Here is a 72089-nt window from a genome sequence, read left to right on the forward strand (position 1 = left end):
ACCCGACCATTGACCGTTGACCGTTGACCGGGTGGTATTTTGGTAATTATTTTGAAATTGTTGGTATTCTGGTAATTATTTTGAAAATGGTGTTATTTTTGTATTTTTTAAAAAAATGCTATTTTCCTAATTTTTTGAAAAAATGGTGATATTTTAGTAAATATTTTTAAAATGGTGCTATTTTGCTAATTATTTTTAAAATGGTGCTATTTTTGTAATTTTTTAAAAAAAAGTGATAAATGTGTAAAATGTGTAAAATGGTTGATCATATTTTGACCACCTTTGACCAGAACTTTGATCGGCCATTAAACGACCTTAATCTTTTTCGAGTATACTTATCCTGATATTTTTTGATGTTCCAAATCCGTTTTTGGGGTCCGTTTCACCAAATTCGAACCCGAAAGTCTCCAAATCGTCAGTCAAACACATTGACTTTGATTTTGACCAAGAATTCAAAATTTCGGAAGGTTATACTTTATGTTTTTCGATGTCCTGAATCTGATTCCAAAGTCTGTTTTGCCAAATTCTTACATGAAATCCCCGAATCGAGCATGTAAAACCAAAAGGATTAGTATTTTAATATTTTGATTATTTATTTGAGTTTTGGTTAAGGAATTGACTCAATAAAATATTTTATGAAGGTACTCGTGTTTCACCTGAGCGAGGATCAGTTAGGTCTGGAGTTGTTCGTTCGTCAGATTAGCCCGAACCGCGTACTACAAGAATTACCCGAAGGTTTCCGTATATTATTTAAATAAAGATTAAGATTATTTATATTAGGATTCTAATATGGATTTTCCCAATTCGTAGGATCTAGCGCTGCAACAGAGTGTGATCGACAAACCCAATAATAAGTTTCCCTATCTGATTTCTCAAACTGTTACAGGTGTGTTTCCCGACAGTGTTACATTTATTACTGTTTTAAAATATATATCTGAATATTGTCTATCTGATATTTGATTTAGTGCATTTTTCTGATATGATTTCTGGTTACAGTATTTTATACTGATTCTCTGAATACTGATTATCTGATATCTGAATTTTTGTATACTACTGATTTGTCTTCTGATTTCCGTATTTATGTATATGATCTCTGTAACCCCCTAGACCCGGCCTATGCGTTTCGACTAAGTCTAGTGGATCACATTATGATTATTAAAGATATTTTTCGAAACCGTTATTCCATCAATATAAAATCACATTATAAATAACATGAAATTATAAACAAATTATGCTATCAAAATCCAACTCGTAAATATAGTACCAATAAATAATAATTTAATTTAAAACATGTCTTCAAATTCAATATCACAATAGGTACAAATCATAGTCCAGTAATCTCACAAATTCGTAAAAGAGTTTAACTTTTTGAAAATCATAGTTTAAACCCTTTTCTGGTACACCATCAGTAGTTCCCAAAATTATTTTCCATATAGCTTACTTTATGCACATAGCAAAAAGAAAGCCGACTTAAGGATAGGCTATGAAGCTTGTATCCTTAAGCCCAAGTCAATAAGTCCATATAGCTTACCCTAAGCACACAGCAAAGGAAAGCCGACCTAATGAAACATCTTGGGGCCCTCAAGAGTCACATTAGGCCCAGTTAGCTTGATCAGAGCTATTCCATCGTATTTCAATTCCAAAATTCAATTGCACCGTGACATAAATTCCATAAATCCAAAAACATGGTAATCATATACCATTTCAAAACAAAAATTAGATAGCAGCCATATTCCATAAATTGTCACATTAAATTGGTGCATCCATAAAACAATAGCCAATGAATTCGATGTACCACATATTAAAACCAATAAAACAGTTCAATAATAAGTAGGGAACACACCTCGACAATAGGTTCAAATAGCAAATTTACTGATTGTTGGTTTCACCACGCTCTGCTATAATTTTCGAACGGGTGAATACTGGCACACGTGGTTTAACTGATCTAGAAGAGCTGGGTCGAGCTGTCGAAAGATCCGGAGAGTCTCTTGTACCTTCAAACAATAATAATCTATCAGTCCCAAATCCTATTTAATTGTTCAAAGCTAGTCTTCTTAAGTATATAAGCATTTTTCGAGTTTGACTATCAATTTGGGGTATTTCGAGTCTGAATTTGGCCAAACGGATTGCGGAAACGGAATCAGGACATCGAAAAATATAAAGTATGACTTTTCGAAAATTCAAATTCATGGTCAAAGTCAAAGTCAACCACTTTGACCGTCGATTTGGAGGCCTTCGGGTTCGAATTTGACGAAACGGACAGTGGAAATGGATTTGGCACGTCGAAAACTATCAGGATAGGTATACTCGGAAAAGATTAACGGTCGTTTAATGCTCGGTCAAAGCCATTTTAAGTTTTGGTCAAAGAAAGTCAACGGTCAACGGTCAACGGTCGGGTCGGGTCGGGTCGGGTCGGTCGGGTCAAACCGGTTAAACCGGTTTCCAGCAGCTACTCGCCCTGCGGCGGCGCGTGTGACGCGTGAGACGTCCTTCGGGGCCCTAAAAATCCCAGAAAAATTTCTAAAAATTATTTTGAGCGATTTCGAGATACTTACAACGATCGGTTCAAATTTTTGAACGGCGGAGAGCTCGATTTCAAATCGGCCGAATCTTTGACTGCACCACCTCCTCACGCGCCGCCATCTACGGCGGACAAGGTTGACACCGGTGAACTCGGAACGGCACAAGGAACACGATGGTGCGGGAGGTGTCGTAAACGGAGCAACGATCAGCGGTGAATTTAAGATTTCTTCGGCGATAGAGCTAACAAAAATGACGATGCTTTGACTTGAAATTCCCGACGTTTGGCAGCATTTCGTTATAATTGATTTACTGGGTTTTGTTCACAGGTCGAAGATGAACACGACGGTGGTTTCAATTTTACGATTGGACGTCGAACGGCGTCGGAATCGGGCTTGGAAGTAAGGGTACGAGAGAAGGAAAATTGAGCAAATTCTCAATTGTGTTTTCTGATTTACAATCAGAAACCACGCTTAAATTATAAGCCTGCCGACATTCCTTGGAGGAATTCAGGGCTTGGTCCCTGAATTTCCTTCAACTTATAAAATGGCCTATAACTTTTCATAAATTTTAGTTCAGTCATTAAATTTCACCAATTTTCACAATTAACGTCTAATTTCAATTAAATATTATTTTGTAAATATTCGGGTTGTTACAATCTCCAAACATGAACACTTTTATGTTTTAAAGAATTAATCATGGTTTTCATTCAAATACAATCATGAACATCTCATTCATTGGGGGTAATGTTGAAGAAAGTATATCTGCAGGTTCTTCAGCTTTGTGTTCAGGGCCTTATATGTTGTGTGGGATGGGTGTATGGTTCTGGGGAACCTACACATTCTGTTGTGATGGGATAGGGGCAGTGTTCATATTTTTAACGACATGATTGCATAAATCGATTTTATTGGAATATTTTTATCAGTATGTTTTTATATACACTGTATGGAGCACACTGGGCTTTTTAGCTCATTCTGTAGTTTTTATTTTTTTCAGATAACAGCAGACCGTAAACTATCAGATTTGGCATCAGAGAAGATCAACTACTTATTTTGTACGAACTTATATCTCTATATGTTTTTTAGTTATGTTTGGTGACATGTATTTGCTATCTTTTTGGATATATATGTATTATTAATATTTTGTTATGTATTATATCTAATGTATTATAAGATGTTTAAAAAAAATCTCTGAATGGGATATGTGACCACTTAGGTTTGGGTCTAAATTACAGATCGGGTATGGGGGGTTACAAAACTAATTTTTCCCAAATCCAGTTTCAGATTATTTTGCGCAAAATCGGATATTCGGATTTTTTGTGCACCTCTAGCCACCGACAACGACGGTGGATGGTGGCCGGAATGAACATGACATGGTGGTCGACGGAGAGAAAATAAAGAAGAAAAGGAAAAAGGGTAAATTACACAACTCCTCGTTGAACTTTACTCCTCGTTGAACTTTATTCTCTCTCCTACTTTACTCACCAAACTTTCAACATACGATTCGAAACGATGACGTTTTGGTGTATATTTGAGTTTTTCAAAACGACATCGTTTTGATACTTGTGTTCTGTCATAACGTCGTTAAATCATTAAAAGGCAGAGTGAGCAAAACGATTCAATTTGTAAAGTTCAATGAGCAAGATAGAAAAATTAAAAGTTTGGTGAATAAAATAGGGAAGAGAGTATAGTACAGTGAAGAATGGTGTAATTTACCCAAATAAAATTCATTTGAATGTTATGGTAAATTGTATATTTAATCATCCACCTATTTTTTGTTTCTATTTTGATCAATTAATTATATTTTTTTCAAAATCGTGCTTAATGTTACATTGCGTTTCTTTTTTAATCACATGTCGTTAGGTTTGCTCATTGATTTAATAGAATAGTGACATGATATAATATAATAATAATTTTAAAATTAAAAAAATCACACAATAAATCCTTGTGCTTTGTCAGTTTTAAAAGTAAGCACATATCCTTAAAATATTAATAAATTATTTTAAAATAAAAGGAGGACTAAATTGATATATTTTTAAATATTAGGGATTATTAGATTATTTTGAATTATGGCCAATTTGATAGAATATATCATCTTTGAGAACTAAAATTATAGAATTATTCTATCGATTTTGACTGTGTTTCCTTTTTTAAAAAATCTTATAAGAAGAAAAAATAATGAAATATGAACATTTTAATATCGATCTTCTCGCGAAATATGACCCGTGATAAATGACTATTAACTATCAATTACGACTCAAAATATGAACATTTAAATATCTCAAACTCAAATAAGTTTTCATTTATTTATTACATAGCTAAAACCGTTGTTGGAAAACGTAGAACACATGCATGTTTTTCTTGTGTTTCTTTAGTTGTGTGATATTTGACTAATTCATATACATGTGACGATAACTTAAAAATCCGTTACTATCTAAATACAATTTCTTTTTATTAATCTGGAGTGAGTATAAGATCTCATAATATATGTTTGAAAAAAATTCAATAATTTAACAATGAATGTTCAAACACATATATGAACGTTATGCTCGAACCCGAAATTTGTAAGAATAACGATCATTATTTTAACTACTTAAATTACTTAATTCATGCCGAAATCCCGAAACACACTTAAAATTCACTCTATTTTACGACAAAAAACTATGAATTAATATTATTAAAACTTAGAGAAGTATTGAGGAATAATTCTAAATTTTGACCATGATATTAATTAATATTTGACAATTTGAGTCAATCTAGATGTGAACATATAATGGTAAATTACAACTTGCATGTCCATTTCATCATCATTCTTCTAATATTTTATGCATTATTTTTGCTTGTTTGATATTTGATGCCAAAAACTATGGAAAAAGTCAAATTTTAAAAATAAATTTATGACCAATTCATAAAAAAAAGTAGGTTTCATTAATTTATGACCAATGGTGGGCATAATGTAACCTAATTTAAAATTTTGTTAACAATTATTTTATGTATATTTTGTTAAGATTACTATAGATTATGATATAATCTAATATTAAAAAAATGATGAATAAGCAATGACCACTCACTATTATTTAATAGTGGGTGTCTTAATTTATTTATTTAATTTTATAAGGAAAAAAACTTAATTCAATTGTTTTAGATGACCTTTTATAAATGGTTGAGAGATCCTTTTGTTTGTCGGTCGAAATTTTTTAATACTTTATAATAATTAATCACTGATAAGTATATATACTCGTAAATACAGTTGTTTAAAATTTCCAAAGAGAATAACACTCATTTTTGTAATCATAATTCTAAACAAGACTTATTTCTCCTTTTCATAAGACTTGTAAATATGTTCATAAATATATTTTCTTTCTGGGTAAATCATGTATTTAGTCACTCAACTTTACGGTTACATTATAGTCATTAAACTATATTTTTTTCAAAATCATATCTACTTTTATGCTTTGATTTTTTTAATTATCTATCGTTAAAAAATTAGCGACAATGATGCCGTGTAACTATAAAGTAATGGCATCATCAGTGAAAAATTTAAAAAATTATCACATCAATAATTTTATTTATTTTTTAACGATGTGTGGTCTAATCGGAATTAAACATAACATTAGAATTGATATTAGAAAAATAATTGAATGATCAAAATGGAACTGTAATAATATATGGGTGACTAAATACATCGTCTACTAAAAAAGAAAATGTATTTACAAGCAAGTCTTATGAAAAGAAGAGAAATAAGCCCGGTTTGACTTTTCAAAACCAGTAATTTCAATAAGGAATATAAAATGGTGTCATAAATAATAAAAGGGAAAATTATGAATTTAATATTTAAATTATCAATTTTGATCTCTTTTAGTACCTAAACTTTCAACTCTTTTAAAATCATATCTAACGTTTAGTTTTCATTTTATTTTACGTTAAAAACTAACCCGTTTAGTACCTAAACTATCAGTTTTGGTATGTTTTAGTACCTACACTTTCAGTTTTTTCAAAACTTAACTTTAGAATTTTGAAGGCTTAATAGTCAAAAAGGTTCCCAACGTATACCTCTTTTTCTAGTTTGGTATCTAACATTTTTTTCGGTCCAATTTGGGACGAACGTTTCATTCCGTAACTCAATTTGGTGTTTGGCCATGACGGGTAGTTAATTTGGGTCATTAAATGCCACTTGGCATGGGTATAATAGTCAAAAACAAATTTTGTAATTAAAATAATAACAAATTAATTAATTGAAATTAAAAAAAGGGAAAAAAAACCTATTTACCTTTCCTTTAACCCTAAGTAATTTTTTCTCTCTTCCCCTTCCTTCTCTTCCCCGTCACTCTCTTCCTATTCTTCTCCATCCTTTTACTGAAATTTAATTGAAGAACCCTAAGTTAGTTCTGGGAGTCTGCAGGTAGGGAGTGAAGGATGTCAAGTGGAAGTTCATGGCCTTGTTACGTTTCAATGGTCGTGGAATGTCATTGTGGAATGAAAGCTCCCAATTGGATTTCTAATAAGCCATGGACTAAAGGGAAAAAATTATGGGTGTTGTCAACAGAAAGAGGTAAGTTCTAATTTTACAATAAATTGTTTCTTGAATTTATTTTTGCAGTGGATAGATTTGGTGCATTGATGCTTAAATAACCTAATAATTTAATTTTTTGTATGGTGCAAAATAGGTGTAATTTTTTCCAGTGGGTAGACAATAAACCAAACAATGGATGTATTGATGAAGACTTAAAATTTCAAGTGGAAATTTTGATGACCGAAAATAGGAATTTGAAAGTTGAAAACCAACAGTTAAAGGAAATTGTAAAATGTACAAAGAAGAGGATAAATGCTTTATTCTATAAGATAGTATTCTTTACTTCTTGGATAGTGTACTTCATGGTAAAATTTTGTCTTTATGGTAAGACAATTTTAGTTGAAGGAAATTATAGTTGTTGAAGGAAAATTGTTTCTTGTAATATTGGTGTAGTTGTTGTTGAAGGAAATTTGTTTCTTGTAATGTTTATTGTAGTTAGGGAATTGAAAACCAACAATTGAAGGAATTTTTTTTCATATATTGATGAATGGTGGATAGTATTCTCTACTTTTGGGACAGTGTACTTCAAGGTAATACTGAAGGAAATTTGGTCTTGAAGTGTTTCATATATTGAAGTCAACTAACCAAAATAGTTGGATACAAAATAGTTGCATATATCTAAACAAAATGAGTGTTCAACTGTCTTAATAGTTCACATGAGTAAACAAAATCAAATCTTGGGATTCCATGTGAGTAAAGATAATGCAATACAAAACACAAAAGAAGCATAAACTTTATTATAAAGTCTCTAAATTATTGGCCTTTTGATGGGAAGCTTTGGCCTCTTGATGGGAAACTTTGGATCAATGTTGGAAGTTGTCATTAAAGGTGACTTAGAAGATGATGAAGGTGTTGTTGTTGTTGTACCATTTGAATTATATATCATGGCTGCAACAGATGGTCTTGTGATAGGTGGAGAAAGCAACACTTGACTTGGTATTTCTGGTTGTTAAAATGAAAGCAAATATGAGAACCAGATATGGGAAGCTTTTAAATAATGTTGTTTAGAATTAGAATTACTTACATTTAAAATTTGTAGTCCCGTTGCTTCATTTGTGTACATGTCAATCCCTTGCATGAATGTTCTGCCCTTTGGCCCATATGATGTAACATGATCTCTAGGGGGAGGGATATTCTATTTGCTGTCACTTTCTTCTTTCTAGTTGTAGAGGTTGTAGGTGGCTAAAAACTTGGAGTAGACATAAACCTCACTTGTATAGCAGTTGGTCAACACAGTGGTGTTGAAGCAGGGGGTGTACAAAGAGGTGGTGTTGAAGCAGTCCCAATTGAAATTGTTGCTGGTGAGACTTGGTTTACCTTAAAAAATAATTAGAAACATATATTCAAATTATTAAATTAAAGAAAAAGAATGAAAAATCAAATTAAACTTACATTGTTTTTAATTTTTTATGGACAAGTTCTTAAATTGAATCCAATCTTCCCACAAACTCTACAAGTCATTTTCATTACAGTCCTTCTCATCTTATTTCCACTGTTGTTGATGTTTTTGCTTTTCAGTTCACCTTCTTCTCTTATTCTTTTCTGCTTTGGTCTTTTAAGCATTTTTCTTTTAATTGGTGGATCAATCTTGGGCAATTTTGTGTCTTTCCAATACTTTTCACTTGGAATACTAGGAAGAACAACATTGTATAATGCTTGATAAATCTTGGTTATGATTCCAACTATTCTTCCCTATATAATATTACACACAACATGAGGGCATGGTATTCCAGTGAAAACCCATACTCTACAAGTACATTTTCATCCCCTAACATCAACTACAGATATGTCCTCATTTTGTAAAACTTCATATCCTTCAGCCCCATTCCAGATCACATGGCAGCCATAACTCAATTTCTTATGTTCTTCTAACTTTCTTTTAATCCTAGGACATAGGTCACCATTCCACCTAAGTGACTTCTTCTTATGATCAACAACTCTGTGCGTAACATAATGCCTAATATCCTCTAACATAGAAATTATTGACTTAAATCTATGCCCTACGATGGCAGAATTGAAAACTTCTGAAAAATTATTGTCTACGACATCACACTTTGATTTGGTACTAAAAAAATGCTTTAGACCAATACCTAGTGTAACACCCGAAATCCGTATATTTATACCTATACAGATTATGGATGTCAACCGTATTTCGAAAACCATTATCCAATTAATAACAATGATTTGAAATTTATTTTCTTAAAATGGTAATTGATATTATAAATATATCATATCATGTAATTTATATTTTGTTATAGCAAATTTAATTCAAAAGATTTTTTTCTTTTAATGAACAGTACCCATGAACAGTGATGAACTGTATCCGTGAATAGTGACTAGTGCATCGATGCGCTACAGTAACGTGAACAGTGTATCGATGCATCAAAACATCGAATTAATATTATGCATCGATACGCTACAGTACTACTATAGTGCATCGATACGTTACAGTAACTACTACAGTACTTTCAGCATTATACAAAACTCATAAAATTACCATTTTGCTTGCAAATTTGTTCAACAAAATAAATTAAAACATTTATAATTACATGCCACTAATAAAACTAACATTACAACTTAGGATGTCTTACTGATATTGAAATATACTTCTCGATCTTTGATGACGCTTTAAACTCTTTATTCCATTACTAATTTTTTTACATACGCGTGAAAATCACCACACGCTAAGTATATACTTAGTGAGGCAATTAAAACAATAAACAGTGCAATACAAATCATGCAATGGAATGTCAAAAGCAAAATGCCATAAAAGCATATTATCAATATGTCCAATATTTTACCATGATCAAAATACTATAAGATTTCTTATCAATATACATATCATTTAATTCATAAACTCGTAAGCTTATTTTACCAATATACTTACCATTATTCCATAAGCTCGTAAGCTTATTTTACCAATATTCTTACCCTTATTCTATAAGCTCGTAAGCATATTTTACCAATATACTTACCATTATTCCATAAGCTCATAAGCTTATTTTACCAATATACTCACCATTATTTACATCACTGATGTTATTAACCTCATTTATTAATCGTTATTGGAATCTATACATTCCATAAGAAATTTGTACAATTCGTATAATTTCCTTATAATATTAACACTCTCAGTGCTCTATCTGGAATATCATATACTTAATATGATTTCCTCCTCATTTTAACACACGAAGTGCCCTATGCGAGAATCCATACCATTAGTATGATTCCTTTACCATTTTTAGCACATAAAGTGCCCTATATGAAAATCCATACTATTAGTATGATTTCTTTATCCTTGTAGCACCCTTAGTGCTTTTTCTGGAAATCCATACACTCAGTATGATTCCCTTACCATTTTAGCACATATAATGCCCTATATGGAAATCCATATATTCAATATGATTTCCTTATCATTTTAGCACACTCAGTGCTCCATATGGAAATTCATACACTCAGTATGATTTCCTTATCTTTTTAGCACACTCAGTGCTCCATATGGAATACACTCAGTATGATTTCCTTATCTTTTTAGCACACTCGGTGCTCCATATGGAAATCCATACACTCAATATGATTTCCTTATCATTTTAGCACACATATAGTTCCATTTGGTAATCACTATACATACATTAATAAATCATGCTATTTTAACTATTACCACATGTACGTGCATAATTAGATGCACTCACCTGGTTCGTCTTGCTTATAAATCCTGATTAGCAAGATAATTACTCTGAGACTTGGCCCTTGCCTTTCGCCTTACTCGACTCGGAAGCTTTATTTCGATCTATCTCCCATTCATTGAGTACATGTATATATTACCAATTGTTAGTGTATTTTACTAACCATTATAACTTAAACATTAATCAAAATATTTATTATTAATCTTTCTACAATATTTCTGTCCCAACTTAACAATTCTGACCCTTATGCATCGATGTACTCTATAGTGTATCGATATACTGCCTATGAATCCATGCACTTATTGCATTCGATGTTTTTCAATTGAAGGGTGTATCGATGCACCACCTGTGCATCGATGCACTCTGCCCAGAAATCTCATTTTAAGCACGAAATATCACTCCTTTCAACTTCAATACTCCATGTTTCTTCCCCTTTCATATTCTTAAGTCACATACACATGCTTAAACTCATTAATACTCATTTATCCCATCCTTAACCACAAAATCCTATATTCTACATGAGATTTAAGAATCATACTCAAATTTCAACATGTTCTAAATCCAGTTCTAACACCTCATATCTCTTAATTAAATTGATGACAAGTCAAATCTACAATAACTCATCCATAAACCTTCATATTCCATCATGTCACTCAAAAACCCATTATCTTTAATCTCTAATATCTCATCAATAACTTAGTTTTAATCTCATTTAAACCTTCCTTTAGCTTCTATAATATATACAAAGCTTCAATCCCCATCAAAAATCGAAGGAAATAACCATTAAATTGAAAACTTACCTTTGAGCTGAAGGGGAGAGTTTTCCACGGCGAGAAGAGATGAAGATGAAAGGGTTGACTTCCAATTCCCTTCTTCATCTTATCTCTTATCTCTTATCTCTTATCCTAACCCCCATTAATTGGATATTAAATTCAATTTAATATAAATGACCAACATATCCTTTTAATCATCCTTTCCTACCATCTAATTTAAACATGAATCATATTTATCCTCTTCTTTCATTATTTAATTTAATTAAATCCTCATATTTTTAAATCATTTCGATTTAGTCATTAAATTCCACTATTTCGATCAAATCTGACAAATTGCACATGTCCAAACCAAATTTCTCTGATCTAAAATATTAAAATAATATTTCCAACCATTTTATAACATCCTTCAATTTTTTGTAAAATTCCAATTCGATCCGAATTACCAATTCCTTATCGGTTTTAACCCTTTTCAAATTTTTCTTTACTAAAATTCCAAATCCAAATATATGATCTCCATAAAACTCCACTCTCAAGAGTAAACCATCTATTTATGGAATAAAATTCTTTTTAGGAAATTATTACTTAATTCCCTAAAATTTTTCCCAATTTTCTAATTTGACCATCAAACTTTCAAAATTTTCATTTTTGGTCATTATCCAAAATTTTGGGGTATTACACCTAGAATGTCTAACCATCAGATCATCATATGCATTTTTTTAGCTTACCAATTCTGTTAACATTTTGTTCAAAAATAGCTTTTGTTGTAACCTTGCAAGAAGCCCAAAACAACATCATCAGATCACCTCATTTGTGGTTTTTTTCCAGTTGACATAAACATGTCTAGCACATAATATGTGTTCAACATTTGGTAAACAATAATGGACCTCTTCCAGCAAGCCCTACTAAACACATAATCAATACAAACATTATCAAACTTGGGCACTAAATTGGACCCGAGACAAATATTAGGCACTAAACTGGACCCGAGACAAAGGTTAGACACTAAATTGAAAAACAATTGGAAAACATTTAAAAATCGTAAATGAAGGTTTTTACCTTATGCATGTCATTGAGTAATGTCACCTTCTGACCATCTCCTAAATTCAAATCAGTCTGAAGGTTTTGCAAAAACCATGCCCAAGTCTCCCTATTTTCCACCTCAACAACAACCCAAGCAATAGAAAATATCTTATTGTTGATGTCTCTTTCCACAACAATCAGAATTTCACCTTGGAATGCACCTTTCAAAAAAACATCCATCTAATCCTATAACAGCCCTAAAATACTTCTTAAAGCCCTCCTTCAATGCACTAAAACAAACATATAGCCTCCTAAATTTTGGATTCTCAACAGGAGTGGGTCTAACAACAACTAAATCAAAACTACCCTTTGGATCAACAGTCCTCAGTGCATTCACATAATTATACAATCTACTAAATTCATTTTGAACAGTACCCCTAATCTATTGCATTGACTTCCTTCTAGCTCTCATACAACATTGTTTGCTCAAATCCACATTTAACTCCTCTCTGCCAAGCCTCATCATATCTCTTACTTTCAAATTAGGAAGAATCGTAAGCTTCCCAAGAAAATGTTTTCATATCCACTTAAAATTATCTCTTTGATTCTTAAATATCTCAGAACACTAGTGTTCAGTTACTAGAGTTTTAACTGTGAAAAAACCATCATCCCAAGTGGCATATATCACAAATGGACACCCTTTACTCTTACACATAGCCCAAATTTTTTTTCTTTTATATTTGTTAAATACTTGAAATCAAACCTATGAGATATTGCATAAGAACACAAAACATCCTTTAAGTGTTTGTGATTTTCGAAGACCATGCCTAATTCAAATATGGGTTCAGCATTTGAAGAATCAAATAACACATTTCCAGTCTTCTTATATACAAAATCCCCATCTAAATCAATCTCATAACTCCCAACATCTGAAGATGGGAGGTAATCAGTATCCTCCTCAATGTTTTCACCTCCCAAATCTTCTTCATTTACTTCTGCTGAGCCCACACAAGTACCTTCTTCCTCATTATCTGCTACACACAGATATGCATTTCCAGAATCTTCTATACTCTCCCCAACACTTTCTTCCTCAGTTACTTTTAAGTCTGATGCAGTGACAATTATTTTTTTTATCTTCCTTTTCACTAACACTAACTTATTTCTTATAGAAGTTATCTCATCTTCATCATCATCATCAGATAAAGGACAATATTCACATACCTCTCCACTCTCCTCTTGGGTATCATAACTCCACTCATTACTCTATCTCCCAACCCATCAATGCCAACAGACCCAATAGGCCCACTGCCATCATTTTCACTACCCTTATTACTCATCTTCTTAATTTGAATAACCTAAAAATATCAATATAGTTAATAGCTAATAAACAAAATAATTTAATCAACATGCACCTAAAAATATCAATATAGTTAACAGTTAATTAACAAAATAATTTAATCAACATGTACCTAAAAATATCAATATAATTAGCAGTTAATAAACAAAATAATTTAATCAACATGCAACAAAATAACAAAATATCAATATTTTAACAGTTAAGAAACACCACCAAAACACCAAAAGTTAATAAACAACACCAAATGCACCAAATAACCAACATACATTATATATGTCATTAACCAACATTTTAATCAAATATTTTACTATTTTCAGAAGAAGAAAAAAAGGAATATGAACTAGGAGACAAAAAATTTACATCTCTTGATCAAATTCAGAATCAACAGCACCAAAAGCACTGAATGTGCTTCGACTTTATGTATCCTTCAAAAGTCCCACTGTCAAAGTAAAAATATTTTACTTACTATTAAGCTCCAAGTAATCAACATCATTTACTTACTATTAAAATCAAATAACATTTACTTACCATTAAGATCAAACTTTTGCTAATCAAAGAGAACATAATCAACAACAGTGAACTATATGTATCCTTTAATAATCACACTGTCAATAAGTTTGATAGAAAACCAAAAAGATTTCAATTAGGGTTGTAACATCATTTACTTAACATCCTTTAATAGAAATAAGACATAAACTTCATTTTCAGACTTACCTTTCAACTTTACCTTCACAAACTCTTTCATTTCTTCGACGATTCTTCTTCCTTCAATATGAGCCAAAGGGTTTGATAGAAAACCAAAAAGGAATCAATTAGGGTAGTAACAAATTTTGCATTCCTCAATTGCAATGATAAAAGACAATTATTAGGGATCAGGGAAAATTTTTAGATGGAAGAGATTCACGGGGAAGAGAAGGAATGGGAAGAGATGAAAAATTATTTAGGGTTAAAGGTAAAAATGGTTTTCTCTATTTTTTTAAAAAAATCAATTTCAAATATTTAATTTGTTATTATGTTAATTAAAAAATTCATTTTTTGACTATTATACCCATGTCAAGTGGCATTTAACGGCCCATATTAACGGCTCGTCATAGCTAGGCACCAAAGTGAGTTACGAAATAAAACATTCATCCCAACCTGGATCGAAAAAAATATTAGTCACCAAATTGAAAAAAGAGGCATACATTGAGAACCCTTTTTACTATTAAGTCAATTTTAAATTGATACTAAAATAAAATAAAAATAAAAATTTTTAATCACGAGTACTAAAATAAAATATAAATTAAATTTTACGTATAATTTTTAAAAAATAAAAAATTTATATACTAAAATAGATTAAAACTGATAATTTAACGTATAATTTACCTTAATAAAAATAGGTGGTGTCAAGTAAGTTTCGGATATGATATTGACGACTTTCCATGGTACCTGGGGCCTGGGGATGTATTTTATAATTTGCACCTTTTTCTTTTGCTTTTCATGTTAGAATTATCTTCCAATTCTATCCATGAGAAAAATCCACGCATTGACTGCAGACTATGTTGTTAGTTCATTACATGATTCTAAGATCGTCTGAATCACTGGGGGATCTGTTTCGAAAGCATCTGAGGTTGGTTTATAGTCTGGGTTATGTTTGGTTGCCTAGAAAATCTGGGTTATGCTTGTGCTTCCTATCATCATTTATATCCATATATAAGAAAAGTGTGCTTTAGTTTACTTTGATATACTGAAAAAAGAAGTTTACTTGACGACTTGGGTTCTTTGTTACACGAAAGCAAAAACTCAAGATTCAATTTTTATGGATGTTCTTAGCAAAACAGAGGATAACAAATGTTGGGTTTCCTTCTTTTCTTCTTCTTCTTTTGTTATTTTGGTCTAATTTCTTAGTGTTTTAGCTTTGAATTCTGGTGCAAAGTTGTGACTTTTAGATTTTTTTTCCAAGTTTGTGTGATGGAAGATTTTACAATTGTTTTCCCATGTTTTTTCCCCTTTCAAAATTTGTTTTGCTTTGTAGTTATAGAGGTTTTAGATTAGGTTATAATTTCTTGATTTGCTCAAAATTTTACCTGCTTTTGGAATTTTGATCTCACAGGGACTTTCCATGGAGATTTTTAAGCCTTTTTACCTTTCAACTTTGAAGCAAATTGGATATGTTTCTGAAACAAGCAGTCTAACCACATTTTAAAAGTTCAATTAGTGATTTTGTTTATGTAATTGTGCTCAAAATCTTCTGTAGATTTGCCCGAGACGATTTTCGACTACGAAACTTGATCATATTTTGTTCATATGCTAATTGTGGATTATATCTGACTTATCACATAATTCGAACAAAATCTCCTTTGCTGTTGTTCCTTGTCATTTGATTTTTTTTCGATGGAGGTGTTTATTCGATATGGTTTTCGACACATTCTGTTTCGTTTCCCTCTTTCCTGCTCTTGTTTGATCACAATTGCCTCGTTTTCTCTTTAGTCGACACGATTTTAATACTGTCTCGAAATAGTTCAATCATCATGTTACAGTGAAGTATTCTCACAACTCTTGTATCGAACTATCTTATTGCTTAAGATACTTGCAACTCCTATTACAAACATGATTCGAGACGGTTTAGCATTGTTTCTTTTCTTTGCTAGAGACGGTTTAAGATGCTATAGCGGAGAATGAATGTGATTTGAGATTCATTGCCACTGATATTAGCATTCTTAGTCATGTTAAGCGTAAAGCTGAAACGACTTTGGTCGTTGTAGATTATCATCATACATTACTCGCAGACAAAGATTGACCTTGTTCTTTAGATATTTTTTCCTATGGGAATGATGTAACAGTTATATACTCTTTCTGATGGACATAGAGGATGATGACTCTTGTTTCGTGCTTTTCAGTGGCTCGACGGAGTTCCGATTTGTGTTTATGCATTTGAAGTTGGTGATGACTTGTTGCTCTTTTTTATTTTCACAAAAGAAGACAGCTTCCCCACCTGAACATAGAGTCGATATTGATGAAGGTATGCTGCTAATCTTATTTAATGTTTTGTCTCGGGGTATAGAATTCGACTTGGATAAGGATACTGAATTGACCGAAGTTTATCCGGATTGAAAAAAGGGTAAAAATTTAGGATGAACGGCGAAATTTATCCGAATTTCTTTAATAGATTTCGACTCCCAAGCTTGATAAAACCCGCCTGCAATCCTGGAGAATACTTTCAAGTTCTATATGCATTATTTGCTTGCAAAAGTTCCTTATTCCTACTCATTTTACAGAGGTTTCAGGTATTCAGAACACTAGACTGTTTCCTTACAAGGAGCTGAAAGTGGCGACCGGAAATTTTAATTATTCCAATAAAATCGGAGAGGGAGGTTTCGGTATTGTCTACAAGGTAATTTCAAATTTTGTTTTTGTTCTAATCTTTTCGAAAGAAGGCTTTAATAAAAGCCTGTTTTGTTTTAGCATCACCAATGTTAACTTCTTACAAGTCGATTTTGTTCGAATAGGGAACTTTCCGAGATGGTACCGTGGCTGCTTTAAAGGTTCTGTCTGCTGATTCAAGGCAAGGGTTGCGAGAGTTCTTGACTGAGATAAATGTGATTGCTGATATAGAGCACGAGAACCTGGTTAAGCTGCACGGCTGTTGCGTGGAAGGAGATCACAGAATCTTGGTCTATGGCTATCTCGAGAATAACAACCTTGCACAAACTCTTCTTGGTAAGTTATGCAATTCTGGATTCGTGCTTGTTAACTGCTCGAACAATAATAAGTGAAGGCCTGTTTACCTTATAGGCGGAGGCCATAGCAGCATGCAGTTCAGCTGGCCTGCGAGATGTAAAATTTGCATCGGCGTTGCGAAGGGGCTTGCTTTTCTTCACGAGGAAGTTCAACCCTGTATTGTTCATAGAGACATCAAAGCAAGCAATATCCTCCTTGATAGAAACCTCATGCCCAAAATTTCGGATTTCGGTCTGGCGAAGCTTTTCCCTGACAACATGACTCATATTAGTACGCGAGTCGCTGGAACGACGTGAGTTCTTAAAAAATATGGTCTTCATATACTCATTTATCATGTTTAACCGGTTTCTGTTGTCACTTTCTTGAAGTTCCTTTGTTCGAGGATTATCCGATGTGTCTAGACATGGATACGAGGATGTAATCCTTCAGGGACCATCCAAATACATGTAATTTTGGAAAAAAGAAAGTTAAACATTCCTATACCGGGCACATGCACATATCCGACACTCTCACTTGAGTTCGAGTAACATAGATTAGAGCTGTTAAAAATATCCCCGACTTCCATTCATCATTGTTAATTTGATCATGTATCCTTTTGTGGTTTATATAGAGGTTATCTAGCACCTGAGTATGCTATGCGAGGCCAGCTGACGGTGAAAGCCGATATTTACAGTTTCGGTGTTTTGCTATTGGAGATCGTGAGCGGTAGATGCAACACGAACAGGAGATTACCTCTGTCGGATCAATATCTACTCGAAAGGGTATGAATTTCCCATACGTTCTTATCATTCCAGCCTTCAATGTTAGGGTCATCCGAGTCTTAATATATCATTGGCGTAAGGTATAGCTTCGGTAGTCTTTAAATGCAGAAACACATGGAGATATAATTACCAACTTTCAACTCGTATTCAATTTCCATTGATCCTACAGTTTGTTTGCCGGTTTTCGATATCCTAATCCTAGAAAAGCTTTTGAGAGTGGATAAATTGCATGATACGAAAGTGTCACCTTACGTTACACCGATTCGTTATTTTACTCGAGGTATTTGATACCTATATCCGAAACATATGAGAACATAGTTATGGGGTATGTATGATCCTTAAAATATATGGAAAAGACTTGAGAAACTTTGAGCATGCTTGTGTAGGTCAATATCCAACATTCAGCTCTAAATCCAAGTAAATATAGTGTATTCTTGTGTATTCTCGAGCTTCATCTGTTTCAATTCCGTTCTTTGTTGTTGGACGTAGGATTTTGCGACTCATTGCTAAGTCGATATATAACTGCAGGCATGGGGATTGTATGAACGACGACAACTTGCAGAACTAGTTGATACGTCGATGAATGGAGACTATGACGATGAAGAAGCTCAGAAGTTCCTAAAGGTCGGCTTACTTTGCACCCAAGAAGTGCCGAAGCAAAGGTGATGCATGAGCTTATATTATGATCTTCGTTCCTACTCGTTTGTTCGACCTTATTTCTTTTGATTACTGATGTTTTTCTTCTTATCCACATCAAAAGGCCATCCATGTCCAAAGTGGTGAAGATGCTAACCGGCGAGGATCCAGTGGATGACCGGAATATATCGAGACCTGGCCTGCTCTCGGAGTTCATGAAAATAAAAGCTCACAAAGAGAAGTCCAATGTGATGACCGGAAGCACAAGCAAAGAAGGGAATGCATCATCATCATCAGAATATCTTACCATGTCGAGTGCTACAATGACATTCAACTCGATACACGATCGAAGCGAATAGGTTGGTATGATTGATTATTTGGTATTGTTACATACGGTTCTGAACTCTTTTTCATCCCGAAAAAGCCCAGAACTTCGGAACTTGCCAGTCAAACTATACCGTGCTCGTGTTCTGTTTATTCGATTAGATGTGCTTGTGAATTTACGTAAATTGTAATCCATTGAACCGTTAAATTTTGATTAGTTGTGATTATATTAAAAGGAGAGAGTAAGAAAGTAGTACTGCTTTTCTTTTACTGTAATCTGTCATATGCTGTCTTTAGAAGAAGAATGTATGGATCGATTCGGGTTTAAGTTTTCTTTTATTTCGCTTATTTAACTTCGAAAAAAAATGAAGAGTTCGAATAACACGAGAACTTACATAATGAAGCTATTTAACCTGTGGATATTAGATAAACTGAGGAACACACTGCCATAAAATACAGATATATCCGGAACGTTTAAAGGGAAGAGTTTCAGAAGTTTGTTCTAGGGTGTAAACGAGCTTATGACCAGCCGAAGAAATAATCGAGGATGTAAACGAACACCAACGAAAACGGATAAAGAATGTATGCGACCGAACATGTCCAGAGCGGGAAAGTAGTTCGGAAACTAGCAAAGGCACCCATGACTATGCAAACAATGAGAATAACCAGCACTTGGGATGAGAAGTCCCAAGTCAATCCCCGGACGTAAACAAGTGCCAAGAAAACCGACAGGCAGAGGACATTATTCATGGTTACTGCTCCGTAAAGCTGTATAACGAAACTTGGAGATTAGGATACATATGCTAGCTTGATGATCAAGTAAGTGGGGTAACAGGAAACAAACCTCGGAAAATGTTAATGACGCGGTCCTCTTCTTTTTGGGAGTGGCGAAAATGTTAAATCATCGATGCACACCCGGCCTTGATAAAAGGCCGGCAGATTCTCAACGATATCTTGCTCACACATGAAGAGATCCATTCCCTCGAGTTGTGGTCCTCCATTCTGCGGCAGCGGCGGAGTGGGGTTTACGTTCATTTTCTTGAGGCTTTGTTGACGCTGATATACTTGTGTTAGTCTCTCAATTTCCCTCTTCAATGCTTCTTGATGAGCTGATTTAAGGTAATTTGAAACACATTTTATTATGGAATTTGCATGCCATATATATATAATTACAAGACATAAGATTCTCTTAATTTTTGAAAAAAAATCAATGTGATCATCGTATTTTTTTTATCTCAATGTGACTCTTCAACTCAGAAAATAAATCTAATTTGACCCTTTGACCAACATTTTTTGTAGTTGACCGTTACACGTTCACGGGGCTGACATGGCAGTCCATATGCCATTTTTGAGTTATCAATTTAGTCAATCTGTCATGTCATCCGCCACATTAATATACCACCTCGATTGCCATGTCAGCACCATGGATTGCTATGTCAGCACCGTGAATTGTCACATTAGCAATGTAACGGTCAACGACGAAAAACGTTGGTCAAAGGGCCACGTTGGATTTATTTTCTGAATTGGAGGATCGCATTGAAAGAAAAAATAATATGATTGTCACATTGTTTTTTTTTTCAAAAGTACACGGATCTCTGATGCCTTTTTACCAAAAAGTAATAATTCATTTAACTAAAATTAGGGTAAACTACATCTGATGCAACTGAACATTAGGCAACATATCTTTTATACCACCAAACTCTCAATTGCTTCAATTATAACATTGAACTTTGGTTTTAACTTCAATTATGCTAGAGGATTGTTAAATTTTAACGGTACGATGATGTAGACGGATCTTTTATCACCGTCATGATATGGACAAAAAAAGATGTCATTTTGGCACGAATATTCATGAACAAAACAATGCTTTTTTACGCATTTAATTTTAAGAGTATATTGATTTTATCACTAAACATTTACAATATTCAATTTTAGGCTCTAAAGAGTTCAACAATAATCGAAAAAGTGGTGTCAAAAAGAAAAATTTTAAAATTATTAGCAGCAAAATCAATAAACCCATAAATTTTAGTGTCTAAAACGACGTCATTTTAGTCATCAATACATAAGCACACCAAATGATGTTATGTTCATGTCATCACATCATTTAGATTTTAACGATCTAATGGTATAATTAAAGTCAAAACTAAAGTTTAATACTACGATCAAAGTAATTAAAAGTTAAATAATTTAAACTATATGTCCCCTAAAGTTGAGTGACATGATCAATTACTTTACCCTTAAAATTATAATGGTAATTAATAATTAATGAACATGAGGTCTTACCATCTTTGAAAATCTTGTCTTGAGCCAAAGCAGCAATCCTTTGCTTTAAAGCACTATTTTCAACCGTAAGCATCAATCTTTGCCGATCCAGAAATGCAACCCTTGGTGATAATGCCGATACTTCACTCTTCATTTTCCCAACAAACAAAAGAACAATACGTTACGTAGAAAAATACGTAGAAAATTTGTCATATGTACGTATATATTCATATGCATGCATGCATGCATGTATACCTGTAATGCTGTTACGCTCCTTTCAAGCTCTGAAATATATTGCAGCTTTTTCACTCTTGATCTTTGCGCTGATAGCCGATTTGCCAGAATTCTTTTAATCCATCAAAACAAATTAAACAATTCATTGAAGAATCAAGCTTTAATGGGTTTTGATTTTTGTTTTTGTTTGATACTATATGTTCTTTTTATACCTCTTCACCCTCTTTGGATCGATGATGTGATCACCGCCATTGGAGGTCGATGGAGGTTCCGAAGCTTGTGTTTCGTGTACTTTGCATGAGCTTTCCACCTCTCCCGGTGTCAGCTTCTCGTCGTTGTTGCTATTTTGATCGGACGTCGGCGGCGTGGAAGGGCTCGATGACGAAACCGTCGTCATCGGCGGCACGGTGAACGTGATGTCGTCGGTGAACATTGCCTTGAGCTGCTCGTCGTCGAGGTGGTCGAACATGTTTGGTTCCGTCGTCATGGCGTTTACGATGACACCCCTAGTTTCTTCCTCCAATGGTCGGTCGAGGAAGGCTACGGAGTCGACGCTGATGGAACGGCGGTGGGCTACGCGACGTGTCGATGAGAAGTTGAGGAACTCGTCGGCCCACGACGGCTGGTCGTGGTGGTGGTGATGGTTGGTGTCATTCGTGGTGGTGGTGGAAATGAAGTTTGCCATTGTGGGCATTTCTTTTTGGTGAGGAAACGAAGTTTAATGGACATTTGTTGGGATTTTATTTAGGGTGAAGGTTGGGTATTTTTGGAGGTGAAACTTTGCCATTCTAAATCAATGGTAAATTCGATAGAAAAATATTATCAAATAATAAATATTTTGACAAAAAATATATTAAATTTGGAAGTAATAAATTTAAAAAAATCCAAAAAGAATATCTAATTATTAATTAAAAATATATAAAATTTAATTAATTAAAATTTAATGAGCCAAATAAGATATAACCTATTATTAATTTAATGTGCTACATCATTCTATTTAGAGTAAACTATGCATTTAGTACCTAAACTATCAATTCGATCCGTTTTTGTATCTAAACTTACCAATTATTTCAAAACCATACCTAACATTTAGTTTTTATTTTATTTTAGCACCCGTCGTTAAAAAATTAACGCGTTTAGTACCTAAACCACCAGTTTTAGTATGTTTTAGTACGTAAATTTTGAACGAAGATACTAAATGAAACAAAAACTAAAATTTTTAACGGCGTGTACTAAAATGAAATAAAAACTAAACTTTAGGTACGATTTTGAAAAAGTTAAAAGATTAGGTACTAAAACAAACCAAAATTGATAGTTTAAGTACTAAACGTATAATTTACTCTTCCATTTAATAGCTACTGATGATAGAACCGATCCTATACTTATTTTATAATAAACATAAAAATTTAGGATAAGGTGCACAAATAGTCCCTACTATAGAACATTGTTTTATTGAGTCCATTGACAATTCAAAGTTATAAAAAAGATCTTCGACTATAGTGCTCTGCATTGCTGAGTCCCTCAATTATTAAAAGTTACAAAATAGTCATCCAATTATTCATATGTTCCGAACTTATCCTTTTATGTTAGAGATTCTAGGATATGATAGTCATTTGAGACTCTAGGATCAGATTTAATCATATCTCAGTCAGCGGGTTTATATCCAGCTCAGACTAGCATCATTTTATAACGAAAATGATGAGTTTGAAACATATAAATAGTCGAGTGACCATTTTGTAACTTTTAATAGTTGTGAGACTTAAAAAGAACATCCTATAATCTAAGGATCTTTTTATAATTTTTATTAGTTAAGTGACTCAAAAAATCAAAATCTTATAGTCGAGAGATCATTAGTGTACTTTACCCAAGAAAATTATACTCGTTATAAAATTTTATTTTAAAATAGTTCAATGACCGTTTTTGAAAGTTTTTTTCCCAATTCAAACTCTTTCTCTAATACCTCCCTCATCTTTGCATTTGATGCCATTTCCTATATATGTGCGTGTATATATATATATACAAGTTCCATAAAAGAACCCGAACAGGTGAGCCAATATGGCGGCTTATAGAGCGGACGATGACTACGATCTCTTATTCAAGGTGGTGTTGATCGGAGATTCGGGTGTTGGTAAGTCGAATTTGTTGTCCAGATTTACGAAGAACGAGTTTAGCCTTCAATCTAAATCTACAATCGGAGTTGAATTCGCCACCCGAAGCATTCGGGTCGATGATAAGGTCATTAAGGCCCAGATTTGGGACACTGCCGGACAAGAAAGGTACATTCTTCTACTTATTTTCTGTTGGTTTTTGTTAGTTGAAAAAGTTTTTGAATTCTGATAGATTCGAGGGAAATGAGATGTTTTTCGTGTTGGTGCATTGAATTAGTAGAATGGATGTTTAGAATTTTGGATTTTGGGGGCCTGTTTGGTTGCTGAGAAAATGTAGGAAAACTACACATGCATAATTCTCATATTCTCATTTTGTTTTCGTTTTGTTCTGCTCTTGCATTTGGATTTTCGGGTATTTTTCGTATTTCTTACTGATTTGAGGAAAAGAAGGTGATTATTAGATTAGTCTATTGGTTTGGTGAAAATGGTATTGAGCAATTTGTGTTGTTCTTTGGATTGCTTGGTTGCTAAGAAAATTAGGTGTGCTTTTAGGTTGGTGCATAGCCTATGTGAAATGCAATTTTGTTGATTGACAGGTTGTGAACTCAATTTGACTTGGGAATTAATTAGATACGAAATATCGGTCCGTTTACTAACTGACAATGCTCGAGGAAAATTCATATATGTTACGACTCGATTCATTACTGATAATGTTGAAGAAAAAGAAAACCAACTTTTCTTAGAAGTTCTAGTTGAATCCATCAAACTGTATTTGTAAGTGTCTTTAGGATATAAATTCGTCGAAGAAGAAATCATTTGTGTATCTGATAAATGGATCATGTCTTTTCTGGTTGTTTTAGCAAGATTTTTGTTTATTTTTAACTTTTGTTGCTGTGTTAAATCTATAGATTGACCTTGTTTTGGTGTTAAATTTCATGTTATCCATAGAATTGAGGATGTTATTGAAAATTCATATATGTTACGACTTGATTCATTACTGAAAATGTTGAAGAAGAAGGAAACCAACTTCTCTTAAAAGTTCTAGTTGAACCTTCAAACTGTATTTGCAAGTGTCTTTAGGATATATATTCGTCGAATAGGAAATCCTTTGTGTATTCGATCTATGGATCATATCTTTTCATGGTTTGTTTTAGCAAGATTTTCGTTTAGTTTTACATTTTGTTGCTGTATTTATTCTATAGATTGACCTTGTTTAGGTGTTAAATTTCACGTTAGCCATGAATTGAGGATGTTGTCAAGTGTCTATTTCAGTCCCGATCATCCTTTTATCCGTAAACTCTGATGCTCGGACTTGTATGAAATGTGTTTTTACATTTCTCTGAATTAAATAAAAACTGCATAGAGAAGCTTTAGGGGACGAATTGAAAATTCTCGGTTGGCTCTCCTTGCTCTCGAAAGTTTTGGGTGCCGGTAGGTTGTGCCACATCTATGCTATGTAAAAATTTCTTGACTGAATTTGGTGTCACTAATTCAAGTGCCATTTGGTTGAGGTGTTATTGGTGTAAAATGGAGATAGAAATGATTTTATACTTGAATCACGTTTCCTCCTAGAAATCGATTGTTTCAAAAGTTTTCTGAGAGTTGATTTATTGTTATGTTTTTTTTTCTCCAGATACCGGGCAATTACGAGTGCGTACTATCGAGGAGCTGTCGGTGCATTGCTTATCTACGATGTCACTCGACATGTCACATTTGAGAATGTTGAGAGATGGTTGAAGGAACTACGGGGTCACACAGATTCCAGTACCGTGATTATGCTTGTTGGTAACAAGGCAGACCTGCGACACTTGCGTGCCGTTTCCTCCGAGGATGCCATGGCATTTGCTGAAAGAGAAAATACCTTCTTTATGGAGACGTCTGCTCTCGAGTCCACGAATGTTGACAATGCATTCACCGAGGTGCTAACTCAAATATTCCGGGTCGTCAGCCGAAAAACACTTGAAGCAGGCGATGATCATGGAGCATTGCCTAGGGGACAAAGCATCAATGTAGGAGGCAAGGATGATGTTTCAGCCCTCAAGAACACTGGCTGCTGTTCCGCTTAGCCGTCGGGTGATCTTGGTGTCCTAATTTCCTCCATTTTTCATCTATTCAAGCACAAGACTTTCCTCATTGTTTTAGGATCCTTTAGCTTCCCTGAGATTTGAGGTTCGAGACGACGGAAACCAGCATCTCCCTGGAATTCCGGTAACTTCATTCGATCCGAGTTCCTTTTCTCATGTTTCTTTTAGGGCATACTTCTTCCTGATGTACTGTTCCATTTCATAGTTCTTATAGTTTTAGTTGACTGATTAGAATACATAATCCTTTTTTTTTTTATTACAGACATCCTTATTGTTCTATCACATTTAAATTGATCTGATTATGTAACATTTACATTTTCTCTTTTTAAATAAAAATATATCAAAATATACATAACATGAGATTCGTACACGATCTATAACACGAGAAAATAACACGAACACAAACACGATATCTATATCTATTTTTATTGTTTATCATCTGGATTCCGGTCCTCCCTTTCCCTGGTATTGGTCAACTCTGTCCCTTCCACAGCATTTTGTTTCACTGAACTCAGTGAGCCAACATTCTGCTCACCTTTGTTCTCATTTTCATTAATCATGGAGCCTTCCGTGATTGGACTCAGGGGAGTTGGCCAGAATAAAGGAACAAACCAAGAGAATTGAAGCCAAAAACGAATGTCGCAAGGTAGCACGATCCATTCACAATAGTCCTACAAATCAGCATATTAAGGGATAAGATCAACAATAACTACTAATGACGTTATCGTAAGTATCGGATATTTAGGATTTAGGCTACATATGGACTATGGAGATGCTTCAGAGGATACTAAATCGGGGAAGAAAATGAAAAAAGAGAAGAAAGATAGAGCAAGAGCCGTATCTCGTAGCAGAGAAGAGAAATGTCGAGCAAGATGAAGCAACCAAGAAGAAGAAAAATGAAAAGCCAAGATGAATGAGCTGCTGCAGCCTGCAAGTGAGATTAAAAAGGAAAAGAAAAGACGACGGAGCTGTGACAACAACAGCCCCAGCAACCGCAGCTACAGTCTATATGAAACGAAGAAAACAAGTTTGACGTTGGAGAAAGCAAAAATAAAAGATTTTGGAGAAAGAAAAAACAATAGAGTTATTTAGCATGTCAAATCAGCATTCCGTTATTCCAGTAATGGCGGTTAACGGTGAGTGGTAGATTTATTATAAATCGATAATGTCAGTGACCAATTTATTACTTTTGAAATTTCAGTGGAGAAAACGAAAATTTACCCAGACATTGATGACCACTTGTGTAGTTTACCCTTAAATTTATTTAATTTCTTTCAAAAAAAAATTATTTAATTAATAAAGTGAGTTCATTGAATAAAAGGTTTTAGATTCGAGTATTTATGTATGTGGAATATGTATTATTAATGATTTAGAAAGATTCTGAACAAATACTATTTTTAATCACCCTGTACTATTAAAACAATGGTAAACTACATAAATAGTCACTGAAATTTTAATTCATTTTTAATAAGATCCCTAACATTACCTCCAATTAGATGGACGTGACATCTTACCTCCCATTAACCCTTCTTCAACAACACGTCGCCAAAATACTTTCTGGAGACAAACAAATAATGATCATGTAAGTCAATTTCTCCTTTTAATTAACATTGAAAACAATATACAGAAAGTATTACAATGCAATTACGTAAACCATACATGCCTTAGCTGTCAGAACCATATATATATATATATATATATATATATATATATATATATATCGATCACTTATCGCTAAAAAATAACAATGATGTTAACATGATATTTCTTTAATTGTTTTTCAGTCATGACATGGCACTGTCTTAAGATGAAACATCAATATCACCTCTAATTTTTTAAAGATGAGAGACCGAAATGTAACATTAAGTGTGATTTAAAATAAATAATAGTTGAGTGACCAAAACAGAAACTAAACAATAAATGGGTGATTGGATGAGAAATTTACCTTTTCTGGCATGCCTAGATATGCCCCTGCTTCTATCAAAAGCACAAAATATAAAAAATATACGTTAATCAGCAATCACAAACATTATATATAACTGGAAACCAATTTCCACAAGCATTTAATAGTTTCAAAGATTTAAAATGTATGCTCTGCAACTAATAATTCCAAAGCGGACGCCAGGCTTCAAAGAAGAGGAAGAAAGGTTAATAGGAAGTAGCGTCACGGACATTACTGAAAACGAACTAAAAGTTCAATCACTGTATTGTAAGTTTTAAAAGTTAGATGACCAAAATGCAAGCGCCCTAAACGTTCGGTGACTATTTATATGGTTTACCCTTTCTTTAATAGTCTGAGATGATTATAAGATAGTATCTGTTTAGAATTTTTTGCCTACCCTTTTACCCAAAAAATAAGAAGAAGAAGAAGAATGCTTGAAATAAAAATAATAAATTTACATAATTATAAATAAGTTAATAATATTTTTCTTAAATATTTGACACGCTAAACACAAAAGTTTGAAGGAAAAATAATTAATTTACACTGATGTAAATAAGTTAATGTTTTTTTATCATGAATAATAATAATTAAATTATTTTAATATTTTCTGAAACTCCGGCATGGCGACCGAGACTGCAACGACGACAGTCAACAGAACGGAGAGACGACGGTTATGGGTTGTTAGAGGATTAGGGTTTATTTCCCTTTTGAGTTAAAGAAGAAAATGTAAAATGCTAAAATACCAAATCAAATTTATTAAATGGAAGGGTAAACTACGCATTTTGTACATAAACTATTAATTTTGATATATTTTAGTACATAAATTATCAGTTTTTCAAAATCATACCTAAGTTTAATCTTTGTGTCATGTTAGTACCTCGTCGTTAAAAAATTAATGCGTTTAGTACCTAAACTTTCATTTTTTAAAAAACTTAACATTAAGTTTTCAACATGTACTAAAATGAAACAAAAACTAATCGTTGGGTATGGTTTTGAAAAAATTGAAAGTTTAAGTACTAAACGGACAAAAACTAATAGTCTAAATACTAAATGCATAATTTACCCTAAATGAAATTGGATCAAGTATAATGCGTGGCCTGTTACATACGTGGCTTTTATAGTCCATTACCAATAAGTTGTAATTGGCCCAATAAACTCTTTACAGAATATTCAACTAACTAATTAGTTCACTAATAGATAGGGATGGATCGAGAGGTGGACGATCGTCTCGTAATTTTAAATTTTATATATTTTACATATTCTTTATATTTTTTCTTCTTAAAATTTTATTAGTTGATATCTGCTTACAATTTTATAAATTTGCTCTTTAATATAAAATTGGTTAAATTATACAAATGGTCTCCCGGCTATAAGATACTACTTTTTAGAATCCCTTGACTGTTAAAAGTTACAAAATTATCTTTTGACTATAGGAAATTACTTTTTTGAGACCCGTGACTATTAAAAGTTACAAAATGGTCACTCGACTATTCATTATGTTTCAAACTCGTCATTTTCCATTAAAAAATTAGCAATCGTCCGAACTGAATGTTAACATGTTGACTGAGATACGATAGTCATTTGAGATTATGAGATCATATTTTATCATACCTCGAAAAATTAGCGTACAGGCCAAACTACCGTCAAAATTTTAAAGAAAAATGACGAGTTTGGAACATAATGAATAGCCATATGACTATTTAGAAACTTTTAATAGTCAATGGACTCGAAAAAGCAAATCTCTATAGTTGGGGGATCGTTTTATAAATTTTAATAATCAATGAACTCAATAAATAATTGTACTTTTGTGTACTTTACTCTATGAAATTTAACCTCCATGATTAATGTTTCATTTGTCTAAGTTTAAGAAAAAAAACAAGGACTCAATTAATAACATGAGCTGTAATATTACTTAAAGCAATAATCAGCTATTTACATTAACCTTCACATTACAATCCTTCCGTGCAACGTCGAGCGAAGCGACGATAATCGACGTCTGCGGCAAGACACCGGACGCTAGTCTTTGCCAGACATGTCTGTCACAGCGACCCGAAGAGCGCGACGGCTGATATTAAGGGCTTGGCGATGACATCGATCGCATGCGGTACGCGCGATGCCGATAAGCTGTACACCGATACAGATAATGTGTACACGAGCACTAAGGACCCCGCGCGTCATGACCTACTCGATGAATGCTGGTGGAGATTTGTTGGGGCACGGGATAATATCTAGTCGGCGGGCCGGTTCCTGACCGATAAAGGGGCCGACGCCGCGAGGCTAGCGATCACTAGGGACGCTATGCCGATGGTTACGTATTGCTCGGACCTCTTTAAGAAGAACCCGACGGTGGCCGTACCCAAAAATATCATCGACGAGACGAATGTTGTTAGCACTGATTGCCAGATTATATTGGGGATTTTGAGTAATATTAGGCCGTGATCATGTGAAAGAGCAGCAGCAAGACAAATTGCAATAATAATTTGCTTTGTATTTTTGTTTTGCTTAAACTTGATTTGAATTGTGAATCATTTGCGAAATATTAAAGTAAAGATAACTACTTAAACTATATTTTCTTTTTCTTTTAAGTCCCTAAATTATTTTTTGATCAAACCAAGTAATTAAAGTATTATTATATTTAATCATTTAAGTCCTATTATTTTTTTTCACTTAGAAAGATGTTTTTCAGCCAATAAGATGTTAACACATCACACAGAATTATGTACTTATTTTGGGCTTAAAGCAAATTAGAGACATAATTTAGGGCCTCATTTTAATAAAAAATTTAAGGGCTTAGAGCAAATAAAATAGTATAGTTATTTAAGCCTTTAGGAGAATAATAGCAATAATGAACAGCGTTATTGGTTTTTATTAAATAAAATAAAAAAATATAAACATTATCTTTATGTTTATTAATTAAATAAAAAAATTAAAATGTGTTTGATTTATTTATATTTATATATCATATTTTTTATATAAAACAACTTATTTTATTCAAAATAGAAAATATATCAAATTTTAATAAAAATGTATAATCATAATCGTAAATTAAGCACATAATTAGAATAATTTCCTATAATAAAAACTAGTAATTTAAGATCACATAAGGATCATACAAGGAAATATTAAAACCTAACCAAGAAACTCGAACAAAGATATATACAAATAGATCTAATCGCATTGGCAAACGAACCACAAAAGATATCAATTTAATGAAATACCAATAAAAAACCGTAAATCAGACTCGAGCGAGTGAGCGACATAAAAACACATTATCTTGATCAGTTGTGATGATGTCAAATTAACCCTTAAAAAACGATAAGTGAATACAACTACCAAACGATAAAAAAACATACCAAATGAAAAAATAAAATTTGTCATAAAAGTATATGAAAACGTGTCATACAAGTCGATTTATTAAAAATCAAAAAATAAAAGAAAATAAAAATATGATATAAAAAAATAAAACGATAATAAAAAATACCGACGATCAATAAATAACATTAAAATAATATCTTCGCTGATCAATAAAAGAAAAAAAATCTACGACGAACCAAGAAAAAGGGTGAGAACCAATCTATATAATCATCAAGAGGAATCAGTATGGTTTGCTAAGTATCTGGCGTTTATGCCGGTAAATGCTCTGCTTTTGGCAATTATATTGGCGCAATGTCGGAGCATATTTGTAAAAGGTGGTGTCCAAGAATTCTTGTTGCTTTCGACAATTATGTGTTCGTGTCTATAGTTTTGACTGACAACTTACAGTCGTGTGTTGTTCTTAGAAAAAGCGGATTTTGTATCGACGTAGATTGAGTGCACATTTTTTCCTCCATATAGATATAGAGAAATTTTTTAACGAGACCCATATCGATATCTTGTTTTATATTTCAATTTTATAATACAAAACACCTTCTTCAAAATAAAAGAAGAATGAATATGTGTGGCTTGTAATAATCAAATGTAACATGGGATATTTTTATTGCTCATTGTGTTTTTATTGGTAATGACCTTCAGAAACTGAAATTGAATATTTTTAACATATTAGTCGCAGCCGCTCTCCTCTTTATCTTTTTTTTGAGTTTGTATTTTTTTTATAGACACGATCAATTTTTTTTTAAATTTTATTTAGTCGACGACGACATTAATTTTGATATTGATTGTCGATTGTCGGTTCTCTTTTCTCTTTAATTTTTTTTTTATTTTTTAGTAAGAATAATTTTGTTTGTGATTCACATTTATCTATGTTTTTGTGACATATTTAACTCTGCCTTCTTGGCACGTTTTTGCTTTTTTTTCTCGGTCGTTTTTCCGTTCTTTTATTTATGTTTACTCAGAGTTGAATTTGATGACGTCATGACTGATCAAGATTTCACTTATTTAAAATTTTTTTTATCTTCTCTGTTATAGACCTTCGAATTGAATTTGAATGTGTGATTCTACGTTTGTGGATAGTTTCTTACCGAGCTCGACTCTTTACAGTTATCGGTGGTCTTTTAATAATTTAATTCTTTTTTGTGGTTCGTTTACAGTTCTCGACTCTTTACAGTTCTCGGGGAGTTCAAACTCGATATGAAAACACACAAAATTATGAATTGAAATTGAAATATTGAAAGCCATGGTATTAAATTGGTGTTAAAATCACTATCGGATGCCTCGAAATTAGATGTGGCTATCTGTATAGCTTGATAAGCTACTTGTTTTAGATGAAAATGATATGTATATAGGCCGTAATCAGTGAAAGGTAAATGATCGTATGATATGGAAAGTACCAATGGTAAAATATAAGTTTTAAATCGCGATCGTTTTTTCGATCATTTGTTATTTTTTGGGATTGTCACCATTGCGGATGTTATTGGACGTTATTGTAAATATAGCGAGTAACTCGAACGGCAGCTCTACCACGATTTCATGAGCGCTATCATGTTTTCAGATTCGCATTTTGAAACCTGGGTAAAATGTCCAGATAAACAACAATGAGTTTGAATTATGTTGGTAGGAACCTTACCCACTCGTGCATGTGAAAGCAAAGTACAGTAAAAATAATCAACGGGTAAATTATACATATAGTCTCTTTTATTTTTTGTTTGATCGAATTTGATTAGATTCATTTGGCTTTTTACGTTATCATTTTGTTCAAATTTGATCTCTGGACTATTAATTTCTATCAACCCTTTAACACTAATATTACGTAGAAAAATAAGACACGTGAATTTTTTAATTTTCTAATTGACACATAACATTTCCTTTAGGGTTTAACGAGTGTTAACGACTTAAATCGAATTGATCAATAATGTAAGGGACCAAACGTGTTTAATTTCTAAATCGATGATTAAAGTCGGTTACACGGAAAATAAATAGGCTATACGTATAGTTTACCCCTAATCAATTCTGGTTGATAATTACCCCACCTAAGATCACGCCACGTCACCTAACTATCAATGAATCTTGACGTGTCACGATCATAGATGCATAGGTCAATAATTTGTACTGCAAGCTACAAAAATTTAATAAAATCATGCCATAGGCACCTATGTATGAGTTGAGTTTGATTACTGTGCGCATATATGGGGGCGCATTTTAGCGAAGAGAGAAAACGAAACCCAAAATAAAATGGCGTTTTTACTCAAAAATCACCCCTTCAATAAATAATTATAATAATTATATGTTAGTTATAAATTTTTTTTAAATATTATCGATTTATCACCTTTTCTTACGGGTAAAATGAAGGTGCGGATCACGAAGAATGCCTTCATGGGGTTTTATCCGAACTGACACCCAGATGAAAAGGAGCAAGAAAGGCGCGGATTATAAAACGTATCTTCGTAAGGTTTTATGATACGTGGCGAAGGCACGTATCATTCTTTTAATTTCGCCAATCGTATGTCCCCTCCACTTAATTATCACCTACCCTTTAATATCGCTCGTCCCTCTCCCACTATAATACCCCTCATGCAACCCTCAAATTACACAAAAAATATTTTCCTTCTTCATTTTATCATTCCTTCTATCAAGTTTTAAATAGGTTTTGTTATCGTTTTTAGAAGGTAATTTTTTATTATATTATAATCATTTAATAGTTAATTATTTTATTATATTTTATTATACTATTTTTTAATTTTTGCAGTTATAAATTACAAGGTGGGTTGTTGCATTTAGATAAGAATCATATCTCGAGTTATTTTATCGATACATTAACAATTTTAAATTGTGTTATTTTAATTATTTTGAATGTTTTGTTTATTTATTTATTTAGTATTATATTATATTTTAATTATTTTGAATGTTTTGTTTATTTATTTATTTAGTATTATTTTATATTTTAATTTGTATACTATTTGTTTAATTAGGGAAATGATCGTATATTATATCCATTTATTCGAAACTTTAAGTTAGATATACCGAGTTGTGTATAGTTGTATTTAGCTGAGGCTGGATTCCGTTACATAATTAAATATGAAGGGCACTTGAACACAACCTTATTTCTGCACTTATTGAGAGGTGGCGACCAGAGACACATACATTCAATCTTTCGTGTAGGGAGTGCAATATTATGTTGGAGGATGCTTCCATACATTTGGGGCTTCCGGTAGATTGGGATGTTATTTATGGTGTGGCGGATAGTGATTAGCATTCCGGTAGATGGGGATGTTTTCATACATATTTTTGTGGTAGATCGGTCGACTCTGGAGTGAACAGAATTATGAATGTTTTCATTCTTAATTATATTAATCGCTTCTTCTTTGGATGGAAACATCATTTCGATATATAACTCATCATCATTGACTGATGAGTTAAATCAATAGTCACCAACATTTGGCATATCCGTAAATTCTGACTCGCACATTGCATCATAGTTAGCTTCATACATGTATGTGGGGGGTTCGATGTGTACCGTATTTATGGGAACTTTATCTACATCATCATCATCAGAGACCATGTTGAACTGCAATGATTCTGGCTTAACGAATAATCTTGCCTCAACACCATCCGTACATGGCTCACGAAGAGGTTCTTCTGGTAGATATGAGGGTTCCTATGTGATGTCGATATTTAGGTCGAACAAGCTGGTAGTTAAATGACTCCCCCTGAACTTGAAGGCATCGTGTCATACGAGTTTTAAATTGAGTGTTGTGTTCCAGACATCTCCACATTGAGGTTGAAGAAGCTCGCAGTTGAATGTCTTCCCTTGGAACTTGAAGCCATTGTGTCAAATGGATATTGAATAGATTGTTGTGTCGAGGGCATCTTTATATTCAGGTCAAAGAAATTGGCAGATTAATGCATTCCCCTTGAATTGGAAGCGATGTTGCCATACGGATTGTTCGTGAAGTCACCTCGGTACAGATTTTAGCAAGTTACTGATGAATGTCTCGCCATTGAACTTGATGAAATCGTACCAATATGTGAATTTACCATTAACGAGGTAAAATCATTACACATTACTTGAGTTGGATTGTCAATTTGATCAGTTTGTTGATCAAGCCCATAGTGAGAGCATAATGACATACCACGAATTTCATACACTTTAACAAATGTGGCATACATATGTTTAACAACGTTTTAATTTTGATTATGAGCATCAACCATCATAGCAACATCGTCATCATTAGAGAGTACAAAAGCTATATAAGTTAACGGAAATAGTGCAGTCAGAAATATGTACTGAAGTGAAGAAAGTCTTCTATTACTCCCAACATGAATCTTCCTTGAAATTTTCTTGATCAGCTCCTCAAGAGTGATGTTTTTCTTGAAGGATAAGGTGATAAAATAATTTGATGCGAAGATAACGTCGGTTTCATCTTCATGAGTTTCTCCATCATAGTAAACAATAGTTGAAATAAGCATTATTTTGTTAGTTTGAGAGTTTGAAAGATTGAGAGTCTTATATATGTAAAAACGAATAATTGTTTCTAATATACAATCATTATTCTAATTAAATAAATAGTATACGAATTAAAATATAAACTAATACTAAAAAATTTAAAAATATTCACAAGAATTTAAATAACACAATTTAATATTGTTACCGGATCGTAAATGTATCGAGATATGATCCCGTCTTTCATTTTACAACCGTAAAAAATAATAAAAAATAAAGAATACAAAAAATTTGATTAAATAATTAAATATGAAACAAATATAATATAATAAAAAATAGTTTTACCTTATGAAAACTATAACAAAATCTAATTAGCTTAACAAATGGAATTAATAGAAGGAATAATGTGAAATTAATTTTGGTGTGATTTGTTATTTGGATTCGGAGAGGTATTTATAAAAGAGATGGATGAGTGATTAGTTGGGATAGTTGGGAATGGTGGAGGCAATAATAGAGTTGAATATTAAAAGGTACATTTCGTGATCTGCACCTCCCGCCTGTGTCTGAAAATCTCATAAATGTGAGTTCCATGATTCACGCCTTCCCCACGTATCACTAAGGTGCGCCTCATGACCCGCATCTTTTACTGTGATACTAGTTCGGACAAAACCCCAAAAGGACACGCTTCTTAATTCGTGACTTTCGTCCACCTATCAGAAATTGTTTGTTCGGTAATATTTTAAGAAACGATGCGTAACATGTAATTATTTATTGTTATGGTTGTTTTTGGATTAAATGTCAAATAAAATAGAGTGGGTCCTGGCACGCGCAAGAAAGAACCGCAGGTGGAGGGCGGCGCGGCTTACTTCACATTGCCGTCAGGTGCGGTTCAGTTCGGTAAGTACTCCCTCGATTATTGGGTTTCTTGTCTTTTGCTCTGTATTTTTCCTACAAATAATTTTGTGAAAATCGATAATTCCTTTTTATAAAATTATTTTTTATTTTCTTCTTTTTGTGGATATTTCCAAAGTCAACTGCCCTTCGCTGGTTTACGAAAAGGTACGTGTTTAAATAATCATCACATGTTAATATAGGGTTATTTAATTAGAAAATGATCAAATATAAAATATTGTTCCACATAAATAATTATTAATATTGTTATTATTATTATTTCATTTTTTATATGCTTTGGAGAAAAGTAGAAATCAATTTTAATGTTTGTATGCTTGATTAAAATGTATTTAAATTACACATTTTATCTAATTTAAGTATCTATTTTTTTTTATCAAAATAGATACTCAAACCCGAATCAATCTACCTCGGTGATTAAATGAATGATTGTTATTCTTAAGGGTGCGTTTGGTTCACGGAATGTAAGATTACCGGCGGAAATGTAAGATTACATTGAATAAGATTACTGGGAATGTTGTATTTTGTGTTTGGTTAACATAGCAGGAATGTAAGATTACCGTGTTTGGTTAAAGGAATAAAAGATTATTAGAATGTATATTTGACCAAATTATCCTTATTATATATTTATTTTTTTAAAAGTTGGAAAATATTTATAAATTTTCTTTAAAAAATTTAAATTCATAAAAATTATATATATATTTTTTACAAAATTGAAAATATAAAAATGTTTAATGAAAGGGTAAAATTTTATTTTAACCCCTGAACTTCATATAAAATTTTAATTATAGATTTTTTTTATAAATCTAAAATAGTTTAAGGATAAATTTGTAATTTAACATTCGTAGAATTTTTATTATTCAATGACAAAATAAAGATATTTTTTAAAGAAAAAAAATTAAGGGCATTTTAGTCCAAAACGCCGGTAATCTAACAATACATAAGGAAAGGGAGGTAATGACATTCCCGGTAATATACTCAAAAAAATTCACTATTGGTAATCTTACATTACCGGGAATGAGATTCTCGGGCTAACCAAACGGAGGAATGTGGATTTCATTCCCCTGAGAATCCCACATTCCCCTATCCAAACACCCCCTAAAAGTCTCAAGTTTGAGCACCAAAGATTATATTAAGCGTTAATTGTCAAATGAGTAAGAGTCGTTAGAACAAATAATACTACTCATAAACATATCAGATTAATCAAAAATTAAATATCCAATATTTTTTAGTTATCATTGAATACGTTTGACCGTTAATAATCATTAAAAATCTATTATTCAATCAATGCTTGATATGTAACATAGTTCTTCTAATAATTTTACTTGAAATTAAGTTTACAAACACTATTCAAGGATTGTGGGATTTCTATAGGATGAGAATCCCACATTCTCATGTTTAGCTGGCCGGGAATCTCATTATCGGTAATGTTTTATTATCAATTGTAGATTTTTTGGGGTATATTACCGAGAATATCATTACCTCCATCCCTTATGTATTGTAATATTACCGGCGTTTTGGACTAAAATACCCTTAAATTTTTATTTTTTTTCAAAAAATATCATTCTTCTGTCATTTAATAATAAAAATTCTACGAAGGTTAAATTATAAATTTATCCTTAAATTATTTTAGATTTACAAAAAAAATCTATAATTAAAATTTTATATGAAGTTCAGGGGTTAAAAAAATTACCCTTTCATTAAACATTTTTTATATTTTTAATTTTGTAAAAAAAATTATATAAATATTATGAATTTAATTTTTTTAAAGAAAATATATAAATATTTTACAATTTGTAATATTATACAAATATATAATAAGAACAATTTGGTCAAATATACATTCCAATAATCTTTTATTCTTTTAACCAAACACAGTAATGTTACATTCCTGCTAATCCAACCAAACACAAAATACAACATTCTCAGTAATCCTATTCCCTGGTAATCTTTTATTCCCACCGGTAATCTTACATTCCGTGAACCAAACGCACCCTCAAAATCTTAAATTTTTCAACACCTTAAAATTCTTAAATTTTTCCAAATCTCTAAATCTTATATGTCACTACAAACGGATAACTATCGTTCATTATATTTTTTTGTCGGAATTTCATCGATCTACTATTTTATTGTCAGCGTATGTCGTCGTCTAAAACATAATAATTACAACACTTAGTTAATTATCCTGTTACACAATATCATATTTTTGTCCAACTGTAGTATATACGTGGCCATTGATGAATCTACCATGTCACATGAACCCAAATAGAGTCCGTGTTATTATATTAAAAACCCCTAAAAATTATTATTTTTTGAACAAATACTGCCATTTAACCCTAATTAAGAGAATACCCTCAAACTTCTATGTAGGATGACTTCGATTTCTGAAGAAAAAAATATAATGTTTTACGAAAAACGATTTCATCCATTTATTATTGTTTTTATCTAATATTAAATGATTTTATCTGAAAAATTGATGGTCTCATTCCCTATAAAATTCGAGGTCCATTAAATGTGTTTTATAATGCGCGAGATAGTCTTATGTGGACAATTTAAGGGATATTTTTTTAATTAATGTTGTTTGAGAGATATTGATAAAAAAATAATTTTTAGAGGTATTTTTATTTACAGAAAGTTAATATTAATCATAAATTAATACCATGCAGTAAATAATTATTTTATAAAATTTGATTTTTTTAAATATGAACATATTAAGTTTAAAATAATATCAATTTTTTTAGATACCTTAAATGATAGTAAAAAAATAAACAAAAGAATATATTTTGACCAAAAAATTACAAATATAAAATAAACAATAAATATATTTTAAATATTTATTGGGTAAACTACGTATTTAGTAACTAAACTATCAGTTTTGATCTATTTTACTATTTAAGATTTTGTTTTTTTAAATCATACCTAAATTTTAGTTTTGTTTCATTTTAATATCTTACTGTTAAAAACTTAACGCATTTAGTACCTAAACTTTTCATTTAACCATAATTTACCCATATTTATTTTCTAATTAATTTTTAAACATGGAACTGGAGAGAAAATCAAGGGGATAATTCTAACTAATTATGGAAATTACTGTTGGAGAAGGGTTTGACAAGTTAGACAAATTAGACAAGAAAAGGCGTGGAATTGGGGAAATGAAAGACTGGAGCATGCAGATTGACGACATAATTTGAGGTAAAGCCTGTGATGAAACCTTAAAATGCGAGCATGACACGTCATAATCTCATTCCCATCAAACCTCTGATTGGTGATGGATGGATGGGATTGATTGAGTTGATGCATGCATGCTCATCTAATCCTTTTCTTTTCTTTTTTAACAGAAAATAATAATATGTTTAAATTAACATAAACTGATAATATTATCTTCGTGTTCTTTTATTTATAAAGATGTTCGTATTCAATTTATATTTATTTAAATTTTTATTATTATATTCGTATTTATTTATTTATTTTTAAAAATATTATTATTTGTTTATTTATTAAAAGTGTAAAACTAATTGATGAAGAGAAGAGTACGAGGATGTTGTCGATGGTGTAAAGTTGCATGTGTTGGATGGTGTGTTCGCTTTTATAAGATTAAGGAATTAGTAAAAGATATATATATTACTATATATTTTCAGCTATCTTTCGTAAATTATACTTTTATTTATTAAATTTTGAAAATTGTAATTTTTTTTAATTTTCAGAGTTCATATTCATTGATTTGTTACAGTATTATAGTGGCATGATCATTGATATTATCATATAATTTATTAGATAAATTTATTATTTGATAATTATATTTATTTATCTCGTTAATATATAAATAGATATTATCATTTTGTATTTTACATCAACATTAAGACACTGTATATAAATTACTATATAAAGTTAGAGAATAAAGAGTATCACACTCATGAATTTAAATTATGATTGCGACCTTGTTTTCGGTCGCATACGTTTATCATGATTATAGATATAATGAGTGCCATTACATGTATCATGGTAGTGAATATTTTTTTTTAAATGAGTTGATTTAAAAGAAAACTCTTGAATTTGATCAAATTCCTACACCGTCGATCTCCGTTTACCAGTTTCATCGATCGTCACCGACGACCGTTGGATTAAAAAATTTATAGCTTACTCATTCTTTTGCATGCTTAACGTAAATCTAATATTTGTTTCACTAGAAAAGGACTAAAATAAGATAGATCAAAAACATAAATGACCATACATGTAGTTTACCCAAAGTCTAAATAGTTTTTATCTGTTCTTTATTGATTATTGATGCCCATACTTGACCTCAGTCTGGAGTTCCATTTATTTTGCATTTTTTTTAGAAGAAACATTGCGTAGCTGAGAATGTCACCTAATTCAGCACTTAGCATTCAATCCATGAAAGAAACAGGTAGGGGCCATGGCTGTAGAAACTTCTGCAATTCCTACCAAAATAAAAGCAATTTCAGACATTTTTGAACACATTATATCTAAAGACGAAGATAAGATTTTACGTTATGAGATATATTTATAATATCTTACGATACAATTAGGTTATATTTAAAGACAAACATAAAATTCTATGATAAAGGATAAACTTATATAAAATTTTACGGTGCGAGTTTATAAAATTTTAAGAAAATAAAAAATATGGTAAACTATATGTTTAGTATCTAAATTTTGATTTTTTCTTTCAAAATCATACATAACGTTTAGTTTTTGTTTCATTTTAACACCCATATCGTTAAAATCGTAACATATGAGTTGACATGACATAGTTCCAATGGATGGGTGACCAATCCGAACGGTGAACCACTAGAGAATGATCAGTCGATCGTATAGTTTCAGAACAATGTCTAGAATGGTAGAACTTTGATTGATCAATAAATAGACAAAAAAACAATTGGAAAACAACTTGATAGCATGCAACAAGGGCACATGCCTAGAAGAAAAAAGCAAGTAAGGGAAAGGGAAGCAACTTAGCCAACTTGCTTTTTTTTTTTTGCTTAGTTACTTGCTGCTGAAATTTTTAATGTTAGGGTTTACCTAAAGATAGTTCTTTTCTAACTTCTTATTAGGGTTTACCTAAAGATAGTTACTATTTTTTTTTAACTTTTTTTACCTGGTTTATAATTTAGGGTTTAAACTGTATGGATTATGGATTACGATTATAATTCAGGAATTAGAAGTTAAGATTCACGATAAATCAATCTATTTAAGTCGAATTGAATCTATCAATGATTATAAATATTAAAACCTTTATTTACGTACGGGTTAAATTCGAGTCGAAGTTAACTTGATTCGAAAAAATTTAGATTTATGTATGAATGATCATTTAATTTTGATAAATTAAAGGTAGAAAGAAAATGCATTTGTTAATTTTTTAGATCCTTGTAATTATATAATACATAACTATAGTTTCTTGATGTTAATTAAAGAAGTATTTACAAAAACCAATTACACTGATGATAAAGTGATATTGTTTATTATATAATCAAAATAATAGATAAAAGACACATGATTTATAAAAGAACCAAGAAGATAATTATATCTAAAACCAATAAATAATAGAAATAATATAGTTAAGAAAATTATTTTTTAAAAAATCAACTTAACATGAATGTATAAATTACTTTTAAAAGTTCTTATCAATTTATATCCATACAAATACTATTAATATTAATTAGTAAAATGTACGAATCAACTTACCTCATTGGTTAAAAGAATCGTTGTTGTTCATAGAGGTTACGGGTTCGAGCACCAGCGACTGCAACATGATGATTGAGTGTTAATTGTCAAATAATTGAGAGCGTGTAGAACATATTCTACTTTGTAATTTAATTGGATTAATCAAAATATTAAAACATCTAAAAAAAACTAAAAACAATAATTATAATACAGAAATGAATAGGTTGATAAAAAATTCAATATAAATCAGAATAATTTGGAATATACCTTATACAAGTTGAAACCTAAATCAAGATAGAATTTAAACAAAAAAAACATACAAATACATAAATTAAACTCAAACTTAAACACTTAAAAGCTCACGATTTTTACAACATTTAATTACATATAATAAAGTAGATCAATATCTGATACATAGATAATATAACAAATTATATAATGACACATTATCATAAAAATTATTATTATTATTTTGAATAATCTAGGATGATTATAGGATATTATACCTTCAAAAGTTTAACAATACATTTCCAGAGACAGACGAAGGTGAGGACGGGTAAGGGCGGTCGTCCCATTTGAAAATTTAAAATTATCATATAATTTAGATTTGTTATATATATATTCTATTAAAAATTTGTTTTCGTCCCTTAACATTTTTCATGTTCAAGTTTATCCCATAATATAAAATTTTGCAATTCTATCCCGTATACCTCTTAGAAACACAATTATTAAAATTCAGAGTCTTAAAAATAGCAATATTTTTTATAACTGATATCATTTATTGAGTTCAAAGGGATTAAAAATAATATATTATTATTTAATTTATTGAAAAAAATATAAAATTATATATATATATATATCCAATGTGGCGTTTTACCAAAAAATCAACTAAATTGTATAATATTACCTGCCAGACATCATTTCTCAAAATATTACCGATCTAGCTATCTTTATGACATAGTGATAATAAAGCATGTTTTAAGGAACGCACCTTGTATACGTGGACGGAAGGTGTGGATCAATAAATGCGCCTTCTTGGGGTTTTATCCGAGATGGCGCCACGATGGAAAGGTGTGTATCAGGAGACGTGCCTTCGAGGGGAATTCTGACATGTGGGGAAGACGCGAATCATGAGACATGCCATCTATTATTCCCCTTCAATTATTGTCCCTTCCACTATTGTCCCTTCCACGATGTTGCTATGATGGTTGATGCTTAGAATCAAAATCCAGACGCTGTCACACAAATGTATGTCATATTTGTTGAAGTTTATGCGGTTCGTGGTATGTTATTATGCTCCCACTATGGGCTAGCTCAACAAGATAGTCAAGTTGACAACCCAACACAAGTAATGTGTAATGGTTTTACCTCGTTAATGGTAAATCTACATCCTGGTACCATCATATCAAGTTTAATGGAGAGACATTCATCAGTAACTTGGTACGATCTCTACCGAGTTGGCTCCATGAACAATTCTTATGGCAACATCGCTTCTATATCAAGGGGAAGACATTCATCTGCCAATTTTTTGACCTGAATATGGAGATGCCTTCGACACAGAAATCTGTTTAATACCCATTTGACACGATGCCTTCAAGTTTCAAGGGGAGACATTCAACTGCGAGCTTCTTCAACCTCAATGTAGAGATGTCTGCGACACAACAGTTAGTTTAAAACCCGTATGACACGATGCCTTCAAGTTCAAGGGGAAGACATTTAACTACCAGCTTGTTCGGCCAAAATATCAGCATCACGGAGGAATACTTATCTTTACTAGAAGAACATTTTCGTGAACTAGGTGCATATAGTGCTGAGACTGGAGTATTCATTGAGCCAAAATCACTGTATTTTAACATAAACTCTGATGATGATGATGTAGATGAAGTTCCTATAAATATGGTACACACTGAACCTCCAACACACATGTATGAAGCATATATGATGCAATGCACGGGCCAAAATTTACGGATATGACTAATATTGATGAGTACAGATTTAACTCATCAGTCAATAATGATGAGTTATATATCAGAATAGAGTTTCCATCCAAATAAGAAGTGATGATTGCAATTAAGAATTACAACATTTGTAATTATGTTCACTCCAAAGTCGACCGATCCACTACTAAAAAGTATATATGTCACTGTCTCAAACGTGATAACGGATGCAACTGGATGGTTCGTGTATCGAAGAGAAAGAGGAAAAATAATATATGAGAACTAACAATATACAAATATCCTCATATATGATGTGATGGACGGATCAACCAATACCATCCCAGCTTGGACTCCGACATTATTTGCCAAGCCATCATGCCAATGATCAAAGCAAGCTCCCAAATAGTTATTACGGTGTTGATTTCAACTATATAGTCTCAATATGAGTACACCATCTCCTACAGGAAAACATGAAAGATAAAGCAGAATATCATTAAAAAACTTCGCGACGAGTGGGATTCATCTTAAAAAGAACTACCAAGTTGGTTTAACGTAGTGCACAAACTGAATCCTAGGAAAATAGTCAACTTCGAAACTTGTCATGCATATCACAATGATCGAGTGCTTGGCGATCGATGCCAATTCTACCAGCTTTTTTGAACTTACCATACTGCATTAATATTGTGAAATATTGCAAGTCTGTGGTCCAAATTGATGGGACATAATTGTATGAAAAATACAATCAAACTGAATCCACGCATTCTCCCACGTGTTAGAATTCCTCGTGAAGGCGCCTCTCCTGTTCTGCACCGTTCCATCATGGCGCCAGCTCGAACAGAACCCTAGGAAGGCACGCTTCCTAATCTGCGCCTTCTGACCGCTTCTGCAAGGTGCGTTCCCTGAAATACATTTTATTATCTCTCTGTCTGAAATGGTATTAGATCAGTAATATTTTGTAGAAAATGTTATACTAGGTGTTATTTTATTGTTAGGGTAATTTTTTGATAAAAACGTCGGTATTTATAGAGGATGGGACACCACGTGTCAGAATTCCTTGCGAAGGCACGTCTCCTGATCTACGTCTTTCTACCATGATGTCAGTTCAAACAGAATCTCAGAAAAACGTATTTCTTAATCTACGCCTTTCATCTACGTCTGCAAGGCGTTCTCTGAAAACTCTTTTTATTCTCTCTTTATCAAAAACATACTAATTAAGTAATATTTGAAAAAAGTGTGCAGATTAAATAATATTGTATTATTAGGGTGATTTTTTTTATAGAGAAAAACGCTTATCCAATGTACCAAATTTATAGAAAATAATACAAAATTTCATATGTAACAAAAGGTTGCGTGTGATGACAATGGGTGTGGGTGGAAATAGGTCATTGATTATTGTACTGTGCTGACAGGAAGAGATATGAAAACAGCTTTATTGATCCATTCTTCTTTTCTTTTACAATTTCCATGGTGAAAAAAGAAAACCCCTTCCCCCTTCCTTTATCCTCAATTTATCTCCACCTTTACTTTCTCTCTCAATAAAACAACTTTCTGTTCCCTCCTTTTCATTTTCTTCACTGACAGAGAATACCTGCACATTTTCTCACACACGCACGCATACTCCATTCCCTGCAGCAATCTCTTTTCCCTTTATATTTTTATAATCATCCTTGTATTTGAATCTTTAAAAAAAGAACTAAGATTTTTCTATATTAAAAACTATTTTCTCGCCTCCTCAATTGTGTCATGGGGATGACAAAGTTTGGTTTTTTAAGTTTTTGAGGTTTTTGAAGTTTAGGGTTTTCTTAGTTGTCTGGTTCAAGCTTAGGGTTTCAGATATGGATGGTTTTCATCGTTTTAACCAAGGTGAAACTCGGTTACCACCAGGCTTCCGGTTCCACCCAACAGATGAGGAGCTCATCACTTACTATCTTTTGAAGAAAGTTCTTGATGGTAGCTTTACTAGTAGAGCCATAGCTGAAGTCGATCTCAACAAGTCCGAACCATGGGAGCTTCCTGGTACGTGATTCACTGAACATAATATTAGTTGTTTAATCTGCAGCTTGTGTAAGTTTTTGTGTGTTTTGTTTGCAGGGAAGGCGAAGATGGGAGAGAAAGAGTGGTATTTCTTCAGCTTGAGAGACCGGAAGTACCCTACTGGTTTGAGAACTAATCGAGCAACTGAAACTGGTTACTGGAAAGCTACTGGCAAAGATCGGGAGATTTACAGTTCGAAAACTTGTGCACTTCTGGGGATGAAGAAGACTTTGGTGTTTTATCGTGGTCGAGCTCCTAAAGGCGAAAAGAGCAACTGGGTCATGCATGAGTATCGACTCGAGGGCAAATTTGCTTACCATTATCTCTCCAGGAGCTCAAAGGTCTCTCTCTCTTGTTCTCACCTCTCATCTGTTTTCTACAATTAGGGTTGATAACGAGACGTATAGTAAGTTAATTGAGTTGGTTCTGTTATAACTTGATCATCACTATACTCGAATGGATTCCATTCGATATCAAATTTGAATCGAGTTCTTAACCATACGAAGTGAACTATTTGATACTTGACCTGATTTATATGTATTTAAGGTTTAAATTTAAGCTTGGGTTTCAGTTTATTCTGATGTCCAACTTAAGCTTCAAGCAAAACATGTCAGTGATTGTTTTTAGTTTATGTTTTTTTCGAGTTCGAATATAATTTTAAATTTAGATTTCGAGTTTGAGTTTGAGTCGTACTCAGTAATATTGGAGTTTTACCTCTCTATTTACAGTTCTACCTGCAATGGCGTCTGGTTTTTGGAGTAAGTTCATGGAGGTTATGATTTTAGCTTAATAAAAACATACACACGAAAGTATTATTATGTACCGTACGCTGTTGTTTCATTAATGGAGGTCGAAAGGTATGTTTGAAAAATCTTATTAATTTCATGTCTCTTGCACTTATTCCAATGTTTTTTTTTTTTTTGGCATTGTTCCAGGATGAATGGGTGATATCCAGGGTGTTTCAGAAGAGTTGCACCATCAACGGTGCCACCACCAGCGCCGTCGGTGGTGCCAAGAAGACACGGATGAGCGCCTCCGTTGCGCATTACCAAGAACCGAGCTCTCCTTCATCGGTTTCCCTTCCGCCTCTCCTTGATCCCACGACGACCGCCGTTGCCACCGCCGACCGTGATAGTTTCTCCTACGACAGTTATGCTCAAACCGAGCACGTGTCCTGTTTCTCCACCGTTGCGGCCGCCGCAACAGGTTTCGAACAAGCGTTACCACCTCCACCCCAGATGATCAACGCCACCACTTTTGATCACATACCATGGTATTCGACACATGCAGGCGCTTCCGTTTTTCCAACCTTCAAGTCTCTTGAGGAGAATCTGCCACTCCCTGTCTTCTTCCCCCAGCCAACAATGGCGGCCCCGCCACTTCACGGTGGCTCATCCGTCGACTGGGAAGTTAACTACAGAGGTGCTGGTGGTAGCAAGATGTCAATCGGTCCAACCGAGCTTGATTGCATGTGGACTCACTAAAACTTAAAGAGTAGTTTGGAATTTTCTCCCCATTATCTCTAAATTTATGTTGTCATTAGGTGCTGACATGGGAAAGGAGCCGAGATCAACGTCAGCTTAGGTTAATTATCACGTTTTTAAGACAATTAATGCTTTATCATTATTGTTCCCATCTTAGATTTAGATTAGGGTTTGTTGGTTGGATGAAAGTGACTTGTCCAAAGCTGATAAATTGTGTTTTTAAAATGTGTTGTGATGTGATCCCAACAGTCAATTTCTACCCTCTATTTTGTGGCCAAATCTAATCATCTTTTTCCTGGAAAAGAGAGTCATGTCTGGATTTTGAAGTTAAGTAAGGGACACCTTTGATGTATAGAAATAGAGTAAGTGATTTCAATTTAATATTTGTCAGAAATATAAAAATAAAATGATGCACATTTTATATTATTGACTCATTTTAATAATAAGATAATAAAAATGATTTTGAATAAATATTATATTGTAATTATTTTAAATTATTTTAATATATATATTTATTAACCAAGATAATTATGAATTAAAGGGTTAAATATGCACAACCCTATTATTTTAAAATATACTTTTCATACTATAAGTGTATGATATTAAATATTTATATTATCTTTATTTAAAACATTTAGTCTTCCCACTATTTATTCAGTTTTATTGTTATTAATGATTAATCTAGCAACTATAAGAAAAGAGAAAAAAAAATCAGCTCAAACTTAACGGGCAGGCTCGTTGACCTTCGTATATATTGGCAGTTGAAGTCTAAATTTTCCAGCTCGTATCTTTTGAACCTCTTGAACACGATTATGACCTCTATTTTACCGAAAAATGCCTCAATATTCCTAAATTCACAATGGACTCTTCGATTTCTTTATCCTATGATCTCCATGGTCTACCGTATGATGGGTCTGAAATTGGACTATGTTGGTCGAATCGTCATTCTTTCGTAGTCCACCGTTCAGATTGATCGTTCGCCCATCAGAACTATGTCACGCCAGTCCGTCCGTTAAGTTTTTAACGACGGAGCACTAAAACGAAACAAAAAATAAACATTAGATATGATTTTAAAAAAATAAAAAATTCATATACCAAAATAAACTAAAACTGATAGTTTAAATCCTAAACACAGTTTATCCAAGGGGCATGTCTCTCTAAAAGCATTAAATGGTAAGTTACATTTGGTACTGGAGTCTTCGAAAATGGACCCCTTATTTTGTACACATTTATATAAATTTTAATATATTTTATTATAATTTATGTTAATAATTCATTTTATATTTTGTTCGTGGTATATTTTTCGTATCGAATTTAGAATTATCGCACCCAATTAAGAGTATATGGTACATCATTATCCATTTGGGGAGGGACATAAATCTGATCTCACATTTTACAAAAAGCGACACTTATTAAATTTTCAAATAAAACAAACAAAAATGCATGAATATCGCTTTTTGTAAAACATGAAATCTAACCTCACTTTTCGTAAAACATAAGATTATCTTACGTGGACATTTTAAGCGATATTTTTTTAACAAATCTGGTGTGAGAATCCATTTAAAAATAAATAAATTTTAGGGTTATTATTTTAATAACGCCGACATATTTGCTAGTGTTCTGTTAACAATGTAGCTTTCTATGTGAACATGGTATAATGGGGACATAAATAATGCTTGTCCCAATTTTTTTCAACTGCGCCATCATTTATTTTATTGAATTAATTATAATAATACTACATGACATGAATAGTGTAGATAATTATTTGCATTTACTTCTTTATATTCGAGTCTCACTTTATATAAATTTGGGTGAAGTAAATAAATGTTCTCCAACTATAGGGTTCTACTTTATTAAGTCATTTAACTGTTAAAAGTTATAAAATGATCATCCAACTATTCATATGTTTCAAACTCATCATTTTTCGTTAAAAAATTGTCGACATTCTGAGCAGAATAATAATATGCTGACTGTGATATGATAAAATATGATCCGAAATATAAAACGACTATCATATCTCATTCATCATGTTAACGTTCAGCTCAGTCGATCAATAATTTTTAATGGAAAAGGGTGAGTTTAGAATATATGAGTAGTTCGGTGAATATTTTATAACTTTTAATAGTCGAGAAACTTAACAAAGTAATATACTATAGTCTGAGGACCATTTCATATTATAATAGTGAGAGATTTAATAAAGGAGTACTCTATTGTTGGAGGACCATTTTGGCTTCATGGAACATGCAAGTTAAATTTACCCGATTCCCCTTAATATTGAAGAAATTGGCATTTTTTTCAAAGAAAATAATTAATATAGGCAGTACAGAGATCTTAATATATTGGGTACATGTCGGCCAATAGATGTCGGCCGAAAAAGAAACAAGCTACCATAAATTATATTCATATGTCAACTTTAATAATAAATTATATAGTTTTAAAAAAATTAATATGAATCGAGCGACCTAAGTAGTAAAAAAATTATTATTATTTTTTAATGTTTCGGATTTGAGTACTAAAAATATCAGGAGTGTAAATTTTTAATGTCAAATGATTGAGAATTATCCTTAAACAAATAATATATTATACTTACCCAATTTAATAAAAAAAATTGAGATTCTCAAATAAATTAAGACAGAACTAATGGGAGATATTTTTTTCTCCGGCCATATATGATGACTTGTATATTAGCTTTTGATATTGGTGTCAGACTTAGTGTTATAATGATTATCTATAGGTTGACAGAAAAAAAAAACTAAATATGAATGTCAGATAATATATTTCGTTAGGGTTAAATACCCCATTCATACATTAATTATACTAAATTCTCAGTTTCATATAAAATGTTTAAAACTTCTCGATTTCATACATGATGTTTTTTACCGTTAACGAATTCATCCACTTTCGTCACAAAAAGTGACGTGAAACCTTACGACCACTAATAAAATGACACGCGGCACATTAAATTTTTTTGGTAAATTACACCATTCATCACTCAACTATATTCTCACTCTTATTTTAGTCACAAAAGTTTAATTTTTTAATTTAATTATTAAACTATAGAATTACTCTTACTTTAAAAACTCAAATTTAAATTAATTTTTTAAAATTTTTGTGACTAAAATAAGAGTGAGAATATAGTTGAATGATGAATGGTGTAATTTACCTAAAAAAATATGTTTTTAAAGTGTCACGAGTTGTGGTAGTAGGGTTTCACGTCACTTTCCGTGACGGAAGTGGGTGAATCCGTTAACGGCAAAAAACATCATGTATGAAATTAATAATTTTTAAATATTATGTATGAAACTGTGAATTAATATAATTAAGACATTTAACCTATATAATTATGATAGATTACTCGAATCTGCCAATGTTTATATCAAAAGATTATAGTTAACCAAAAGATATTAACATTTAGGTGGTGTTTGTTTTCACTGTGCAAGTTCTTCAAACCACTTATGTCTGCGTCGCGCAGACCACGCGCAGACATTAGACTTCGCAAACTGTTTGTTTTTTAGAAGACAGAAGCTCTTCAAACGTCTGCGCGAGCTCTTCTTGGTGCATACTTGGTTTTATGTCTTCAAAGGTCTTCAAACCTCTTCAAGAACAATTATAAAAAATAGTTATTTATTAAAATAATTTTAAATAATTTAATAAGGTTATTTATTTTAAAATAATTTATTATAAAATAATTTATTATAAAATAATTTACTTTAAAATAAATTATTATAAAATATGGATTGATTTATTTTAAAATAATTTATTTTAAATAATTTATTAGTATGAATTGATTTATTTTAAAATATGAATTGATTTATTTTAAATAATTTATTAGTATGAATTGATTTATTTTAAAATATGGATTGATTTATTTTAAATAATTTATTAGTATGGATTGATTTATTTTAAAATATGGATTGATTTATTTTAAATAATTTATTAGTATGGATTGATTTATTTTAAAATATGGATTGATTTATTTTAAATAATTTATTAGTATGGATTGATTTATTTTAAATAATTTATTTGTATGGATTGATTTATTTTAAAATATGGATTGATTTATTATTGTAGTTGTATGGATTGATTTATTTTAAATAATTTATTAGTATGGATTGATTTATTTTAAAATATGGATTGATTTATTTTAAATAATTTATTTGTATGAATTGATTTATTTTAAAATATGAATTGATTTATTTTAAAATATGGATTAATTTATTTTAAATAATTTATTAGTATATATTGATTTATTTTAAATAATTTATTTGTATAGATTGATTTATTTTAAAATATGGATTGATTTATTATTGTAGTTGTATGGATTGATTTATTTTAAATAATTTATTAGTATGGATTGATTTATTATTGTAGTTGTATGGATTGATTTATTTTAAATAATTTATTAGTATAGATTGATTTATTTTAAAATATAGATTGATTTATTTTAAATAATTTATTATTGTAGTTGTATGGATTATTTAAATTTCAGTATTGTAAAATTAAAATTATTTAAATCTCAGTATTGCAAAACTCTTTTAAGTTTAAAAAGTCAGTTTATTTATATTTCAGTTCATTTTAGCAGGCTGCAGACGTTAAAAAACAAACAGTCTTCTTCTTGCAGATTGCAGACTTTTGGTCCACCTCTTCTGCTGCAGATGCCTGCAGATGTGGTCCGCATACTGCAGACTTTTTACCTCTACAAAAACAAACACCACCTTAGAGACTTTTCAAACCTCCAAAGATTATAGAATTCTGAATGTAGCATAATCCAAAAGATATAACAATAAATATGTAGCATAGCGTAGTTTGCAAAGAAAATCTTTTACGAAAAAGATTTAAAGGAGACATAAAATTATGGTTTTGTACATCGATAATAATTCTTGGGTAAATTACAAATTTAGTATCTAAACTATCAGTTTTGGTATGATTTAATACTTAAACTTTTAACTTTTTAAAAAAAGATCTCTAACGTTTAGTTTTTGTTTCGTTTTAGTACATCGTTGTTAAAAACTTAACATGGGATTTGTGAGTGGTACCTTTTTCCTGGGTAAATTACATAATTCATCACTCAACTATCTTCTCACTCCTATTTTTGTAGTTAAAGTTTAATTTTTTTACTTTAATTACTTAACTTTCAAATTACTCTTAACTTAATCACTCTAACTTTCAAATTTTTTTATTTTTAATTATATATTAATAAAATAACAATAACAAATATCATGTCATAAAAAATAAGGAAATAAACTAGAGTGATTAATATAAGAGCAACTTGAAAGTTGAGTAGTTAAATTGTTTTTTTTAAACTTTAGTACCAAAATAGGAATGAGAAGACAATTGAGCGATGAATGATGTAATTTACCCATACAAATGCAATATCGTTAAATTTTTAATGGTGAGGTACTAAAACAAAACAAAAACTAAAAGTTATGTATGGTTTTGATTTTTTTTAAAAAGTTTAGATACTAAAACGGATCAAAATTGTTAGTTTACATACTAAACGTGTAATTTACCCTAATGTTTTTCTAAATCAAAATATTAATTACTTTTTGTTCATTAAGGGCAGTGTAGCCCACATCTACTTTTGCTAGGCACTAGACAAAGCCCCCTTTTCCCCCTTGAGCAATTGCAAGTCAATTGGCATCTTGGACTGAGTTTAAGTGACAATAATTATAGACAGGTGAGATATATATATATATATATATATATATATATATATATATATATATATATGAATTTCATGTTCAATGTCAAAATGATATATATATATATATATATATATATATATATATATATATATAGAGAGAGAGAGAGAGAGAGAGAGAGAGAGAGAGAGAGGGTTGTTGGATTAAATGAGTTTAATAATTAAGATTAAAGTTTTTAAGTATTAAGTTTAATAGTGTAATATAAAGATTAATTATTCATTTTCACTCGTTCAACGATCTTAAAAAAACATACGAAGTTTTTAAATTTTACATTATGTTAACGGATCTTATCCCGTTATATATATTAAATCATTTTTTTGTTTATGAAGCTACATCACATGTGATCCTAAACACAAGTGACACAAATGTAAGGAAATATTTGGTTATATTAAGGGAAATGAGGGTGTGATGTAAGATAAAATGATTGGAAATGCAGAGAAAACAATAACATTTTAGGTAAATTTGAAGGGAGGCCCAACCCCTTTGCATAACAACATCAAAGCATGCATGCCCATTTTCCAAAGAGAAAATCGCCTCAGTGACCAAAAAAAAGTTATAATATACGATTTTAACCAACTTTTTTTGGATTTGCCAAAATGACCAACAAAATCGCAACGCGAAATAAAAATCGCAACGCGATCCCCAGAATCGCAAATCAGTTTCCAGAATCGCAAATCAGTTTCCAAAATCGCAACGCGATTCTTGAAAATCGCGATGCGATAGTACAAATTCGCATTGCGATTTTCCATAATCGCAACGCGAATATGAAAATCGCAACGCGAACACATAAATCGCAACGCGTATCCGTAAATCGCAACGTGTATCCGTAAATCGCAACGCGTATGGGTAAATCGCAATGCGTATCCGTATATCGCAACGCGTATCCGTAAATCGCAACGATAATACATAAAATCGCAACGCGTATCCGTAAATCGCAACGCGATATTTAAAGCGCCATTATAATCGCTACGCGTATTTTATTTTCAAATTACAAAAAGAATATTAAGACAAAATCCCGTAATCGCAACTCATAACCTAAAACCTAAAATCACAACTCAGTCCCATCTCCATCTCTCACTCTCTACGGCGAAGAAATCCGTCCCCATCTCCGAAGATTTCCGTCCCCATCTCCGGCGAAATCCCTCACAACCATTCACGGTCAGAAATCCCTCACAATATTCAGAAATGGAAAATCAACCTCCGAGGGTTAGTTTTTTTAATTATTTTTATTTTGAAATGTTTGCATTATTGTAGGTTTTTCATATTGAAACTGATGATAAGTTTACTGGTCATTTCAATAATAGATTAACCATTTCACTTAGATTTCATTTCGCGTTACGATTCTGTCGTTGCGATTTTCATTTCGCGTTGCTATTCTCTCGTTGCGATTTTCAAGTTAGTATTTGTCTTTGTCTTTGTTCTGTCTTTTGGTTGAAGTAATGCAATCCATTCAAGTTTCAATTTGCAGAAGAGTCGCAACGAGATAAATGAAAATCGCAACGAGAGAATGACTGTCGCAACGAGAGAATCGCAACGCGAAATGAAAATCGCAACGAGAGAATCGCAACGCGAAACCAAAATCGCATTGCGATTTTCATTTCGCGTTGCGATTCTCTCGTTGCGATTTTCATTTCGCGTTGCGATTCTCTCGTTGCGATTGTCATCTCGCGTTGCGATTCTCTCGTTGCGATTTTCATTTCAACCAAAAGACAAAACAGTGTTGCAAATTTTAGTTTCAAGAATAAACTACTACTTTTTATGTTTATTGTTTTTGGTATATCTTCACAGTGTAGTTTTTGGTATATCTAACTTGGTATGTTTATTGTTTTTGTAGAAATTTTTTTCGGCTCAATTGACCTTGAGAAATAAAGTCAGCCTGGCCACTACAATTGCAAAGAAGCTTTCACCTGCTCAAAGACAATTGTTTGAGGAAACCTGCTTCGGGCCATGGCTGAGAGTACAGCATCCGGGTGGAGATGCTAATTTGACCCATTTGTGGCTTCAGACCATGACATCAAATCTACCCGACAGTATACAACGTGGTGAGGAAGAGATATGGTTTCATTTTCCACCAGCGTATACTTGCTTTGGGCGGAAGGAGTTCTGCTTAATCACTGGTCTACGATTCGGACACGATGATGTAGGCCGGTACACTCGTCATATCGCCCGCCCATCATGGTTATCCCGGGTTTTTCCGGATGAGTCAATGGAGAAGCCGAACCTACATGTCGACGACCTGAAGAAATTATTTAATAAGAAAGCTGGTTTCACTCGGATGGAAGACGTCGATGTTGTCCGAGTATGCCTTCTACTACTTGTGTATGCCGGCTTTTTAGGCAGAGAGGCCAGACAACCTATTCATCGGGAGCTAATAATATTGGTAGAGGACCTGAATGCATGGAATCTGTTTCCGTGGGGTTCGTATATATGGAAAGCTACCTGGACTAAGTTGTCGTATGCCTTTGATGACCGCAAAAGTTTGCGGGGCGATGGGTCCAAATACACTTTGTCAGGCTTTGTTTGGGCCTTTAAGGTAAGAATTTCTATATAATGTTTCTAAAATTATAATTAATTATTTAACAATTACTAATTTTGTTATTATATTGTTTGTAGATTTGGATATTCGAGGCTTTCCCCAGCATGCGTACATATGCAATAAAAACGTCAAATGATATTCCCAGGGCTATTTCCTGGAAGAGGAAAACTCTGTTGGATTGGGAAGACTTAATACCATATGCCACAATAAATAATGTAAGTTAACACAAATACTTTCATATAATATATAAACAAGTTATTAATAGTAGACGTTTAACTTTGTTTGAGTTTTTATATTTTAGGAGGCCAACATTCCATTACAAAGACTGACACCCACGGAGGAAGAGCTTGCCACTGATTGGTGGCAAGCTAGTCAGAATTGTTTTGATGGCACGGATGATGAGCAGCATCCACTTCCTCCAATTCGAGAGCCATCACCTCACCTAGAGCCATCACCCGATCGACCCGACTATACATCTCTAGAACGAGAGCCATCACCTATCCCGTCACATCATCGAGCCTCTTCTCCACCATCACCTCATGATAGGCGACCGACAAAGATGCCACGACTCCTATCTCCCTGTTCTCCACCTCCACCTCAACGGGATGAGTCAAGGGAGTTACGTGATGAGGTCAATGCCTTGCGTGAGGAGATCGGTACTCTACGCGATAACGATGGTGCATGGCGTGTGGAGGTGTTAACTTTACGTGGTGAGGTTGCCGCTCTACGTGAGATGATAGTATCGTTGCAGAATGAGGTTCATACTCTACGCAACGAGGTAAGTTTAAGATTTTCCATATTTAACTTAATGATAAATTTACTCGTAATTTCACTTAGATTAGCCATTTCACTTAGATTGCTTAGTAAATTTATTCGGTTGCTGCCAATTCTGCTAAACTGTGTATTCTTTAACACTGTGAAATAGTATTTGTCTTTGTTTTGTCTTTTGGTTGAAAGTAAATTTGTTCGGTTGCTGCCAATTCTGCTAAACTGTATATTCTTTAACACTGTGAAATATATTTGTCTTTGTTTTGTCTTTTGGTTGAAAGTAAATTTGTTCGGTTGCTGCCAATTCTACTAAACTGTGTATTCTTTAACACTGTGAAATAGTATTTGTCTTTGTTTTGTCTTTTGGTTGAAAGTAAATTTGTTCGGTTGCTGCCAATTCTGCTAAACTGACACTGTGAAATATATTTGTCTTTGTTTTGTCTTTTGGTTGAAAGTAAATTTGTTCGGTTGCTGCCAATTCTGCTAAACTGTGTATTCTTTAACACTGTGAAATAGTATTTGTCTTTGTTTTGTCTTTTGGTTGAAAGTAAATTTATCCATTCAAGTTTCAATTTGCAGAAGAAGAAATAGTTTACTTTCGCAACACGAAACTTAAAATCGCAACGCGAAACCAAAATCGCAACGCGAAATGAAAATCGCAACGACAGAATCGCAACGCGAAACCAAAATCGCAACGACAAGATCGCAACGCGAAACCAAAATCGCATTGCGATTTTCATTTCGCGTTGCGATTCTTTCGTTGCGATTTTCATTTCGCATTGCGATTCTGTCGTTGCGATTTTCATTTCGCGTTGCGATTTTGGTTTCGCGTTGCGATTTTAAGTTTCGTGTTGCGAAAGTAAACTATTTCTTCTTCTGCAAATTGAAACTTGAATGGATTGCATTACTTCAACCAATAGACAAAACAAAGACAAATACTAACTTCAGGGTATTAGTTTGAAACATATTTTTCTTTGTTATCTGATGCATTTTGTGAACTATGATAGAATAATGACTTGGGTGAATACAATGCAAGTTTGAAACATATTTGTCTTTGTTTTCACTGTTTAAATATCATGTCTGTTTATTTACTGATTTTTGTATTTAATTATTTAGCGGCCCGATAGAGTGGATGCTTTACGTCGGGTTATGCTTGCACGACGGAGTTCACGCATCAGACAGCGTGCACGTGCTATTAAGTCTCCGTACACCCCAATAGTGCGAAGACACCGCAAGAAGAAGCCCGACTCGCCTGTCATCCCTCAAGAGTCCACTCCTATCGTTGAAGAGGCCCCCCATATCATTCCTCGAGAGTCCCTTCCCACCGTTCAAGAGGCCACTGTCATCATTGAAGAGGTCCCTCCCACCATTCAAGAGCCCGATTCACATGGCGTCATATGTAGGCTTCTTGAGAAACCCTCTGTCGTGCCGGACATGATGGATTCAAGTTGGCTCTCGTATGAGTTACCGGCCAGTACCATACCGGTATCTGAAGAGGAGAGGGAACAACTACCGGACACAATTTGGATAACACCCTTTGGGCTAAGACCGCAGTTGATTTTTATCTACATGAGCGGAGCAAGGGGTGTTTCACTGACATATGCAAGCTCACCGATGATATCTTTTTGTTGCTTGAACGGCCTTGGTGGGGCGTATTATTAGGGTCGAAGACAATGGCTATTTCGATGGGGGGGTAAGTCTTATATTTTCTTATATTTCAATTTGATTAATTTTTTTTTTAAATTTATGTAAGTCACTAATATATGTCTTTTTTTGTAAAACAGCATATCGATGCGTGGGTGACACGTCTTCTAATAATAAGAAAACTTAAGAAAAATAAAATATACGATATACAATAATGCCGACGTCTTTTCACGCCGTTCACTTGAAGAATGCACGAGATGAATCATTTGATTTGGGCAATGGACAAGCTAAACTTTATCCTGCATGGTGGGAGGTCGATAAGGTTAGTATTTATTTTAGATTGAGTTTAAAGGTTTTATGAAATAAGTGCGCAAATGAATGAATTATTACTTATGATTGCAGGTGTTTATCCCTGTTTTGGAACGTAAACATTGGATTCTCGTCGAGCTTCAGCTCCCATCCCTTAAGACAATAGTGTATGACAGCATGATAAATTACATATCATTGGCTGATTTAAGAGATGTTATTAAGGGATGGAGCTCTCATTTGGCTAAATTCTTGGATGCGATCAATTATTGGACTCGTTCTGGAAACAAGAAGCCAAAGAAGCTCAATATTACAGTTATTAGAGACGAGACCGCGCCACAACAAACGAGCGGAGCCAGAGGAGATTGTGGTCCTCTCGTATGCTTGGCGTTGGAGCGTTTGACGACGGGAAGCATCAAGTATCTACCTCCCACCGATAGAGATAAAGCTGCAGTAGGCTTGTGGTTTCGGCATTATATGGCTAAATCGATATATACGAGACGCTGCCTACCTGCATCCGCGTTATAAAAATGTCCATAAACAATTGGTAAGTTTATATACTTATAAATGAAAATGTTTGGTTAATTAACTAGAATTCAATAATTTGCGTAGAAAGTGTTGTTTGAACAAATGTTTGGTTTCTGCAGGTTAATCTAAGAAGTGAACTGCGTGAAAATGATGTCGAGCTGCAAAAGTTGATTCAATAGTTTAATTGATTGTTTTTTGATTGTTTAATTGATTTGTAAAAGTTGATTCAATAGTAGATGATCGGAAATAAGAATTATTGCTTATTTTTTGATTGTTTAATTGATTTGTAAAAGATGATTTGTAAAAGTTGATTTGTGTAATTGATGCGAACATAATTCTTATTTGTGCTTGTTTAATTGATTGAAATGTAATGGTTGATTTTGTTGATTTCAATCTGCATTATGTTGAAGGCAAAAATGACTATCGCAATGCGAAATGAAAATCGCAATGCGAAATGAAAATCGCAACGAGAGAATCGCAATGCGAAATGAAAATCGCAATGCGGAAATGAAAATCGCAATGCGTTTATAATTTCGCATTGCGATTATCTCGTTGCGATTTTCATTTCGCATTGCGATTTTCATTTCGCATTGCGATTCTTTCGTTGCGATTTTCATTTCGCATTGCGATTTTCATTTCGCATTGCGATTTTCATTTCGCATTGCGATTTTCATTTCGCATTGCGATTTTCATTTCGCATTGCGATTTTAATTTCGCATTGCGATTCTGTCGTTGCGATTTTCATTTCGCATTGCGATTTTCATTTCGCATTGCGATTCTCTCGTTGCGATTTTCATTTCCGCATTGCGATTTTCATGTTGGGATTTTCATTTCGCGTTGCGATTGTATTTTCCGTGTTGCGATAGTCAAATGCATGCCTAATAGTGATAACAACTGAATAACAAGAGTTGGTTAAGTCAAAATGGTTGGCCTGAGTCATTAATTCAACTGAAAATGTTAAAAGTTCACACATAAAATCCACATAATACAACGTTTGCATTTAAAAATCACCTAAGTTAACAGTCTCAAAAGGTGAAGCCAATCGTGATTGGGATTTTAAAGATGATTGCCTTTTGCTTGACACCATATGAGCTTTGGATTTTGATGAGGATCCATATTTTGGTAGAGGAAAAGATGATTTTGATGGCACTGGTGATCCACATGTCAACCTTGTATGACCACTTTCCTTGCACCGACTACATGTCGATCTCTTCTTCTCTTCACCCTTAGACGGTATACGATCGTGACTTTTTGGTCGGCCAGGTAGCCTTCTGTCCATGGCTGGTGGCAAAACTGTTTGTAAGTCATCTGGTATGTCCCACTCAGAAGGATGTGGAATAGGGTAGACAATCTCGGCATAAGTCTGTCGATAAACTTCTGTAGTGTAGCAATCCATAGCGTATGCGCTTGAATCATCTTGGTTTAAATGAAGAGCAACTTTTATAACATGGCCACACGGATAACCAGATGTTTGCCATTTCATACAACTACACGTCTTTGCATTTAGATCGACTAGCCCATTTAAGTTATTATCCAGTACTTGAAACAAAGTGTTTGAACATGGTTCAACTCTCCATGACGTTGACTTCACAACACGTTTCGTTATCTTTTTTTCAGTCCATGGTGTAACACGATGTTCCAATGTTCCTGTAAATTTAAATAAACAATACTTAGTAAAATATATAAATATGATAAGTTACGAATTCAAAGAAATAATACCTGCATGGTTTCTTTTCTTGTAGTACCACTGTTGAATAGAGGCTCGAAAAAACTCCATTAACATAGTAATGGGTAATTTCCGGGAATGACGACTTAGAGCGTTGATTGATTCTGCACTATTAGACGTCATGAAACCATATCTTGCTCCAAGTTGATGTACTCTTGACCATCTTTCAAACCCGACATCTTCTAGTGTTTGAGCACACTGAGGCAAAACACGTCTTAAACAATTTATATGCTTATTGAAATCCACTTCCCGATAAGCTTTTACAGCCTTCCAGTATGTCCATTTGTGCTTTTTTATACCAGCAGACCTTGATTTTAGATTTCTATACAAATGAACACCACAAAGTCCATGAAAAGCATCTGGGAAACACCTTCTAACAGCGTTGTCAATTGAGTTTGCCCTATCGGATATGATTGTCAGATTGCTAATAGGACCTATGCAATCCCTAAGATGCCCCATAAACCATGTCCATGAATCAGAGGTTTCAGATTTGCCAACCCCGTAAGCTATTGGCAATATCCCATTGTTAGCATCCATGGCTACTGCTAATAAGTTTACTCCAAGGTATCGACCTTTCAAATGTGCTCCGTCAACTATAATAACTGGGCGCATGAAAGTAATAAACGAACGAATCTACAAAATAATATACACAAGAAATATAATCATTTAAATGTGAAATGCATGTAACTAACAAAATGAGTCAACAAAATTATATTGATTTACTAACCGTAGCACCAATGGCGATAAACAGCAACTCAAAGCGTCCATCTCTATCTGTTTTGATATGAGTTACCGACCCAGGATTTTTCAGCTTTAAATTGTGACAATAAGCCGGCAGTTGGGCAAACGATGCTTCTGGCGACCCCCTCAACAATTCCAAGGCATAACATTTGGCTCTCCAAGCTTGAGAATATGATATACTAATCTTGAACCGAGCATTCATGTCAGTCATAATTTCATGTCCCCGATATACCCTGCCATTCAAAAACATTAACTCAGCCAGAAAACCACCCAACACCTTTTTGTTTGCCTGTCTATGGTGAGGAAAAACTTGGGTTCTTGAACATGTATGTTTATCAATAAAAGTCCTAACTTGAAACATTTTGCAATCTTTTATTCTCTTTGCAATCATACGCCACGTACAGTTTTTGTCAATCATACACCTTGTTTCGAAACGATCTTTGCTTGATTTGTTAACTTTTAGTTGATAGCCATCTTCCACACATTTCGTATATAAAGCTATCTTCAAGTCTTCCTTTGTATCAAAACAATCATCTTTCTTGATACGAATAACTTTTGTGTAACAATCAACTGCTTTCTTTATCAACTCTTCTTCCGGTATCTGAAGTAATTCTGGCATATTCCAGTTATACGCCCGTGGCATTTTCTTTTCTTCGGGGACTTTTTCTTCTTCTTTTTCTTCTTCAGGATTATATGAATTACAGAATGGATGTTCAACATGTTCATTCACAGTCGTAACTTCCTCCTCATTATCATCAACATTACATTCTTCGGCAACGGCTGTTTCATCATCAAAATTCGGGTATTGACCAATATCAATATCATTACACGCATGGTCTGTTTCTTCTTCTGAAACATCATCAAAATCCGTGTATTGACCAATATCAAAGTCCGGATATTGACCAAGACCAAATTTCGAATACTGACTAGTACTCACAATTTTTTCTGTTGGCTCATCATCGTCTAACTGGTCAATACGAAAACCGGAATTTGGTGCTGAAAGTTGATTGGGATTTGGATTAGAGAAAGGTTGTGGGTTTTGAGAAAAACTTAGTTGATTACTACCCGCTACTGACCCAACAATACTACTTCTAGGTTCAACAACATACAATGTAACATCATCTTGTGAAACACTAATGTAAGCAATGAATCGTTCAACATCTTCATTGTCGGTTAACAAATAAACTTTACCATTTCTCTGATAAGATAGCCTAAATCCACTTAGGGGCTCTAAATTCAATTTATTTGAAACACGTAGCATTAGAGTTTCATAAGTTAACTTTTGTAAAGACAATTTTAGTTGAAGATTCATGGGTAAAGGCATATATTGTAAAACACCATGAACATTATCCCATGACCCTCCAAAACACAAATCTATCCAAACATGATCAACATTAGATGATTTCATGGTTGTAAATTAATTTACTAAACAGACGAGCTGCGAAACTAAAACCTGTTGCCGGATTGGGAAGGATGTCGTTGGATATAGGAACGGATGTCGCCGGAGAGAGTGATAGATGGAGATGGAATGAGTTGCGATTTAGGGATTTAGTTTATGATTTCAGTGTTATATACCCAAAATTTAAGTGTTGTGATTTACAGATTCTCGTTGCGATTTACGGATTATCGTTGCGATTTACAGATTCTCGTTGCGATTTACTGATTATCGTTGCGATTTACGGATACGCGTTGCGATTTACGGATTATCGTTGCGATTTACGGATACGCGTTGCGATTTACGGATACGCATTGCGATTTACGGATACGCGTTGCGATTTACGGATACACGTTGCAGTTTACGGATACGCGTTGCGATTTACGGATACGCGTTGCGATATACGGATACGCATTGCGATTTACCCATACGCGTTGCGATTTACGGATACACGTTGCGATTTACGGATACGCGTTGCGATTTATGTGTTCGCGTTGCGATTTTCATATTCGCGTTGCGATTATGGAAAATCGCAATGCGAATTTGTACTATCGCATCGCGATTTTCAAGAATCGCGTTGCGATTTTGGAAACTGATTTGCGATTCTGGGGATCGCGTTGCGATTTTTATTTCGCGTTGCGATTTTGTTGGTCATTTTGGCAAATCCAAAAAAAGTTGGTTAAAATCGTATATTATAACTTTTTTTTGGTCACTGAGGCGATTCTCTCTTTTCCAAATTGGTGCAAAGCTTTGGCCATCATTATGTTCACTGTTTTAAAAGGAATGGGGAAAGGAAAGAAATGTCATTTGTTCTGCAAGGACCAAAAAGGAAGACTTAAAATCATTGGGGGTTTGAAGTTTTCAAAAAGTATAGTTTGTTTTTTACTTGGTATTTTTCAATAGCCTTTCCCATCCTACTACCTAAACACCATCTCCATAAAATCTCTCTGTTACTGAGTTGAAAAATTATTATGTGCAAAGGGAGGTAAAAAAATCACCATTATTATACATCAAATAACAATTATGTATAAACTTTCTAAATTTTAAGTTCACGCTAGTTTTCTCTCAAATTGTGCACTATTTGTTATTTATTTATTTATTTATTTTTGTTTGACTGCGTTGGTCATCAACCGTTAATATTTCTTGTTTTTCTTTTATTTTTTATGTCACATTTTTAATTTTATCACGTCTTTTTAGTTTTTAATAAATCTAATGTATGAAAGCATTCTTGACATCCATCTGCCATAACTTCCAAGACTTACTAGCAGACAAAGATAGTAAGACTCGAATGACAGGGCTAAACGTTTCTTCATAATCTAGCCCATATTGTTGAGAGAAACCTCGAGCAACAAGTTGAGCTTTATACCTTTCAATGGAGCCATCTAATCGAGTCTTCATCTTGTTAACACATTTACAAGATATTGGATTCATATCTTTTAGCTTTGGAACTAAATCCCATGTCTGATTTTCTTTTAGTGTCTTAATTTCTTCTTCCATAGCTTTCTGACACTCTCAGCTTTGTACCGCTTCTTCAAAAGTAGAAGGCTCAATAGGTATAGATTCATCCACAAGGGCAACATTGAAATACCTTGGATTAGGTTGTCTTGGACTTGTTGATCTTCGTAATTCTTGTATGTGCTCATCAAATTCCATTTGTCTTGAACGAAGCTCCTCAGATGTAGGTTGATGTACATCAGTCTTCCATGCACTCTTTTCCTTGAGAGATGAACATTCTCCTTCTCCATTTAAATCTAATGTTTGTTCTTTACATTCTTTTTTTCTTCCGAAAGTTCTTCTAAGCCATGAGATTTTGAAAGTTCGATCATTTGAGGTGACCACCATGAAGAAACTTCATCAAATACCACATTTTTTAAAGTGTGACATTTTCCAGTAGTTGGATCGTAACACTTTTATCATTTTCATGTATCATCATATCCAATAAATATGCATCGAATTACCTTCTTGTCAAATTTTCTCCTTAGGTGATCTGGTACGAAGACATAGCATACACGCCCATTTTCTAAATTGGTGCAAAACTTTGTACATCATTGTTTTCACTGTTTTACATGAAGGAATGATGAAGGAAGAAAATGTCATTTGTTCTGTAAGGACCAAAAAGGAAGACTCTAAATCATTGAGGGTTTGAATTTTTCTAAAGTATAGTTTTTTTTACTTGGTATTTTTCATTAACCTTTATCACCCTACTACCTAAATATCATCTTCGTAACATCTCTCTCTATTATTGACACACTTGCAGTTAGAGATTGTAATTTAACCTGAATCTGACGGATTTTAACTCGATCAGACATGATAGGGTCGGAATTTTTTTTAAAAAAAATTTAGGTTCGGGTTGGATTTTTTAAGGGTCGAGGTCGGGTTGGGTTCGGGTAGAGGGTCAAAAAACTTTGTCCCGACCCGAACCGAGGATAATAATGTAATTTTCTTAAAAATATTATTATTATTTTTAATTAAATTTTTATTTTTATTGGATCCGGTCATATTTATACTCTAAAAATTTGGGTCGGGTCGGAGTCAATTAGATGATATATATTTTTCGGATCGGATCAAGTTGAGAATATAAAATTTTTGAGTCGTGTCGAGTTCGGATAAAAGATACATATTTTTGAATCGAGTCGGATTGACCAAAAACCCGACCCGTTTTCATTTCTACTTGTAGTGAAGTTTTATAAATCCACATAATTAAGTTTTAAAAAATTATCGCGTGTGAACAAAGTTAAAAAATAGAGAAAAATAATAAATAAATTGAGAAAATGATTTATTAAAAAAATACTATACATTTTTTTCACCGAGTTTATGATTTTATAATGGATTAGGGGTTTTATGATTTTATGTTCAAAATCAAGTTTTGAATATCCGAATCGATTAATTATTTGATATGATGTGTCAACATATTATTAGTTTAAATATATTTTCCTAGGAAATTAACATATGGACTTAAAATAATTACGAATAAAATACATAAAGTCATAAATGGTACCCTGATTATAGATTATTATTTTGTTGAGTTCCCCAATTATTAAAAGTTACAAAATAGTCCAGAGACTATAAGGAGTGACTTTGTTGAGTTACTCGATTATTAAAAGTTACAAACGATCACCCGGTTATTCATTATTTGACTGAGATTATAAGATCATAGTTTATCATATCTCAGTTAGCAAGTTGACGTCCAGCTCAGACTGTCGTTAATTTTTAATGAAAAAATGACTAGTTTGAAACATAATGAATAGTCGGGTGATCATTTTGTAATTTTTATTAGTCAAAGGACTCAACAAAGTAACTCATTATAATCGGAGACCATTTTATAACTGTTAATAGTTAGAGGACTCAACAAAGCATTATCCTATAGCTGAGGGACCATTTATGTGCTTTACCCAATAATTTAAAAAAAATAATTTAGGTACCTATTTTTTATAAAAATAATTTAAATACTTTAAGGTATTAAAAGTATAGTTTAAGGGCTGATTTCTCATTCAAGCGTTTTCTAAAAGTAATAACTTATTTCTTTGGGTAAATTACACTATAAGCTATTCATATTTTCATTTTATCTTATTTTACTCATCATTTGGAAAAATATTTCATTCACTTATATTATCGATTTGTTACGTTTCGATCACTAGATCGTTAACTTTTGTTATTTTAATAATGTATCATATTAAAAAATAATTAATTTTAAATTTGGCCTTAGATTTTAGACTAATTTGGCCCTAAACTTTTTTCTTCTCATTTGTACCTTTCTTTTTGGGTAAATTCTGTATTTAGTCACCCATATATTCTTATAATTTTATTTTGATCATTCAACTATTTTTAAAAACATACATAATGTTACATTATGAGTCTATTTTAATCACTCGCCGTTCACAAATTAACGATGGTGTTAACACGTTATCATAAGGTAATTCATCATCTTCACTGAGAAAACAAAAAAATTATCACGTCACAAATTCTGTTTATTTTCAACTACGGGCAACCAAATCGAAACCAAAACATAACATTACATATTATTTTGAATAAAAATTGTTGAACGATGAAACAGAACCGTGAGAATAAATGAAATAGCCACTTTCTCCACCGCTTCAGTCGTAGCTCCGAAGCCCTTTACCGACCGCCAGTGGCAACCTGATCTGTCGGCCAAATCTTCCAACTTCCACAGATATGGATTTTGGGATGCTCAATACCCAGACGGCTAGGGTTCTGGAGGTAGTCGACAGGTAGTCTGTGGTGGTCTATGAATTACAAATTGTTTTCCCAAATTTATGCTTCAAAACGATAAAGAAAGAAATAATGTTAGTTAGATGCTACGTGGTTGTACTGAAAACAGTGTTGGATCATAAACTTGATCCATTATGGGAGCCTAAACCCAAACCCAAACTAAATTGATGTCATTACTTACATCATTTAATTAAAGATGCCATTGCTTACATCATTTAATTAATGATGTCATTGCTTACATCAATTTAGTTAGGTGAGAGTTAGATATTTGTTGAATTTGTAATGGTTTAAATTAGTTTATTTGTGTGGTGTAGGATTGTTCTTGAGTAGTATAAATACCCCTTCCCATTTTAGTTTTAAGCATCAAGAAAAATTAAGAGCTTCTAAGTGAGTGAAGAAGCAAAGTCTTATAAGAGTGAGTTGTAGTTCTTGTTTTTGAGTGAGAGTACTCTTGTAATATTTGTTTGAGTTTCAATAAAAGTTGTTTGTGTGAGTGTTTTATTTCCAATAAAGTGGTATCAGAGCGAGTTGGAAAGATCGAAGGTCTCGACGAGAGGAATACGACGCCGCCAGAATTTTCTCAATCTGAGTTCTGATGCACCGCCACGCACCGCCGGAAGACTACTGCCAGAAAATCGAGTTGACTCACCGAGTTGAGCCGATTCAGCCAAGTTGGAGCCCTTGACCGAGTTGTCCAAGTCCCTCCAAAGTTTTTTTTTTCATCGTTCCGGATTCATCCGTGCAATCGGATTTTACAAAATCTCATTATATTGAGAGATATGGCAAATGGTATGGCACCATTCCAAGTTCCGACACTCAACAACAACAACTACGACAATTGGAGTATCAAAATGAAGGCACTTCTTGGATCACAAGATGTGTGGGATATCATAGAGAAAGGCTATAATGAGCCTGCGGATGATGATGTTTTTGCTACTCTTACACCAGATCAAAAGACAACTTTGAAGGATTCAAGAAAGAGAGACAAGAAGGCTCTCTACCTCATCTATCAAGCATTAGATGATGATGGTTTTGAAAAGATTTCAAGTGCAAGCTCTAGCAAGGAAGCGTGGGAGAAGCTGCAAACCTCTTACAAAGGATCCGAGCAAGTGAAGAAGGTTCGTCTCCAAACATTAAGAGGTGAATTCGAATCCTTAAACATGAAAGCATCTGAGTCTATTTCAGATTATTTCTCAAGAGTAGTAGCTGTTTCTAATCAATTAAAAAGAAATGGTGAAAAGTTAGACGATGTGAGGATAATAGAGAAGATACTCCGTTCGTTGGATCCCAAATTTGAGCACATCGTCGTGACGATTGAAGAAACTAAAGACTTGGAAGAAATGAAGATCGAACAGCTCCAAGGATCATTGCAAGCATACGAAGAGAAGCATAAAAAGAAGCATGAGTTTACTGAGCAACTCCTCAAGCTGCAACTCAAGGATATGCATGAGAGCCAACGCAATGATAGAAACCAACGTGGCCAAGGCAGAGGTAGAGGCCATGGACGAGGTGGAAGTCGAGGTCGTGGACGAGGCTGGAATTACAACAATAACAATTCCAACAACAACTATGAGAAAGGAGAAAGCTCAACACGAGGCCGTGGAAGAATTAATCCAAACTCAAAGTATGACAAATCTCAAATTCGATGTTATAATTGTCAAAATTTGGGCATTATGCTTCAGAATGTAGAGCTCCCAACAACAAAATTGAGGAGAAGGCCAATTACGTGGAGGAAAAGACAGATGGCAAAGAAACTCTTCTTCTAGCACGAAAGGAAACTGATGGTGGCCAAGCAAATTCCTGGTATCTTGACAGTGGTGCAAGCAATCACATGTGTGGAAGGAAAGACATGTTTGTGGAGCTAGACGAGTCAGTAAGTGGAAATGTTTCGTTTGGAGATGATTCCACAATAGCAGTGAAAGGGAGAGGTAATATTCTTATCCGTTTGAAAGATGGGAGACATCAATTTATTTCAAATGTCTAATATGTGCCCAATATGAAAAGTAACATTTTAAGTTTAGGGCAACTGGTAGAGAAAGGTTATGATATTCATATAAATAATTATAATCTTTCTATAAAAGATGATAAGAATAACTTCATTGCTAAAGTGCCGATGTCAAAGAATAGAATGTTCTTGATCAACATACAAAATGATGTTGCAAAGTGCCTGAAAGCTTGCTACAAAGATGCATCATGGCTTTGGCATCTTCGATTTGGGCATCTCAATTTTGGAGGTCTAGAGCTATTATCTAAGAAGGAGATGGTGAAAGGACTACCTCACATCAACCATCCTGACCAGCTCTGTGAAGGGTGTCTAGTCGGGAAACAATTCAGGAAAAGCTTTCCAAAGGAGTCAGAGACAAGAGCTAAGAAGCCACTTGAGCTCATCTATACCGATGTGTGTGGACCGATCAAGCCAAGCTCTCTCGGTAACAATAACTATTTTCTTCTCTTCATTGATGATTTTTCAAGAAAAACCTGGGTATATTTCTTGAAACAGAAGTCAGAAGTTTTGAAGTCTTCAAGAAGTTCAAAGCAGCAGTGGAGAGAGAAAGCGGTAGAAAGATCAAAGCCATGAGATCCGATCGAGGTGGAGAATTTACTTCCAGGGAGTTTCAAGAGTTCTGTGAAGCAAATGGAATTCGTCGACCAATGACAGTTCCTAGATCCCCCCAGCAAAATGGTGTGGCAGAAAGAAAGAATAGAACAATCCTCGACATGGCACGAAGCATGCTCAAAAGCAAGAAACTACCCAAAGAATTTTGGGCGGAAGCAGTATCGTGTGCAGTCTACTTGTCAAATCGATCTCCAACAAGAAGTGTATGGGGAAAGACACCGCAAGAGGCATGGAGTGGAAGAAAGCCTGGCATTTCCCACTTGAGAACCTTTGGAAGTATAGCCCATGTTCACGTACCAGACGAGAGAAGAACGAAGCTTGATGATAAAAGCGAGAGTTTTATCTTCATCGGCCATGATGCTAATTCGAAGGGCTACAAGTTGTACAATCCAGACAATAAGAAGTTGTGATTAGTCGAGATGTGGTCTTCAACGAAGAAGGAGAATGGGATTTTAACTCTCATACAGATGACTTCAATTTCTTTCCTCAGTTTGAAGAAGATGAGCAGACAATGAGGGAGCAACTAGATGAATCTCAACAAGAGCTTGCAACTCCACCCACTTCACCAACATCAACCACTCAAGGAGACTCATCACCTTCATCATCGTCAAGTGGGAGTCAAAGTGAAAGAGTTGTGCAACGCACAAGAAGCCTTAGAGATCTCTATGAGGTAACTGAACGACAAGATAATCTTACATTATTTTGTTTGTTTGCCGATTGTGAACCAGTGAGCTTTCAAGAAGCGGTACAAGAAAAGAAATGGAGAGATGCGATGGACGAAGAAATCAAGGCCATCGAGAAGAATGACACATGGGAACTTACCTCACTTCCCAAGGGACATAAGGCGATAGGTGTCAAATGGGTGTACAAAACAAAGCAAAATGCCAAAGGAGAGATTGAAAGGCACAAGGCGAGGCTAGTTGCTAAAGGCTATAGTCAAAAGGCTGGAATTGACTATGATGAGGTATTTGCTCCTGTTGCTCGATTGGAGACTATCAGACTAATCATTTCTTGGCAGCTCAAAACAAGTGGAAGATACAACAGATGGATGTAAAGTCCGTCTTCCTAAATGGAGTTCTTGAAGAGGAACTTTACATTCAGCAACCATCAGGCTATGAAGTCAAAGGGCATGAAGACAAGGTGTTGAAGTTGAAGAAGGCTCTTTACGGGCTAAAACAAGCACCAAGGGCATGGAATAGCCGAATCGACAAGTACTTCCAAGAGAATGGTTTCAACAAATGTCCCTACGAGCATGCTCTATATATCAAGATCAAAGATGAAGATATTTTGATCGTGTGCCTCTACGTGGACGATTTGATCTTCACTGGAAGCAACCCAAGCATGTTTAATGAATTCAAGGATGTGATGATGAAAGAATTCGAGATGACATACATGGGGCTCATGGCGTACTACCTTGGCATTGAAGTTAAGCAACAAAATGATGGAATTTTCATTTCACAGGAAAGCTATGCAAAGGAGATACTGAAGAAGTTCAAGATGGAGAACTGTAAGCCAATAAGCACACCGACAGAATACGGGATCAAGATGACCAAACATGAAGAAGGCGAAAGTGTAGATCCAACATTCTTCAAAAGTTTGGTAGGAAGTCTACGCTATCTAACTTGCACGAGACCCGATATTCTTCACGCAGTTGGATTGGTTAGTCGCTACATGGAATCCCCAACAACCACCCATTTTAAAGCCGCAAAGAGAATTCTTCGCTATCTGAAAGGTACAATTGACTTTGGCTTGTTCTATTTAGTTTCTAATGATTACAAGCTTGTTGGATATAGCGACAGTGATTGGGGTGGAGACATAGATAATCGAAGGAGCACTACTGGATTCGTATTTTTCATGGGAGATATTGCATTCACATGGATGTCAAAGAAACAACCGATTGTCACATTGTCCACTTGTGAAGCGGAATATGTTGCTGCTACCTCATGTGTTTTTCATGCAATTTGGCTTAGAAATCTATTGAAGGAGATTGGTTTG

The 72089-nt window shown here is 33.2% G+C and overlaps 4 protein-coding genes across 5 annotated transcripts; 3 read left to right on the top strand and 1 right to left on the bottom strand.

Moving 5' to 3' along the window:
* The first annotated feature begins 15395 nt into the window (after positions 1 to 15395).
* Positions 15396 to 19612, top strand: LOC120154676 (cold-responsive protein kinase 1-like). Of its 2 annotated transcripts, none has more exons than XM_039166341.1 (8): positions 15396 to 15537; positions 16808 to 16929; positions 17186 to 17301; positions 17417 to 17627; positions 17703 to 17940; positions 18259 to 18409; positions 18938 to 19071; positions 19170 to 19612. In XM_039166341.1, the coding sequence occupies exons 1-8, from the start codon at positions 15467 to 15469 to the stop codon at positions 19402 to 19404; spliced, it is 1278 nt and encodes a 425-aa protein (XP_039022272.1). In that variant the 5' UTR covers positions 15396 to 15466; the 3' UTR covers positions 19405 to 19612. The 2 variants fall into 2 exon arrangements, with proteins under 2 accessions (XP_039022272.1, XP_039022274.1); XM_039166343.1 differs by lacking the exon at positions 15396 to 15537 and adding an exon at positions 15694 to 15760 and having other exon boundaries at positions 19170 to 19611.
* Positions 19613 to 19888: 276 nt separating this feature from the next.
* LOC120154679 (basic leucine zipper 34-like) lies at positions 19889 to 22577 on the bottom strand (the record flags this gene model as incomplete). Its single annotated transcript, XM_039166346.1, has 5 exons — positions 19889 to 20137; positions 20285 to 20478; positions 21653 to 21779; positions 21887 to 21977; positions 22078 to 22577. Coding segments are annotated over 5 exons (1161 nt in total), but the record flags the coding sequence as incomplete, so codon positions are not given.
* Positions 22578 to 23920: 1343 nt separating this feature from the next.
* On the top strand, positions 23921 to 26216 carry LOC120154670 (ras-related protein RABA1f-like). Its single transcript, XM_039166334.1, has 2 exons — positions 23921 to 24141; positions 25607 to 26216. The coding sequence occupies exons 1-2, from the start codon at positions 23921 to 23923 to the stop codon at positions 26037 to 26039; spliced, it is 654 nt and encodes a 217-aa protein (XP_039022265.1). The 3' UTR covers positions 26040 to 26216.
* A 19962-nt stretch (positions 26217 to 46178) lies between these two features.
* Positions 46179 to 47861, top strand: LOC120154675 (protein CUP-SHAPED COTYLEDON 2-like). The gene is made up of 3 exons (XM_039166340.1): positions 46179 to 46359; positions 46435 to 46718; positions 47313 to 47861. Exons 1-3 carry the CDS (start codon positions 46179 to 46181, stop codon positions 47859 to 47861), a joined length of 1014 nt encoding a protein of 337 aa, XP_039022271.1.
* The last annotated feature ends 24228 nt before the right edge of the window (positions 47862 to 72089 follow it).

The sequence above is a fragment of the Hibiscus syriacus genome, unplaced genomic scaffold (assembly GCF_006381635.1).
Source record: "Hibiscus syriacus cultivar Baekdansim isolate YM2019G1 unplaced genomic scaffold, ASM638163v2 tig00111146_pilon, whole genome shotgun sequence".
NCBI lineage: Eukaryota > Viridiplantae > Streptophyta > Magnoliopsida > Malvales > Malvaceae > Hibiscus > Hibiscus syriacus.

Bases quoted from the DNA above. Each gene is read 5' to 3' on its own strand.
- LOC120154676 (XM_039166341.1), top strand. From the start codon at position 15,467: ATGTTGTTAGTTCATTACATGATTCTAAGATCGTCTGAATCACTGGGG. The intron at 17,302-17,416 runs GTAATTTCAAAT...TTGTTCGAATAG, and splicing joins GTTTCGGTATTGTCTACAAG to GGAACTTTCCGAGATGGTAC. The intron at 17,628-17,702 runs GTAAGTTATGCA...TTTACCTTATAG, and splicing joins CCTTGCACAAACTCTTCTTG to GCGGAGGCCATAGCAGCATG.
- LOC120154675 (XM_039166340.1), top strand. From the start codon at position 46,179: ATGGATGGTTTTCATCGTTTTAACCAAGGTGAAACTCGGTTACCACCA. The intron at 46,360-46,434 runs GTACGTGATTCA...TTTTGTTTGCAG, and splicing joins CGAACCATGGGAGCTTCCTG to GGAAGGCGAAGATGGGAGAG. The intron at 46,719-47,312 runs GTCTCTCTCTCT...GCATTGTTCCAG, and splicing joins ATCTCTCCAGGAGCTCAAAG to GATGAATGGGTGATATCCAG.
- LOC120154670 (XM_039166334.1), top strand. From the start codon at position 23,921: ATGGCGGCTTATAGAGCGGACGATGACTACGATCTCTTATTCAAGGTG. The intron at 24,142-25,606 runs GTACATTCTTCT...TTTTTTCTCCAG, and splicing joins GACACTGCCGGACAAGAAAG to ATACCGGGCAATTACGAGTG.